At 48.6% G+C, this 67,429-nt stretch overlaps 1 protein-coding gene and 1 long non-coding RNA gene across 3 annotated transcripts; both read left to right on the top strand.

The window, feature by feature from the left end:
• The first annotated feature begins 36,009 nt into the window (after nt 1-36,009).
• On the top strand, nt 36,010-50,811 carry LOC142263450 (uncharacterized). Of its 2 annotated transcripts, XM_075332227.1 has the most exons (5): nt 36,010-36,103; nt 36,187-36,284; nt 36,482-36,572; nt 46,142-46,909; nt 50,683-50,811. In XM_075332227.1, the coding sequence occupies exons 1-5, from the start codon at nt 36,019-36,021 to the stop codon at nt 50,739-50,741; spliced, it is 1,101 nt and encodes a 366-aa protein (XP_075188342.1). In that variant the 5' UTR covers nt 36,010-36,018; the 3' UTR covers nt 50,742-50,811. The 2 variants fall into 2 exon arrangements, with proteins under 2 accessions (XP_075188342.1, XP_075188341.1); XM_075332226.1 differs by lacking the exon at nt 50,683-50,811 and having other exon boundaries at nt 46,142-47,676.
• A 6,142-nt stretch (nt 50,812-56,953) lies between these two features.
• LOC142263453 (uncharacterized) lies at nt 56,954-57,786 on the top strand. Its single transcript, XR_012730512.1, has 3 exons — nt 56,954-57,093; nt 57,212-57,351; nt 57,471-57,786. It is a non-coding gene; the product is annotated as an uncharacterized LOC142263453 (long non-coding RNA).
• The last annotated feature ends 9,643 nt before the right edge of the window (nt 57,787-67,429 follow it).

Genomic DNA, 67,429 nt, shown 5'->3' with positions numbered 1-67,429 from the left:
GCGCCCCCCTGCCGCCTGTCTGTGCGGGCGCCCCCCTGCCGCCTGTCTGTGCGGGCGCCCCCCTGCCTGCGTGTCCGTGCTGGAGGCCCGCCGGCTGCCTGCGTGTCCGTGCTGGAGGCCCGCCGGCTGCCTGCGTGTCCGTGCTGGAGGCCCGCCGGCTGCCTGCGTGTCCGTGCTGGAGGCCCGCCGGCTGCCTGCGTGTCCGTGCTGGAGGCCCGCCGGCTGCCTGCGTGTCCGTGCTGGAGGCCCGCCGGCTGCGTGTCCGTGCTGGAGGCCCGCCGGCTGCCTGCGTGTCCGTGCTGGAGGCCCGCCGGCTGCCTGCGTGTCCATGCTGGAGGCCCGCCGGCTGCCTGCGTGTCCGTGCTGGAGGCCCGCCGGCTGCCTGCGTGTCCGTGCTGGAGGCCCGCCGGCTGCCTGCGTGTCCGTGCTGGAGGCCCGCTGGCTGCCTGCGTGTCCGTGCTGGAGGCCCGCCGGCTGCCTGCGTGTTTGTGCTGAATGGGTGTGGATGGGGAGTGGATATGGGCGTGACTGTGAAATGGGTGTGGTTAGGGGGCGTGGCCTAAAAATTTGCCGCGGCGCGCATAGCGCGCCGCAAACTTTGTCCCTCTTTTCCTTCTTTAAAAGTTGGGAGGTATGCGTATGTGACAGAGACAGATAGAGCCGCGCCGTTATATCTGAGGAGCAGGGAGCGAAACCTCCCCCGCCCCAAATCGTCTCAGAGCTGAAGGGGTTAATGCCCGCCGCCTGCCCCAGTAATGGGGAATCTCCACACACCTCCACCTGCAGAGCCGCACACTAGATATATAATACCCTGCACCTACCTCCACCTGCAGAGCCGCACACTAGATATATGGCTGCTCTGTGCTTACAGGACCTGTGATGATGTCACATGGAGGGGTGGAGTCAGGGGTCACATGATCAGCTCCTCAGTGTACGTTAGTCGCCGTTTCACAGTTGGCAGCGTTGTGATGTAACGCTCTGAAGTGATTGTTTCTCCACGTTGTAGGAAATCCCCATGGATAACGCCATCTGCGCCCAAACACTGAGGCCAGGATTTCCCGGCTGAGGACGGGGTCTTGAATGTCTTTTTCTGGGGCGAGCCTTTGTGCTGATATTCCATGGACTGACGTTTCGGCTCCGGTCCGTAGTGGTGTACACAAGATTCATCTCCGGTCACAATTGAATGCAGAAAGGCGTCACCTTCATTCTCGTAACGTGAGAGGATTTCCTGGTAAATGTCCAGTCTGTGGCTTTCATGTCAGACGTCATCATCCGGGGCAACCATCGTGCACAGATCTTCCCATAACCAAGCAGAGCAATAATGTGACTACACGTTCCTGTGAAATGCCGATTGTGCTTACAATTTCTCTCTGAGTGATACGACCATCATCCTGAGTCTACGTTTTCCATGTGTAACTCCGTGGTTGCTGTCACAGGACGTCAAACTCTTTTTTTTTGTCACACAAGTCAGACGTTCCCCGTCACCATCTGTAATCTTACCACTGGCCCAACGACGCACAGTGCACATCAGCACAATCACCATACACCGCTTGTATTCTCTGATGGATCTCCTTTGGGGTGACACCTGCTGCTGTCAATAAATCAATGACCGCACGTTGTCTAAATCACATTGACCGATCGTCTGCACAGGGTTCATTCTTTACACTGTAATAACACAACCGTTCATTGATAAGGTTCCCCACCAACTAGAGCTATAGAGGAGAGTCTACTGAACAGTCCAGTACCTGCCCCATACCAGCGCTGCCATCTGAGAGGAGTTATGAAGGTAGAGGCATTACTTTTCATTCAACCCTTGTATTATTGTGTTTTTGGCCTTACAGCCCCATTTCTCTGACCTGCGCTCAGTCCCAGGGGTCCTGCGCTCTCTGTGTTATTGATTTGGGGCGTCTCCATAGACGTTTTTCCAGGCCTTTCCCTTAGACCGTGCTCACACTGTTGTATATTTTCTCATGTATCAGACTCTAGTGTGGAGCCGAGTGTCATTCACTATAATTAGATTCCATCATATGCAAGAATCGGATAAAAGTGCAGAGAAGATGGAGAGATTAAAGGGTTTATCCAGCTTTTTAGTAACTATTACGCTACATAGATACATGTAGGTTGATACCAACTACTTACCTGCTCTTCTGTGAGCTCCTCTCTCTTTGCACAGAGGTCATGTTAGATAGTTGCATAGGTTGAAAAAAGACCTTGGTCCATCTAGTTCAACCTTCCTCCAACAATTTTACATTTTGATATTAAGTCATTTATAACCGACAATGTTGTGTACTGAGGAAATCATCCAGCCCTTTTTTAAAAGCTGTTATAGTATCTGCCATTACTACCTCTTGTGGTAGGGCATTCCAGAGTCTGACTGCTCTAACTGTAAAGAACCCTTTCCTATGTAGATGCCGGAATCACCTTTCTTCCACACGCAGTGTATGCCCCCTGGTCCTTAGTATTGTCTTTGGAAGGAATAAGTCATGCGCCAGTCCTTTATATTGACCACACATGTATTTATACATATAAATGAGATCTCCTCTGAGACGTCATTTTTCTAAGCTAAACATTCCTTGTAGTAGTCTAGTTGCCCGCCTTCAAACTGACTGTAACTTCTGTATGTCCTTCTTAAAATGTGGAGCCCAAAACTAGATCCCATATTCCAGATGTGGCCTTACAAGTGATTTATAGAGGGGTAACAATACATTGGGATCACGGGATCTAATATCTCTTTTTATACACCCTAAAATCTTGTTTACTTTAGCAGCTGCTGCTTGACATTGAGTACTGCTGCTCAGCTTATTTGTAATCAGAATACCCAAGTCCTTCTGTTCTTTAGCCCAAGATTACTTCCATTAAAAGTATATGCAGCTATAGGATTACTCCGTCCTAAGTGCAGTACTTTACATTTATCAACATTAAATCTCATTTGCCAAGTATCTGCACATTCTGACATCTTATCCATATCGTTTTGTAATATTTTACTATCAAGGTCAGTTTTTAATATCATACATAGTTTGGTGTCATCAGCAAAGACTGACACTTTACTATCAATCCCATCCACAAGGTCATTAATAAAGAGATTAAAAAGGATTGGTCCTAGCACAGATCCCTGCGGTACCCCACTGCTAATTATAGCCCATTTAGAGAATATACTGTGGAGGTCGCCTGAGTTATAGCTTGTTTGTTCTAACGTAATAAGAATATCTGTGTATATAAATAATCAAAATGTAGATGTAGTTGTATAATTATCTGTCTGTCTATGTAGCCATCGCATGGACCTATAGTATAATTCAAAGTTGTATAATCATGAAGGAGTTAACCAAAGATGATGAAGCCAGAATGTGAAGCTGTAAAAGTGTTATCAGTAATGTTCACATAGAAGGAATGTACGGGAGGCAGGCAATGTGATGTGAAAAATAGGGGAGTGAAAGCACTCCTTCGTTAGCTTCAAGGTTATTTATGCTTACTTACGGTATAATTGGATCTATCGATTTAAACTAGTTCAGTTGATGACGCTGGCTGAAAAGAGAGCATGTCTGTGTTCTTTGTCTTATATACATTGATATATATTTGCACTGATATACAGCTAATACGGCACCGTCTCTGGATATCCCAAATGAGGACTCCATTAGCAGTCTTCAACGCAAATTCCTCCCTTGACAGTTTGGCGCCCATCAGCGTAGGGCTCCTTCAAGGCCGCATTACCGACCTGCAAATACCGATTGTTTGGATGTCACGGACTGAGACCTCCCTCCGCTCCAACCAGGCTGATCCCCTACAACCCTCGGTGAGTGTTACATATTTTGTATTCACTGCCGTTGTGGTTGTTCTTGGAGAGGAGGGAGTGACGGGCTGTGTGTCCTTATCGGTGTTAAAAGGTTCCTGATTGTGACTCAGGGGTAGTGCCCGCTGGAGCTCAGAGCACGATCCAGCCCTGAGGTGTGGATCGAGTGTCACACGGGATCCAGAGGATGGTTGTTAGGGCAGGAAAGACGGTGGTGGCTGGATATAGCTAGTTAGACTGACCCGGTCTGTAATTAAAGACGCGGGGGGTTCCCGTGACTGAAGATAGGGATTAGGACATTAAATTTGATACAGTTGACCAAGTCCGGAGGTCGGGAGATTCTTGTATATGCATGTACATTTTTGTACGTCCTCCTCCTTTCATGAGACAGATCCTCAATGAAAGAAGATAGGGATTAGGACAATAAAAAATATTGGTGCAGCTGATCAAGTCCGGAGGGAATACATTTTGTACCCCTCCTCCAAGCGCGGGATACCCTTATTACTATATAGCTGAGGAGTTGCCAGCTAGTATAGAGGTGTAGCCTTAAGTTCCGGCCGGGCTGTAACGCTCACCGCATAGTCATATATTAGTGTAATCCAGACAGCACCAAGATAACAAAAATGTTTAGAACGGAGAAGACAAGGTTAAAAAACCTGAGGATTCACAGAATGGATTTAGTAAACATTCCTTAGGGAGGGGCACGTGCTGGAGACAGTTCAGCTGTGCATCGTGCCCTGGAGATTTTCAGAGTATTATTTGTTGATTGATGCTGAATTGTTTAACAGAATAACACAGATGTTGCAGAAAGATATATTGAGGTCAAAGAAGAGGATGAGCAAGGAGATGTTGTGTTTTACTATATGTTACCCAAGTCTGAGGAAGGATCTGAGGGTCCTCCGGCAGGTTGTTTTGTTGCTGCCCCGCAACCTGATCCCCATTCTATTCCCCCCTATTTCAGAGCTGCTCATAGATGCTGCGATCCCACCTACTAGCCGGAATTCCTTAAATCTTCCTGTACTGCCCACACCAGCATTAGTTCCCTCTGTTCCAGCATCCACCTCACAGTTAGTAGAGCTATCCCCCACAACCCCCACATTGACTCTGCCCACTCCTGCCCCCGTCTATCCAGAAGTACCAATTGAGAAACCGCCCCCATACGACCCAGCCAGCTGCACATGTTACCAGTGTGGCTACCAAAACACAGACTGGAGAGATGGTTGTAATAATTGTGCAGCTCACCGCCCACACCTGAATTACGGCTATAAGCCTGTCCCAATCCTCCCTGTTTTAACTCCCGGAGGAGGTTTGTGAGGCAAATCCCGGGATATGAAGATGAATTATGACTCCAGTCATAATCGCTCATCACTCCCTGGCAGTGCCCCCCCCCCCCTTCTTGTCCTCAGATGTCCAGCATCTGTGAAGCACACAACTGGTTTAGCAACAAATCCCATGGCCATGTCCTGTGATATGGAAATTAGGTGGCTTTAGGACAATGGACACAGGATGACTCCCTGCCGTCACCCTGTAGTAGGAGCTGCTAGCTAGTTAGCAAGGCTATGGAAATAGCCAGACAGAACGACTCCAGTAAAAAATGGTTCATATCTCGCAAGCCATATTTCCGATAAATATGGCAACCATAAAAATGGTGTCTCCGCATGTGGACGATGCCGGCACCCCCTTTTTATGGGAGCAGGACATTGGGAAATGCCCCAGGCGTGATATCAGCCAATGGGGAACTGGCAGACAGGTCATGAGTCCCCTCGTTCTGTAGCTAAATTCATAACTGTCACAATGAGAGCATTGGCGTCCGCCTACGACGCTCCCAGGCCAAGTTATGGCCATATTCCATGTTGTGGATTTTGTCCATAACTCCAGCCAGGGGTGGAGCAGTGCTTCCCTGTGAGGTCACTAAGGTAGGAGGGGACCTGGATTGCCCAGGTTGATAACCCTACTTCGGCCATTTTCCAGCGTTCTTCTGCTCGGGGGCCTGGTTGGGAAAGATCTGTGAGGGAGTTCCTGGAAACCTGGTCTACAGCGCCCCCCTGTGGCCAGACGCAACAAGGTAACTGCTGGAACTGTGTATGCCTGTTTGTAACCCATGCTTTGATTGTAACTGTACTCTGACATAACTGTATATTCTGTAGATTCCCTATTGTATATATTGTAGTTCTAGTGTGCTTTAGGCTGATTAAATTATATAATTAATCTTGGGCTGTTCTGTTATCTCGATCTTGAATCCCACGTCTGTGTGTTCGGCTAATAGTTACCGTAAATCGGTTGGTGGCAGCGAATTGTGCCAAGGATTATTGTGGGGAGGCCAGTGAGATTCGGGGAGATTTTATATATTCCGCCCGCGGAGGTCGGGGGAATATATACCTTACTCTCACCGGGGACCCTTCAATAATCGGCATAAGTAGTATAGCGGCCTCCTTGCTTATGGTCGGGCAATTCCATAATTGGCCTGACTATAAGAGGGGCGCTAGAGAGCGCGTCACGTGCTCTGTCTGTCGGTCGGGAGGTATAAAGGAGGGGTGACCCCCACTTGTTACCCCCCGATTGTGACGTACTGGTAGCCAGCGCGGGGGATTTCTGAGTGACCCCCCCGGTGGTTTGTGACATATTGGTGGCAAGCGGTGGGATCGAGATAATAGTGTGTGTGAGTGTGAGACCCATACTCCCAGACACTAAAGACTGCCTGCAGCAGCTGTGGCTGCTGGGGTCTTCAGACTAGCTCAACACTAGAGTGTCAGAGTGCAGATACTGTAAGGTGTGTGGAGGCATCAGGTGTCAGTTCTGTGTCAGTGACCAGAAGTCTGCAAGAATGGCTGATGGCACCAGGAGCAGAGCTATGCAACTGGCCAATGCTAAGGCAGGAGCCGAAGAGAGGGAGGACGGTGCTGTGGACAGCAATGAGGAGGTTGCCCACGAGTCCTCCAGGAGCTCGACGCCAGAAAACCGTTCTGCAGAGGACAGCGCACAAGCTGGCAATTATGGACAAGATGAGGAGCAGCTCACCCAAGGGTCCTCAACGAGCCAGATGCCAGCCCTCTGCTCTGCAAGGGACAGTGAATCGCCTAGCTCTGCAGCGTGCCGCAGATCACCACGTGCCATTCCACCGAGCCTGGGAGGCTCGGATAGCCTTCTTCAAATGGCTATGGCCCTTCTCCAGGCTGGAGACCAGAAGGGCTACAAGGAACTCCTGGCAGAGCGCAGGGCAGAGCGGCACGCAGAGCGTGAGGCTGCGGAGCGAGAGCGGCAGGCAGCGCGTGAAGAGCGAGAGCGACAGGCAGACCGTGACTACCAGCTGCAGCTAGCTCAGCTCCGGCCCTCATCAGCCACATGTGACCTTCGAGACACCAAACTTCCAAAGGTCCGTGTTGAGGACTTCCCAGTGCTGGAGAAGGATGGAGACTTGGACTCTTTCTTGACTGCTTTTGAACGGACTTGCTTGCAGCACCATCTGGACAAGGACCAGTGGGCCAAATACCTGACCCCCCGTTTAAGGGGTAAGGCCCTAGATGTCCTTGGGGACTTGCCTGCTGAGGCAGATCAGGGCTACGACACCATCAAGCGGGCCCTGATCCAACAGTACAACCTCACTCCAGAGTCCTACCGCAAGAAGTTCCGGAGCCTACAGAAGGGACCAAAGGACTCCTGGGCTGACCACCGGCGGGCACTTGCCCGAGCTGCCGACCACTGGACCCAAGGCCTGCAGCTTTCCACCGGACCGGAGATCCTGGACTTGTTCATCACGGAGCAACTCTTGTGGAACTGCCCTGAGGATCTCCGCCAGTTCATCCGAGACCAGAAGCCAAAGGGGTCCACGGCTACAGCTGCCCTTGCCGATGACTACGCCAACAACCGGGCCCCTGAGGCCAGGAGAGCGGCCACCAGCAGCACCTGGAGAGGGGGTAAGATGAATTCTGCGACTGCCCCACCTGCCCCTAGACTGCAGGGGGTGTCCCCCTCAACTCCCCTCTCCAGGCCCGTGGCAGAACCAAGACGGTGCCACCAGTGCAACCTACCTGGACACTTCAAGGCCATGTGCCCTCAGCGTCCCAAGGCCCCGGCTCCGTCCCCGTCCCAAGGGCCGCCCAAGGTGTATTGTGTGGGTGGGGGTGGTGGTAGGTCCCTGGACAGCTTCCAACCTGTCACCGTCGGCCGGTCTGTGACCATAGGACTGCGAGACAGCGCCTCGGAGGTGACTCTGGTGCGGCCTGAGATGGTGTCCCCCCAAGACTTGATCCCTGGAAAAACCCTCGCTGTCTCCGGGATTGGAGGCACTGACCCGGCGCTGCCTGTTGCTGACATTTATGTGGACTGGGGCGCAGGGCGGGGGGTGAGGGAGGTGGGGGTAACTGATCGGATCCCTGCAAACGTGCTACTTGGGACAGATTTGGGGCAGATAACCTCCCAGTTTGGGCCCCAACCAAGGGCTGAACCTTCAGCCCGTACTGACATGCCTCCGGACAATGTTAATGTGTTATCTATGAATGATGTAAGGGAGGAGGGAGTGAACTCTGATATTTCTGCTTGCATAGACACCATAGACACACCCTCAGCTGCAGCTGTGACAGGGGAGGGGGTCAGAGAAAGGTGTGACAATGCCTCTACAAGTAACCAGCCTGTGAGCTGGGATCTGTTGCCCTCTGCAGGGATAAGCAGAGAGCAGGGTGCTGCAGGGGGAGGACCAGTGTGTGGGGTGGGGGCTACCACAGCAAATGTGGGGTCCCCAGAGATTTCACAGCGGGGTTCTGTTGCTGCAGGAGGGGAACAGGCAGGTGAGATTGGGGCCGGTCCAGGAGCGGAAGTGCTCCCAGGTAAGATCTCGGTGCATGGTTCCCCCACAACCGGGGTGTCAGGAAGCCAGGTAGGTCTGCCTGAACCGGCGACTTGGTCAGGAACGGAGGAGGAGCAGGCACGACCCACGGTCGCAGCGGCTGTGGCCGCTGTCACCCGCAGTGGGAGTGCTGGGAGCCAAGGGGCCTCCCGGAGGTCCGATAGCTCTTCCCCTTCTGACCAAGTGGCAGCCGAGTCAGGTGGAGGCCAGGACACAGGTCCCGGGGTACTGACTGAAGATGTGACAGTCTCGTCAATTCTGGCCACATCTAGTCAGGGGTTTCAGGCAGCGTTAGAAGCTGACGACAGCCTGAAAGCTCTTAAGGAGCAGGCGGCACAGCCTCCCTCGGACTCGGACCCGGAGCGAGTGGTCTGGGACCAAGGACGGCTGTACCGGGCCACGGTCCAGCAGGGTTCACCGGAGGCGTGGCCCAGGGACCGACAGTTGGTGGTACCCTATCCGTTCCGGACGGAGTTGTTGCGGATCGCACATGAGATTCCGATGGCCGGACACTTAGGGATCGCTAAGACCAAGGCCAGGTTAAACCAGCATTTCTACTGGCCAAAAATGGGGGCCGATGTGGCTGCCTACTGCCGTCCGTGTGAAACCTGTCAGAGAGTGGGGAAGGCGGGGCCACGCCCCAAAGCCCCACTAGTATCTCTGCCAATCATCGATGAGCCTTTCAGGAGGGTGGCTGTGGATCTGGTCGGCCCGCTGGCCATCCCCAGCAGCTCCGGGAAACGCTTCCTACTGACGGTAGTGGACTATGCCACCCGGTACCCAGAAGCAGTGGCCTTGTCGTCCATTCGGGCTGACAAGGTGGCCACCGCATTGCTGGAGATTTTCTCCCGAGTGGGTTTTCCCCAGGAAATGCTCACTGACCGGGGGACCCAATTCATGTCCCAGCTGATGGAGGCCCTCTGTAAGCAAGTCCAGGTGCGACATCTGGTGGCCAGCCCGTACCATCCACAGACTAATGGCCTGTGCGAGCGGTTCAATGGCACCTTAAAGCAGATGCTTAAGATGTTGGTCGACTCCCATGGGCGTGACTGGGAGCGGTATCTCCCACACCTGTTATTTGCTTACCGGGAGGTTCCACAGGCCTCAACAGGATTCTCACCGTTTGAGCTCCTGTACGGGCGACGTGTGCGGGGCCCCCTGGCTCTGGTGAAAGAGGCTTGGGAAGGGGATTTGGCCACCCCTGGAGTGTCGGTTATCGAGTATGTCATGCGCTTCCGGGACAAAATGCAGGCCTTGACGCAACTGGTACACGACAATATGGCTCAAGCCCAGGCCGATCAGAAGCGTTGGTACGACCAGAACGCTTGTGAGAGGACCTACCAAGTGGGTCAAAAGGTGTGGGTACTGGTCCCCGTACCACAGGACAAGCTTCAGGCAGCCTGGGAAGGCCCATACCTCGTGTACCAGCAGCTCAACCCTGTGACGTACCTGGTCACCCTGGACCCTGCCCGTGGAAGGCGGAAGCCCTTCCATGTGAACATGATGAAGGCACATCATGAGCGGGAGGCATGTGCGCTCCCCGTGTGCAACCTGCCCGAGGAGGGAGAAGCGGAAACCCTCTTGGATATGCTAGCCCAGGTTAGGGCAGGCGGATCCATTGAGGATGTGGAGGTTGGCCACCAGCTCTTGGAGGACCAACGGTCCCAGCTGTGGGCCACCCTACTCCCCTTCCGGGGGTTGTTTACCAACCAGCCCGGAAGGACTGACTTGGCTGTCCATCACGTGGACACTGGGGATCATCCCCCGATCCGGCGTTCAGCATATCGGGTCTCCCTGGAGGTGCAGCAACACATGCGCCAGGAGATTGACGAGATGCTGAAGCTGGGGGTGATCCAGGCATCCAACAGCGCTTGGGCCTCGCCTGTAGTCCTCGTCCCTAAGAAGGACCGAACCACTCGGTTCTGCGTGGACTACAGGGGGCTCAATGCGGTCACGGTCGCCGATGCGTACCCAATGCCACGCATCGATGACCTGCTCGATCAGTTGGCCGGGGCTCAGTACCTGACCATCATGGACCTGAGCCGGGGATATTGGCAGATCCCCCTGACTCGCAAGGCCAGGGAACGCTCTGCCTTTATTACCCCATTTGGACTGTACGAGTCCACGGTGATGCCATTCGGGATGAGGAATGCCCCTGCCACTTTCCAGCGGATGGTCAACACCCTGCTCAAGGGACTTGAAGGGTACGCGGCCGCGTACCTGGATGACATTGCCGTCTTCAGTCCCACCTGGGAGGACCACCTAGAGCATCTAGCACAGGTGCTCAGGCGGATCCACCGGGCAGGTTTGACCATCAAGCCGGGAAAGTGTCAGCTGGCCATGAGCGAGGTCCAGTACCTCGGTCACCGGGTAGGTGGGAGAACACTGAAGCCCGAGCCTGAGAAAGTGGAGGCCATCGCATCCTGGCCCACCCCCAGGACCAAGAAGCAGGTGATGTCCTTCTTGGGGACCGCTGGGTACTATAGGAGGTTTGTTCCATGCTATAGTAGCCTGGCAAAGCCCTTGACGGACCTCACCAAGAAGAAGCTGCCCTCTGCAGTCGATTGGACAATGGACTGCGAGACAGCCTTCCGGGCCCTAAAGGACGCCCTGTCCAGCCCGCCCGTGCTACAGGCAGCCGACTTCACGCGGCCGTTTGTAGTACAGACCGACGCCAGTGACTTCGGCCTCGGTGCGGTGCTCAGCCAGGTGGACTCTGCGAGCCAAGAGCACCCAGTCTTGTACCTGAGCAGGAAGCTGTTACCAAGGGAAGTTGCCTATTCCACGATGGAGAAGGAGTGCCTGGCCATAGTGTGGGCCCTGCAGCGTCTGCAACCCTATCTATACGGGCGCCACTTCATCGTGGAGACGGACCACAATCCCCTCAGCTGGTTGCACACCGTCTCTGGGACGAATGGGCGATTGTTGCGATGGAGCCTTGCGCTCCAGCAATACAACTTCACCATTCGCCACAAAAGGGGCCGTGACCACGGTAACGCAGACGGGCTGTCCCGACAAGGAGAGGTCGCGGACGGGCGCACGGGGGAACACCGGAGTGTGCTGCCCCCTAGCGCCCTCAAAAGGGGGGAGGTGTGAGGCAAATCCCGGGATATGAAGATGAATTATGACTCCAGTCATAATCGCTCATCACTCCCTGGCAGTGCCCCCCCCCCCCCTTCTTGTCCTCAGATGTCCAGCATCTGTGAAGCACACAACTGGTTTAGCAACAAATCCCATGGCCATGTCCTGTGATATGGAAATTAGGTGGCTTTAGGACAATGGACACAGGATGACTCCCTGCCGTCACCCTGTAGTAGGAGCTGCTAGCTAGTTAGCAAGGCTATGGAAATAGCCAGACAGAACGACTCCAGTAAAAAATGGTTCATATCTCGCAAGCCATATTTCCGATAAATATGGCAACCATAAAAATGGTGTCTCCGCATGTGGACGATGCCGGCACCCCCTTTTTATGGGAGCAGGACATTGGGAAATGCCCCAGGCGTGATATCAGCCAATGGGGAACTGGCAGACAGGTCATGAGTCCCCTCGTTCTGTAGCTAAATTCATAACTGTCACAATGAGAGCATTGGCGTCCGCCTACGACGCTCCCAGGCCAAGTTATGGCCATATTCCATGTTGTGGATTTTGTCCATAACTCCAGCCAGGGGTGGAGCAGTGCTTCCCTGTGAGGTCACTAAGGTAGGAGGGGACCTGGATTGCCCAGGTTGATAACCCTACTTCGGCCATTTTCCAGCGTTCTTCTGCTCGGGGGCCTGGTTGGGAAAGACCTGTGAGGGAGTTCCTGGAAACCTGGTCTACAGCGCCCCCCTGTGGCCAGACGCAACAAGGTAACTGCTGGAACTGTGTATGCCTGTTTGTAACCCATGCTTTGATTGTAACTGTACTCTGACATAACTGTATATTCTGTAGATTCCCTATTGTATATATTGTAGTTCTAGTGTGCTTTAGGCTGATTAAATTATATAATTAATCTTGGGCTGTTCTGTTATCTCGATCTTGAATCCCACGTCTGTGTGTTCGGCTAATAGTTACCGTAAATCGGTTGGTGGCAGCGAATTGTGCCAAGGATTATTGTGGGGAGGCCAGTGAGATTCGGGGAGATTTTATATATTCCGCCCGCGGAGGTCGGGGGAATATATACCTTACTCTCACCGGGGACCCTTCAATAATCGGCATAAGTAGTATAGCGGCCTCCTTGCTTATGGTCGGGCAATTCCATAATTGGCCTGACTATAAGAGGGGCGCTAGAGAGCGCGTCACGTGCTCTGTCTGTCGGTCGGGAGGTATAAAGGAGGGGTGACCCCCACTTGTTACCCCCCGATTGTGACGTACTGGTAGCCAGCGCGGGGGATTTCTGAGTGACCCCCCCGGTGGTTTGTGACAAGGTTACTATGTGCCTCCTGTACACCAGAGAACAACCGAACAGTCTCAGGAGCTGTTATCCACACCCATACCCCTGGCCCCTCCTGTTCCTGCAATGCTGTCTCTCCCCTTACCGGCCAGTCTGCCGTCATGCTCCCCAGTTACCAATCCCCTCCCCTTGGATCCCCCTTTTTTCCCTAGGACACATAGTGAGTTTTACCCCAAACCTGATGAGGAACAGCCCTCATTTAAATATGTCCCTTTCAACCCCATCCAGTCAGAGGCATTAATCCCCTGCTTGCCAGATCCCAACATTAACCCTATGCAATTTTATAGGAAGATGCTACAAGTCCACCAGTTATATTCAGCTGCTCGGAAGGACCTAGTTAACCTCACCAAGATAAAAGCAGGAGACAGTTTTTGGCCCTTAATGGAGCCCCATCTCACAATGCCCCCAGGCACTGATGATACCATTTTCCAAAGTGAACAACAGTATTGTGCCGCTTTAAAAAGATGGGCTCAAGATCAATTTGTGTATACAACCGCACCGGTGCAGCCCCCACCACAGCCCATGCCCCGACAGGGCCCAAACCACGTATACGTAGCTCCCAATCAACAAAACCAGCAGAGCCAGCAACAGAATTGTTGGCGTTGTGGTCAGCCCGGTCACTATCAAAGAAAGTGTCACACCCCCAAATCTCAGTGTTTGGCCAGGTACCCTCAAAACCGTAACCAAAACTTGCAACACACAAATTCACAATAAAGGTGTTCCCTGTAGATTCAATAATGATCTACCTGAAGCCAGGTGTGCCTTTTCCAAGAGTATCACAGTATCCCTTTAAATCAGTCCAGGAGATTTCCCAAGATACTGCCCACAGTCCGGCTGCACCCAGGAGTCTGCCCCAACCTTCCCAAATGATACAGGGGGGAGCCCCGGACTGCTTGTTTTTGTTGCAGTGATTTCCAGTCCCAAGCCATCTATTTTAATGATGCTCTCGCACTCCTGCAGGGATGTGTGGGAGGGTATACAGTACGCTGCTAGTTATCACAAGTTGTAAAAGAAGAAAAACAAAAAGGTAGTTTCAGCAGATTTACAAAGCTGTTTCTGTCTTATGTACTAACAAGCGCTTTTTCCGGCTGGTGGAGTGGATTTTGTTTAATCCTTAGAGTTCAAAATTTCATAGGAGATTATCAATAGTATTCTGCTACTATTTAAATTAAATTAATTTTGCAGGGAAAAATATATTTTTTAAAATATACAAATTAGTTTTTATCGTTATGTTTTTGTTTTGTATTATTTTTGCATACAAACTGCCAATATTGATTACTTTCCTTTTTTTTGTAGATACAGAATATTGTTAGGGCCAGGTGGATGGGCAGACCCGGGAGGTGGATCCACTGGGCCGAACTCCCCGATGAGGGAAAGGAGTCCGGTAGCCAGAGCACTATAGGTAGCAGAACAGTCCGCGCACAAGAGCACAATGGAGAAGTCCCTGGAACCACGGGGTCACTGATGGTGGTCCGGGTGACGGAGCTCAGGTTCGGAAGCCGGGATGATGTCAGGCGGGGTCCGGAACCGTTGGAGCGAGATGACGGGTCACCGCAGGGAACAGAGATGGTGCGGACTGTCAGGATGGCAGATAGGCAGCGTTCGGGGTTCGGGATACGGCAGGACCGGATGGCAATGCAGGATCGGCTCTAGAAGAGAGAGAGGTAAGTATCTCACAGGAACACAAGGAGACCTGACTCCTAGCTTGGGAAACACGAAGATCAGGCCCCGCCCCCTTGGACATTGCACCCATTTATACCCCGTACCTGTGTGCTTCATTTCCTGTCAGTGGTCACTGGCCCTTTAAGAAAGGGTCAGTGACCGCGCGCGTGCCCTAATGCGCATGCGCGCGGCCCGGGTGCCAGAAGCCAGGGCAGGAAGCTGAGAGGAGGACGCAGCAGAGCCGGGCTGGGGCTGGGAAGCCGACGGGCGCCGGGAGCGGGGACCAGGAGGCCTGGGAAGCGCGGGCGATGGAGGCTGGAGAGCGGGGAGCATGGCAGGTGAGCCGGGAAGCGGAGCAGGGGACCCGGGGAGCGTGACAGTACCCCCCCCCACGCCCCCCTCCCCGCAACCGGGACAGGAAGGCACGGATCAGAGGAGTACCCACATTCTCTCTGGGCTCCCAGGACCTATCCTCAGGACCATACCCTGCCCAGTCCACCAGAAAGAACTGTCGACCCCGTACGGTCTTCATGGCCACGATATCCCTTACCGCATAGATGTCGTCATCAGCAATAGGAGGAGGAGCCGGACTGGCAGCAGCGGAGAAGGGACCAAGGACAACCGGCTTGAGCAGAGAGACGTGGAAGGAGTTGGGTATCCTCATCGTGGCCGGGAGCTGCAGTTTGTAGGAGACCTCATTGATCTTGCCGAGGACTTTAAACGGTCCGATGTAGCGAGGGCCCAGCTTGTAAGATGGTAACTTCAGTCGGACGTACTTGGAAGCAAGCCAGACGAGATCTCCGGGGGAGAAACACGGAGGATCCAGATGTCTCTTGTCTGCGTGTCTCTTCATCCGCAGGGATGCACGTGCAAGGGACGCCTTAACTGAGTCCCAAATGGTTGTAAAGTCACGGACTACCGCATCAGCAGCAGGAACATCCGAGGAAGAGGATACAGGCAATGGGACCGAAGGCTGAAGTCCGTAGACGACATGGAAGGGAGAACTGGAGGAGGACTCACTGACGTGGTGATTATGGGAGAATTCAGCCCAAGGAAGAAGCGTGGACAAATCGTCATGATGGGCGTTGACGTAGTGACGTAAGAAAGAGGTCAAAATCTGATTGACCCGTTCCACTTGGCCGTTCGACTGAGGATGGTAGGCTGAAGAAAAGTCCAGAGTTACTCCCAGATGTTTACAGAGAGCCCTCCAGAAGCGGGAGGTAAACTGAGTTCCTCTGTCGGACACAATGTGTGATGGGAAGCCATGCAAGCGGAAGATGTGATGTATATAGGCGTCCGCGAGTTCTTGGGCAGAGGGCAGTCCAGCCATAGGGACGAAATGGGCCATTTTAGAGAACCGATCCACCACAACCCATATGACTGTGTGTCCGGAGGACAATGGCAAGTCCGTAATAAAGTCCATCGCAATGTGTTGCCAGGGAACTGAGGGTATAGGCAGAGGCAGAAGACGGCCATATGGCAGGTGTTTGGGCGTCTTGTTCCTGGCACAAGAGGAGCAGGCAGAGACAAAAGAGGCGACGTCCGTGCGAAGGGATGGCCACCAATAATGACGTACAATCGCACTCCAAGTTCTTTTCTGGCCAGCATGACCGGCTGTTTTCGAGGCATGGCCCCAGTGTAACACCTTTTTGCCTGTCAGTCTCAGAGACATAGGTCTTCCCGGGCGGTATCTGGGCCAGGGTGACAGGAGCCACCAGAATAATCTTACTTGGACAGATGATGGGTTGGGATGTCTCCTCTTCCTGCTCCATGGGCATGAAAGACCTAGACAAGGCATCAGCGCGTAGGTTCTTGTTCGCGGGTCGGAAATGGAGCTGGAAATCGAACCGGGCAAAGAATAAGGACCACCTGGCTTGCCGTGGGTTCAGTCGCTGAGCAGACCGCAGGTATTCCAGGTTCTTGTGGTCCGTGTAAATTATAACGGGGTACACTGCTCCTTCCAGAAGATAACGCCATTCCTCCAGAGCCAGTTTGACTGCCAATAGTTCTCGGTCACCGATGGTGTAATTGCGTTCAGGCGCTGAGAAGCTCTTGGAGAAGAAACCGCAAGTCACCATCTTCCCGGAGGAGGACTTCTGCATGAGCACTGCTCCGGCTCCCGAGGAGGAGGCATCCACCTCCAAGGTGAACTGGCGGTTTAACTCCGGACGGTGGAGTACAGGAGAGGAGGCAAAGGCCCGCTTCAGGGAGCCAAACGCGGCGTCGGCCGCAGGTGACCAGTCCTTTGGATTAGCCCCCTTCTTGGTCAAGGCGGAGAAAGGAGCAGTCAGAGCAGAGAAATGAGGGATGAACTGGCGGTAATAGTTGGCGAATCCCAGAAAGCGTTGGATTGCCTTCAGTCCAGAAGGAGGAGGCCAGTTGAGAATGGAAGAGACCTTCTTTGGATCCATCTGCAGTCCGGTATCGGTGATGAGGTAACCCAGGAAGGGGAGAGAAGACTGTTCGAAGACACACTTCTCGTACTTGGCGTACAGACGATTCTCTCTCAGTCTTTGTAGAACCAGTTGCACGTTCTCTCGGTGGGTCTGAAGGTCCGGAGAGAAGACAAGGATGTCATCCAGATATACCACCACACAGACGTAGAGAAGGTCCCGGAACACGTCGTTCACTAATTCTTGGAAGACTGCTGGTGCGTTACACAGGCCGAAGGGCATCACGCAGTATTCATAGTGCCCATCGCGAGTGTTAAACGCGGTCTTCCATTCATCCCCCGAGCGGATACGGACCAGGTTGTAGGCACCCCAAAGATCCAACTTGGTGAACACGCGAGCTCCTCTGAGCCGATCAAACAATTCGGGGATGAGCGGCAGGGGATACTTGTTTTTTACGGTGATTTGGTTCAATCCCCGGTAGTCTATGCATGGGCGTAAGTCGCCCTCTTTCTTCTTTACGAAGAAGAAGCCCGCTCCAGCAGGAGAGGAGGATCTCCGAATGAATCCCCTTGCCAGGCTCTCTGTGATGTAAGAAGACATGGCCCTTGTTTCGGCTGGAGACAGTGGATATATCCATCCTCGAGGTGGTGTAGTTCCCGGGAGCAGGTCAATGGCACAATCGTAAGGACGATGTGGCGGAAGTACCTCTGACTCCTTCTTATCAAAGACGTCCGCGAAGGACCAATAGGCTGAGGGTAGTCCCGGTAGGGAGTCTGGAACCGGAGGTCGCCGGATGGGTTGTATGGTCTTCAGACAGTTCTCATGGCAAGAAGAGCCCCATCGAGTGATTTCACCAGTGCCCCAGCTGACTGAAGGTTCGTGTGTCCGTAACCAAGGAAGGCCCAGCAGGATTTGATGTGACATGTGTGGGAGGACGTAGAGAGCGATGTTCTCGGTGTGCAGAGCACCGATACGCAATTCAACCGGCCTGGTGATCCAGGAGATGGTGTCAGAGAGGGGTCTCCCATCCACAGAGGCAATCACGAGGGGTTTGTCGAGTGGAGTAACAGGCACCTGGTACTTGTCCACCGTGGCCTGCTGGATGAAATTGCCTGCTGCCCCAGAATCGAGGTACGCCTCAGCCGTGAACCGCGTCTCTCCCGTTGTCACTTGTACAGTCCACATAACCGGGTCTGAGAGAGTCCCAGCACCTAGGGTAGCCTCTCCTACCGACCCTAGGATTTGGAGTTTCCCGGCCTCTCTGGACAGGAGCGTAGCAGGTGTGTGCCCTCTCCGCAGTAGAAGCAGAGACCCTTGGCGAGCCGCTCTGCTCGACGTTGTTCAGACTGTCGCACACGGTCGACCTGCATGGGCTCATGGACGGAGACACCAGATGCCGTTGACTGGAGTACGGCGGACTTCTGCGGAGGAGAGGAATGCCGTACCGGGCGTCTCTCACGGGACACCTCTTTGGACCGCTCCTGAAAGCGAATGTCCACTCGAGTCGCTAGGGTAATCAGGGCGTCCAGGGTGGACGGTACGTCACGACCAGCCAGCTCATCTTTGATTCGACCCAAGAGTCCTTCCCAGAAGGCGGCGGTTAGGGCCTCGTTATTCCACCCGAGTTCCGAAGCCAAGGTGCGGAAACGGATGGCGTATTGACCCACCGTCAGAGTTCCCTGACGTAACCGGAGAAGAGATGAAGCAGACGCGGAGGCGCGTCCGGGCTCGTCAAAGGTGCCGCGAAAAGCCTGCAGGAACTCCTGGAGGTTCTTGGTCATAGGGTCCTCCTTCTCCCACAAGGGGTTCATCCACGCCAGTGCCTCGCCCTCTAGGTGAGACATTATGAAGGCGACCTTGGCTTGGTCGGAGGCAAACAAATGCGGCAGCTGCGTGAAATGGAGGGTGCATTGGTTTATAAACCCCCTGCAGGTCTTGGAATCTCCGGCGTACCGGGGTGGTGAGGCCAAACGAAGTCTGGAAGCATCCGAGGAGGCTGCCACGGGAGCGGGAGCCGTGGATTGACTAGTGGAGGCCGGAAGTGCTGAAGACGTGACCGATGCTTGTAGCGTGTTCAAGCGGGCGTCCACGGAAGTCATAAAGTTCAGCATGCGGGTCTGGACTTCACGCTGGCGTTGGAGTTCCTCATGCAAGGCCGCTAGTGCTTCGGCGGGATCCATGGCCTGATCTTACTGTTAGGGCCAGGTGGATGGGCAGACCCGGGAGGTGGATCCACTGGGCCGAACTCCCCGATGAGGGAAAGGAGTCCGGTAGCCGGAGCACTATAGGTAGCAGAACAGTCCGCGCACAAGAGCACAATGGAGAAGTCCCTGGAACCACGGGGTCACTGATGGTGGTCCGGGTGACGGAGCTCAGGTTCGGAAGCCGGGATGATGTCAGGCGGGGTCCGGAACCGTTGGAGCGAGATGACGGGTCACCGCAGGGAACAGAGATGGTGCGGACTGTCAGGATGGCAGATAGGCAGCGTTCGGGGTTCGGGATACGGCAGGACCGGATGGCAATGCAGGATCGGCTCTAGAAGAGAGAGAGGTAAGTATCTCACAGGAACACAAGGAGACCTGACTCCTAGCTTGGGAAACATGAAGATCAGGCCCCGCCCCCTTGGACATTGCACCCCTTTATACCCCGTACCTGTGTGCTTCATTTCCTGTCAGTGGTCACTGGCCCTTTAAGAAAGGGTCAGTGACCGCGGCCCGGGTGCCAGAAGCCAGGGCAGGAAGCTGAGAGGAGGACGCAGCAGAGCCGGGCTGGGGCTGGGAAGCCGACGGGCGCCGGGAGCGGGGACCAGGAGGCCTGGGAAGCGCGGGCGATGGAGGCTGGAGAGCGGGGAGCGTGGCAGGTGAGCCGGTAAGCGGAGCAGGGGACCCGGGGAGTGTGACAAATATCTATGAACCCTGTTGTAAGGTTTCAAAATTTCCCAGTAGAGTATAAGTTATATTTATCGGTTGGTTAATCATATTGTTTGCTGTTATAGATCTATATATTTTGCCAAAGTAGTATATAAAAACAAAAAATAAAAAGGGAGGAAGTAGATACCTATTACATTTTTCCAGCAGCAGACATATTGGATAGGCTTTAAAGCAGGCTTTAAAGCTGGCCTTTCTTTTGCAACAGTTATGTCATGTTTATTGGATTATTATGAATGTAGGAATATATGTCTGTTATAGGAATGATCTAATCTATATTTTTTTTAGTTTTGTTTTTATAGATGGAATCAGATGGTGGTCGATTCTGCACTGGATATGCTACGGTTTACACAACATGAGGTAGTCTAAATTTAGGCCACTCCCTCCGCTCCTATCGGTACAGGAGGAAGTGACGTAAGTGCCTCTCTAGATGGGTGGAGCAGTATTAGGTAAGAGACAAAATGTATGTAGGATGTAGATCTTTCCTGTTGTCAAATAAGCTAGGTACGCCGAAACGAAAGTCTAGATCTGAGCTGATGGAATCGGATGGAGATCCCCGCACAGGTGCAGCTGACCAAGAAGCAGTGAACGGGCCTAGAGTTGAGGAGTCCTTTACCATGCATAGAGACCATGCCTTGGTGACATCTGTCGCGTCAGTGACTTCTGTCACTCCTTGTGTTCTTAAATCCCTACAGGAAAATGCGAACCAATAAGGAGTGAAGTGCGAGACGCAGGGAGCCGTCTGACAGAGGAAGGTCTGTGTCTGTGGATGGAGGGCGGTAAGCTTTCTCTGCCATGAGATCTCTTCTTAATGATGGCCCAAGTAACATGGACTAACATCTGTGACAGTTGGATATCAGTGTGCGCTTTGGTGACGCCAGGGTTCAGTACCCAGGTAGGCAAACTCACCTGGTCTTGTGAAACACGTTCTTAAAACAATGAGGAAAAACTGTAAAGAGTCCGTAGAAACACCCTGCACCTGCTCTACCCATTCTTAGAGACTGCAAACTGATTATAGATGTTTATCATGAGCACGTTGTATGCAAGTCTGTACGTGTTGTGTAGCTTTCTCTCCAGGTCTGGTCAGAGGCTTTCCAGTGCAGAAAACGACGTTATTGCTGAAAATCCACATAATGCAAGTGGTATGTAAAAGACAAACTAATAGGTTGTAAATCAATGCGTGTTGTGTTTCTCTTTAGTGAGTGTTGTGTTTCTCTTCAGTAATAAACAGGTTCCAATCTAAAATGTTTTTTTTTTGGTCTAGCGCAAAGCACGTATAATTTTCATATGATTGACTAATTAGAGAAATAAACAAGTGTATTTTCTAATTACAGATCCTAAATCAGAGTTAGTAGTATATGGTTTTCGGTCAGGAGACTGATTAATCCTAAAAGGACACAGAAATTTTGATAAAGTCAAACGGCAGGACAACATTCTTAGAGACTGCAAACTGATTATAGATGTTTATCATGAGCACGTTGTATGCAAGTCTGTGTGTGTTGTGTACATTTCTCTCCAGGTCTGGTCAGAGGCTTTCCAGTGCAGAAAACGACATTATTGCTGAAAATCCACATACTGCAAGTGGTATGTAAAAGACAAACTAATAGGTTGTAAATCAATGCGTGTTGTGTTTCTCTTTAGTGAGTGTTGTGTTTCTCTTCAGTAATAAACAGGTTCCAATGTAAAATGGTTTTTTTTTTTGGTCTAGCGCAAAGCACGTATAATTTTCATACGATTGACTAATTAGAGAAATAAACAAGTGTATTTTCTAATTCCAGATCCTAAATCAGAGTTAGTAGTATATGGTTTTCGGTCAGGAGACTGATTAATCCTAAAAGGACACAGAAATTTCGATAAAGCTCAACAGCAGGACAACATGGATTCCCGCCCCGCATTGCAGAAGCGTCGATCCACCGGAGCTGCACTGAGCGTCCTGCTTATATTTATCCTTTACAAAAAGACCTGTATAGTCCCAAACCATCATTGCCGAAACAGTTAGAAGAGAGGACTTAGAGAACCTTGAGACATGGGAAAGTCCAACTACAAAGGGTGAGGACTCGCCTAGAGGTCCTTGGTCTCAAACCGGTGAAGAAATCCCATTCCCCTCTCCACCCATGTCTCAACGTTCAGTCAGGCAGGATTTCCCAACAGATCTTTTTTCCTCTTTTCCTAAGGGAACACAGTACCCTTAGTATTTGGAGATGGCAGAAGTGAGTCAAGGGGGGACTGTTGAAGGTACGAATTGAGTAGTCGAAAATACTTAATTCAGCCATTTCATAGACCCAAAAATGTGGTTTGGTTAATGTAATCTAACCATTTACAAATGTTTTTGTTTCTTACTAATTTGAGTGATTTTCCTTAATACAAAATGCTCAATATGGATTTTCTCATTTCAGGAAAAGTTTTGGAAGAGCCTATCCCATCGGGCTGATGTCTCTCCGGCCTAGTCTGCTGAGCACTGGCAGTGACACGCGAGTTAACGTCACATCTCAGAAACCAATGGACCCGACACAACCGAAGCAGAAAGCGGCCGCTATTCTACCCATTATCCCAGAAGGTTTTTCCAAGTCTGCACCACAAACTGTATACATGAAGCCTCATCATGTTTTGTTGTTTTTTTATCAAGAGCAGATTCAGGTTCACAAAGTGGCCCTAAGTGGACTAGCACTGACCAAGCATCTTCCTTTTGTTTTATATCTGGAAGGAAGAACCATAGACAATTTGTAGCAAATGTCTTTTTGTTTTTTTATTATGTGCTAATTTTTAAATAAGGTCTAGATTCACAATCTTTCTTAATCAGGATAATGTGCCCTAATGAGTGTAATAGCGCCAATTCTAATAGCCCCTATAAATTATAGAGTTATGTTTAATAAATAAAAATAAGTACTTAAGAGGGGAGTTAAAGTCTGTAGTGTTAAATTAACCAACAATCCCACAGAAAGCCCACATATATAGATATGGATATAATTAAAGTCCTAAAGGCAATAGGTCACAAATAAGTTACAAATAATAAAATATATCTAAATGGGGAAAATTTTAAAATTTATGGTAATAATATTCACAGATATTTTATTAAGGGGGGACTGTGGAGGTCACCTGAGCTGTAGTATGTTTGTTTAAACATAATAAGAATATCTGTGTATATAAATAATAAAAATGTAGATGTAGTTGTATAATTATCTGTCTGTCTATGTAGCCATCGCACAGACCTATAGTATAATTCAAAGTTGTATAATCATGAAGGAGTTAACCAAAGATGATGAAGCCAGAATGTGAAGCTGTAAAAAGTGTTATCAGTAATGCTCACATAGAAGGAATGTACGGGAGGGCAGGCAATGTGATGTGAGAAATTGGGGAGTGAAAAGCACTCCTTGTTAGCTTCAAGGTTATTCATGCTTATGGTATAATTGGATATATCTAATTAAACTAGTTCAGTTGGTAGTGCTGACTCAAGGAGAGAGCATGTTGTCTGTGTGTTCTTTGTCTTATATACATTGATATATATTGGCACTGATATACAGCTAATACGGCACCGTCTCTGGATATCCCAAGTGAAGACTCCATTAGCAGTCTTCAATGCAAATTCCTCCCTTGACAGTATGTGCTCCCATCCTGCTATATACCTCATCCTGGTATATGGCCGCATCATGCTATATACCCCATCCTGTCATGCTATATACTCCACCCTGGCATATGGCCGCATCCTGCTATATACCCCCATCCTGGTATGTGCTCCCATCCTGCTATATACCCCCATCCTGCTATATACACCATCATCCTTCTATATACGCCATCATCCTGCTATATACGCCATCATCCTGCTATATATACCATCATCCTACTATATACGCCATCATCCTGCTATATATGCCATCATCCTGCTATATACACCTTCATCCTGCTCATATACCCCCATCATCCTGCTCATATACCCCCATCATCCTGCTCATATACCCCCATCCTCCTGCTCATATACCCCCATCCTGCTATATGTCCGGCATCCTGTGGCACACAAAAAAAAATAAACGTTTATACTGTACTCACCTTTCCTCGCTCCACGCAGCATGGCTCCTCCTCCCGTCTGTGCCGGCAGTGCTGTGTGGAACCGGAACACGATCCCTGCAGCATCGCAATGTCCTCCTGTCTGCCGGCTCCGGCTGCGTGTGGACACGTGCGCACAGCGATGACGTCATCGCTGTGAGCGCCGCTAGTCTCCACACAGCCTGAGCTGGCAGACGAGAGGACATTGCGATGGTGCAGGGGAACGGTGAGTACAGTATACTGATTCACTGAACCCCGCGCTGATAATGATGCACGAGGGGCAGGGAATACAGCCGCACATGATCACTCCAGACTGTAGTTGCCAGGGGTGATCATGCGGCCGGCTGTTTACTATGCGCGCACCCCCCGCCCATCATCCCGCCCACCTGTCAGCTTCAGTGCTGAGAGATGATGGGCGGGAGGATGGGCGTGCATATGTAATGAGTGGGCCCACGTGGTCACGGCAGGCGCTGCTACAGCCTGCTCGTGCCTCGATGACCCGCTCCACCGCAGCACCCTCATTCCCCTCAACCACATTCAGACCATAAGACGCACCCCCCACTTTCCCCCAACATTTGGGGGACAAAAAGTACGTCTTATGGTCCGAAAAATACGGTAGTCTCTTAAGCCTTCCGATCCCACCCGCAGTGATGCTTGTGCTAGGAATAGCTTATAGTGTTTTTAATTCCTCGATCACTGCCTTGGTCAATAACAAGCATGTCCTTCTGCTTGAGGGTGCCATTGACTTCGGTCTCGCTAGGGACTTTGTAGGGAAATACGCTACCAGGAACACGGCCACCACCCTGACCGCTGGACTATACCCCAAGCACAGGAGACGTGACTAGACCGTTCTACAACTTGTCAGCCTCCCACGTATCCGTGATCCAGGGATGACTCTAGAGGGGGCTTTACACGCAACGATATCGCTAACGATATGTCGTCGGGGTCACGGAATTCGTGACTCACATCCGGCATCGTTAGTGACGTCGTTGTGTGAGACACCTACGAGCGACTGCTAACGATCAGAAATACTCACCAAATCGTTGATCGTTGACACGTTGTTCATTTTCCAAATGTCGTTGCTCGTTCAGGACGCAGGTTGTTCGTCGTTCCTGATGCAGCATACATCGCTATGTATGACACCCCGGGAACGACGAACAGCAGCGTTCCTGCGTCCTCCGGCAACGAGGTGGGCGTGTCGATAATGCGGCTGGTCTCCACCCCTCCACTTCTATTGGTGGCCCGCTGTGTGACATCGCTGTGACAATGCACGAACCTCCCCCTTAAAAATGAGGTTATTCGCCGCCCACAGCGTCGTCGCTAGGAAGGTAAGTACGTGTGACGCGTATGTACCGCCCCGGGCTCGGCTGCGATTGAGCCGCTTGGATCCGGGCTCACTGGTGGGTGGTTCGAGCGTCTCCGGACCCGGGGGCCCCATGGTCCACTTCGATCTGAAAGGGGGGCTGGCGGTTTTAGGGGACATAGGTGCACGGCCGGAGCCATGTTTGAGTTTGTGACGCCACCCACAGGTTGTGGTGATGGTGGACACCACCGCTGCTATTGCGGGACACCTGGGGGAGATGTTATGCAGCAAGTTGTTAACCCCTCCGTGGGCAGGGATGGTGGCCCCAGGACCCGTTGGGAGTTGTTTGGTTGGGCGGTGCAGGGAGGTGCGCGGCCGGAGGGCACTGTTGTACTCACGATTAGAAACATACACAAGTCTCTGGTAAACCAAGTTGATGGTGGCCGGTGCCCGCAGCCGGCTGCGTCTGGTCCCCCACCCGGTTGGTGGTCTCTGCCTTTCTCCTGCACCGTGTAGTGTAGCTGTGGACTGCCTGCGCTTCAGCGACGGGAGTCTTCTCCCCGGCTTTGTGTATGTCGGGAGAGCCCTTTTGCCCGCAGACGCTGGCCCGTGGGATCTCTCTGCCTGTGCGGTGGCTTTCTATTCCCCTCGTTGGGCTGTTGTCTTCAGTTGGGACTTTGGGTGAGAAAGGACCTACTGTCCAGACCGCAATCAGTTAATTAACTCGGTCCAGTGGCTTTTGGACCTCGTTTCAGGGTCTGAGTACCCCCCTTTGTGCTCCGGTTTCCGACTCGGTTCCCCGGGTCGGTACCGGCGGACCACTACCCTGTCCCGGTCCACCACGGTTCCACCGAGCCGTCTTCCCGGCACCTGCAGGCTGAGGCCACCGCTTGCCTCCTAGCCAGAGGTACCAGGGCCCCTACCCCGGCACCTGTCAGATTACTGCAGACCTGCTACACAGGCCTGCTTCCTCTCTACTCCACTCCTAAAACTCATCTGACTGTCAGACTGCACTGTTTTCCCGCCTCCGGCCCTCTGAACTCCTCGGTGGACGTGGCTAACCGCCTGGCTCCACCCCCCTGGTGTGTCCATCAAGCCCAGAGAGGGGTGACTAGAGTTTAATGGTTGGCTGATGACACCTTTTTAAGGGACAGGTGTTGTGCGGGGCGCTAACTGTGACTACCTGGCTAGTCCAGGGCGTCACACATATCGGCGATATGGTGTGCCAATGGCAGCGATTTGCCCGTGACGCACAAAAGACGGGGGCGGGTGCTGCGTGTAAAGCAGCCTTTAGAGTCAGAAATCAGTCTCAATGTTGGCCTTATCTTTTCTACTTCTCCTTTGGGACTCACCTACCCCTTTCCCTCTAACTGCCCTATTTATAGTATCCTGTCCTCCTCCTCCTCTATTATCCCGCTCTCCGCCAACCCAGGTGCCAAGCATATGATCCTTGGGCCAGACTGCCACCTGGTGGCGACCCACACACAGTACTATGCATTGAAATACAATATACAGTGGAACCTCGCTTAACGAGTAACCCAGTTAATGAGAATTTCGCTTAACAAGCAAAGCTTTCTGTAAATTTGTAACTCTGTTTACGAGAAAGCTTTGCTGTATGATCAAAATGCTCACTGCACACACTTCCGGTTCCGTACATCCACCGCGCTCTGACCCGCTCTTGCAGTCCACACAAACACACACATGCTCATGCACGCACAAAACACACACAAACATACACGCATGCACACACATACAGTATTGTGCGTGAGAGTTGTGGATTATGTTGGAGATGCACGGGTGTTTGGGTTAGAATCATACACACATAGCACTGCTCCGTACACATTGTACATCGTATCGTGTGTGTTTGTACGTGTGTGGAATGGCACAATAGGGGACCAGGATGGGACATTTACCAAGTTGTGGAATGAATTGTCTGCATTGCAATGATTTCCTATGGGAAATCTTGCTTTGCTGAACGAGTAACTTGGTTACCAAGCACACTCCCAGAACGGATTGTTCTCGTTAACCAAGGTTCCACTGTACTAAACCCCTCAGTGTGCCGCAGTTGTGCAGGGGTGGCCTATCCCCGACTCCTTACAAGTGAATGAACTCAGGTGAGGTCACTGACGTCACCTGAGGTCAAGTTACCTGCAATCACAGGTGGAGGACCGTGGAAACCTCCAGCTGTGGCCACGGCTAACGTAAGTGATGTCACCACTGATCGCTGCTCAGTCTCTGCCTGAACCTCATAGCGGCCAGTCATGTGCCATGATCACGCTGTGACTTTACATGTAGCAGAGCTGGAATTGTCGTGGGACCTCGTGTGGAAATATGTTGGAGATGGACGGGTGTTTGGGGATTAATAAAGTGGTAAAAGGGGGTATCTGCTACATACACATCATGCACACACGCCTCCGTTACATACACAGCTACACTACGTAGAATCATACACACATATCACTGCTACGTACACATCGTACACATGTGGCTCTGCTCCATATACGTCATACACACATTTCAGCAACTTGTGATCAAGACCGATCAGGTCCAAACGTCTTTATTTGAAAGTCGCTCAACAAATCTCCTCACCTGAACTTATCAATAAAGAATTCAATAAAGCAAAGATCGAAATAAGAGTGTGAAGGGGTCACATATATACGCAACAGGGGTCACATACATACGCAACAATGGTTTACTACAACCGTCCACTGACACCGTGCCTCATTCCATCCAGGACTACACTGAGGAGCTGACCATGTGACCCCTGACTCCTCCCCTCCATGTGACATCATCACAGGTCCTGTAAGCACAGAGCAGCCATATATCTAGTGTGCGGCTCTGCAGGTGGAGGTAGGTGCAGGGTATTATATATCTAGTGTGCGGCTCTGCAGGTGGAGGTAGGTGCAGGGTATTATATATCTAGTGTGCGGCTCTGCAGGTGGAGGTAGGTGCAGGGTATTATATATCTAGTGTGCGGCTCTGCAGGTGGAGGTAGGTGCAGGGTATTATATATCTAGTGTGCGGCTCTGCAGGTGGAGGTAGGTGCAGGGTATTATATATCTAGTGTGCGGCTCTGCAGGTGGAGGTAGGTGCAGGGTATTATATATCTAGTGTGCGGCTCTGCAGGTGGAGGTAGGTGCAGGGTATTATATATCTAGTGTGCGGCTCTGCAGGTGGAGGTAGGTGCAGGGTATTATATATCTAGTGTGCGGCTCTGCAGGTGGAGGTAGGTGCAGGGTATTATATATCTAGTGTGCGGCTCTGCAGGTGGAGGTAGGTGCAGGGTATTATATATCTAGTGTGCGGCTCTGCAGGTGGAGGTAGGTGCAGGGTATTATATATCTAGTGTGCGGCTCTGCAGGTGGAGGTAGGTGCAGGGTATTATATATCTAGTGTGCGGCTCTGCAGGTGGAGGTAGGTGCAGGGTATTATATATCTGTGTGCGGCTCTGCAGGAGGAGGTAGGTGCAGGGTATTATATATCTAGTGTGCGGCTCTGCAGGTGGAGGTAGGTGCAGGGTATTATATATCTAGTGTGCGGCTCTGCAGGTGGAGGTAGGTGCAGGGTATTATATATCTAGTGTGCGGCTCTGCAGGTGGAGGTAGGTGCAGGGTATTATATATCTAGTGTGCGGCTCTGCAGGTGGAGGTAGGTGCAGGGTATTATATATCCAGTGTGCGGCTCTGCAGGTGGAGGTAGGTGCAGGGTATTATATATCTAGTGTGCGGCTCTGCAGGTGGAGGTAGGTGCAGGGTATTATATATCTAGTGTGCGGCTCTGCAGGTGGAGGTAGGTGCAGGGTATTATATATCTAGTGTGCGGCTCTGCAGGTGGAGGTAGGTGCAGGTTATTATATATCTAGTGTGCGGCTCTGCAGGTGGAGGTAGGTGCAGGGTATTATATATCTAGTGTGCGGCTCTGCAGGAGGAGGTAGGTGCAGGGTATTATATATCTAGTGTGCGGCTCTGCAGGTGGAGGTAGGTGCAGGGTATTATATATCTAGTGTGCGGCTCTGCAGGAGGAGGTAGGTGCAGGGTATTATATATCTAGTGTGCGGCTCTGCAGGTGGAGGTAGGTGCAGGGTATTATATATCTAGTGTGCGGCTCTGCAGGTGGAGGTAGGTGCAGGGTATTATATATCTAGTGTGCGGCTCTGCAGGTGGAGGTAGGTGCAGGGTATTATATATCTAGTGTGCGGCTCTGCAGGAGGAGGTAGGTGCAGGGTATTATATATCTAGTGTGCGGCTCTGCAGGTGGAGGTAGGTGCAGGGTATTATATATCTAGTGTGCGGCTCTGCAGGTGGAGGTAGGTGCAGGGTATTATATATCTAGTGTGCGGCTCTGCAGGTGGAGGTAGGTGCAGGTTATTATATATCTAGTGTGCGGCTCTGCAGGAGGAGGTAGGTGCAGGGTATTATATATCTAGTGTGCGGCTCTGCAGGTGGAGGTAGGTGCAGGGTATTATATATCTAGTGTGCGGCTCTGCAGGTGGAGGTAGGTGCAGGGTATTATATATCTAGTGTGCGGCTCTGCAGGTGGAGGTAGGTGCAGGGTATTATATATCTAGTGTGCGGCTCTGCAGGTGGAGGTAGGTGCAGGGTATTATATATCTAGTGTGCGGCTCTGCAGGTGGAGGTAGGAGCAGGGTATTATATATCTAGTGTGCGGCTCTGCAGGTGGAGGTAGGTGCAGGGTATTATATATCTAGTGTGCGGCTCTGCAGGTGGAGGTAGGTGCAGGGTATTATATATCTAGTGTGCGGCTCTGCAGGAGGAGGTAGGTGCAGGGTATTATATATCTAGTGTGCGGCTCTGCAGGTGGAGGTAGGTGCAGGGTATTATATATCTAGTGTGTGGCTCTGCAGGAGGAGGTAGGTGCAGGGTATTATATATCTAGTGTGCGGCTCTGCAGGTGGAGGTAGGTGCAGGGTATTATATATCTAGTGTGCGGCTCTGCAGGTGGAGGTAGGTGCAGGGTATTATATATATAGTGTGCGGCTCTGCAGGTGGAGGTAGGTGCAGGGTATTATATATCTAGTGTGCGGCTCTGCAGGTGGAGGTAGGTGCAGGGTATTATATATCTAGTGTGCGGCTCTGCAGGTGGAGGTAGGTGCAGGGTATTATATATCTAGTGTGCGGCTCTGCAGGTGGAGGTAGGTGCAGGGTATTATATATCTAGTGTGCGGCTCTGCAGGTGGAGGTAGGTGCAGGGTATTATATATCTAGTGTGCGGCTCTGCAGGTGGAGGTAGGTGCAGGGTATTATATATCTAGTGTGCGGCTCTGCAGGTGGAGGTAGGTGCAGGGTATTATATATCTAGTGTGCGGCTCTGCAGGTGGAGGTAGGTGCAGGGTATTATATATCTAGTGTGCGGCTCTGCAGGTGGAGGTAGGAGCAGGGTATTATATATCTAGTGTGCGGCTCTGCAGGTGGAGGTAGGTGCAGGGTATTATATATCTAGTGTGCGGCTCTGCAGGTGGAGGTAGGTGCAGGGTATTATATATCTAGTGTGCGGCTCTGCAGGAGGAGGTAGGTGCAGGGTATTATATATCTAGTGTGCGGCTCTGCAGGTGGAGGTAGGTGCAGGGTATTATATATCTAGTGTGCGGCTCTGCAGGAGGAGGTAGGTGCAGGGTATTATATATCTAGTGTGCGGCTCTGCAGGTGGAGGTAGGTGCAGGGTATTATATATCTAGTGTGCGGCTCTGCAGGTGGAGGTAGGTGCAGGGTATTATATATCTAGTGTGCGGCTCTGCAGGTGGAGGTAGGTGCAGGGTATTATATATCTAGTGTGCGGCTCTGCAGGTGGAGGTAGGTGCAGGGTATTATATATCTAGTGTGCGGCTCTGCAGGTGGAGGTAGGTGCAGGGTATTATATATCTAGTGTGCGGCTCTGCAGGTGGAGGTAGGTGCAGGGTATTATATATCTAGTGTGCGGCTCTGCAGGTGGAGGTAGGTGCAGGGTATTATATATCTAGTGTGCGGCTCTGCAGGTGGAGGTAGGTGCAGGGTATTATATATCTAGTGTGCGGCTCTGCAGGTGGAGGTAGGTGCAGGGTATTATATATCTAGTGTGCGGCTCTGCAGGTGGAGGTAGGTGCAGGTTATTATATATCTAGTGTGCGGCTCTGCAGGTGGAGGTAGGTGCAGGTTATTATATATCTAGTGTGCGGCTCTGCAGGTGGAGGTAGGTGCAGGTTATTATATATCTAGTGTGCGGCTCTGCAGGTGGAGGTAGGTGCAGGTTATTATATATCTAGTGTGCGGCTCTGCAGGAGGAGGTAGGTGCAGGGTATTATATATCTAGTGTGCGGCTCTGCAGGTGGGGGTAGGTGCAGGGTATTATATATCTAGTGTGCGGCTCTGCAGGAGGAGGTAGGTGCAGGGTATTATATATCTAGTGTGCGGCTCTGCAGGAGGAGGTAGGTGCAGGGTATTATATATCTAGTGTGCGGCTCTGCAGGTGGAGGTAGGTGCAGGGTATTATATATCTAGTGTGCGGCTCTGCAGGTGGAGGTAGGTGCAGGGTATTATATATCTAGTGTGCGGCTCTGCAGGTGGAGGTAGGTGCAGGGTATTATATATCTAGTGTGCGGCTCTGCAGGTGGAGGTAGGTGCAGGGTATTATATATCTAGTGTGCGGCTCTGCAGGTGGAGGTAGGTGCAGGGTATTATATATCTAGTGTGCGGCTCTGCAGGTGGAGGTAGGTGCAGGGTATTATATATCTAGTGTGCGGCTCTGCAGGTGGAGGTAGGTGCAGGGTATTATATATCTAGTGTGCGGCTCTGCAGGTGGAGGTAGGTGCAGGGTATTATATATCTAGTGTGCGGCTCTGCAGGTGGAGGTAGGTGCAGGGTATTATATATCTAGTGTGCGGCTCTGCAGGTGGAGGTAGGTGCAGGTATTATATATCTGTGTGCGGCTCTGCAGGTGGAGGTAGGTGCAGGGTATTATATATCTAGTGTGCGGCTCTGCAGGTGGAGGTAGGTGCAGGGTATTATATATCTAGTGTGCGGCTCTGCAGGTGGAGGTAGGTGCAGGGTATTATATATCTAGTGTGCGGCTCTGCAGGTGGAGGTAGGTGCAGGGTATTATATATCTAGTGTGCGGCTCTGCAGGTGGAGGTAGGTGCAGGTTATTATATATCTAGTGTGCGGCTCTGCAGGTGGAGGTAGGTGCAGGGTATTATATATCTAGTGTGCGGCTCTGCAGGTGGAGGTAGGTGCAGGGTATTATATATCTAGTGTGCGGCTCTGCAGGTGGAGGTAGGTGCAGGGTATTATATATCTAGTGTGCGGCTCTGCAGGTGGAGGTAGGTGCAGGGTATTATATATCTAGTGTGCGGCTCTGCAGGTGGAGGTAGGTGCAGGGTATTATATATCTAGTGTGCGGCTCTGCAGGTGGAGGTAGGTGCAGGTTATTATATATCTAGTGTGCGGCTCTGCAGGTGGAGGTAGGTGCAGGGTATTATATATCTAGTGTGCGGCTCTGCAGGTGGAGGTAGGTGCAGGGTATTATATATCTAGTGTGCGGCTCTGCAGGTGGAGGTAGGTACAGAGCAGCCATATATCTAGTGTGCGGCTCTGCAGGTGGAGGTAGGTGCAGGGTATTATATATCTAGTGTGCGGCTCTGCAGGTGGAGGTAGGTGCAGGGTATTATATATCTAGTGTGCGGCTCTGCAGGTGGAGGTAGGTGCAGGTTATTATATATCTAGTGTGCGGCTCTGCAGGAGGAGGTAGGTGCAGGGTATTATATATCTAGTGTGCGGCTCTGCAGGTGGAGGTAGGTGCAGGGTATTATATATCTAGTGTGCGGCTCTGCAGGTGGAGGTAGGTGCAGGGTATTATATATCTAGTGTGCGGCTCTGCAGGTGGAGGTAGGTGCAGGGTATTATATATCTGGTGTGCGGCTCTGCAGGTGGAGGTAGGTGCAGGGTATTATATATCTGGTGTGCGGCTCTGCAGGTGGAGGTAGGTGCAGGGTATTATATACCTAGTGTGCGGTTCTGCAGGTGGAGGTAGGTGCAGGGTATTATATATCTAGTGTGCGGCTCTGCAGGAGGAGGTAGGTGCAGGGTATTATATATCTAGTGTGCGGCTCTGCAGGTGGAGGTAGGTGCAGGGTATTATATATCTAGTGTGCGGCTCTGCAGGTGGAGGTAGGTGCAGGGTATTATATATCTAGTGTGCGGCTCTGCAGGTGGAGGTAGGTGCAGGGTATTATATATCTAGTGTGCGGCTCTGCAGGAGGAGGTAGGTGCAGGGTATTATATATCTAGTGTGCGGCTCTGCAGGTGGAGGTAGGTGCAGGGTATTATATATCTAGTGTGCGGCTCTGCAGGTGGAGGTAGGTGCAGGGTATTATATATCTAGTGTGCGGCTCTGCAGGTGGAGGTAGGTGCAGGGTATTATATATCTAGTGTGCGGCTCTGCAGGTGGAGGTAGGTGCAGGGTATTATATATCTAGTGTGCGGCTCTGCAGGTGGAGGTAGGTGCAGGGTATTATATATCTAGTGTGCGGCTCTGCAGGTGGAGGTAGGTGCAGGGTATTATATATCTAGTGTGCGGCTCTGCAGGTGGAGGTAGGTGCAGGTTATTATATATCTAGTGTGCAGCTCTGCAGGTGGAGGTAGGTGCAGGGTATTATATATCTAGTGTGCGGCTCTGCAGGTGGAGGTAGGTGCAGGGTGTTATATATCTAGTGTGCGGCTCTGCAGGTGGAGGTAGGTGCAGGGTATTATATATCTAGTGTGCGGCTCTGCAGGTGGAGGTAGGTGCAGGGTATTATATATCTAGTGTGCGGCTCTGCAGGTGGAGGTGTGTGGAGATTCCCCATTACTGGGCTCAGGTGGTATTAACCCCTTCAGCTCTGAGACTTTCTTGGTGTTTTTCTCTCGCTGATTTCTATGAATAATGAGGTTTTTGTTCCTTTTCCTCTGATAGATACAAACGCCCCAACTAAGAGAGGCCGGAAGTGAGGAAACCCGTCTGCCCTCAGTCCTCGGCCCCTTTCTGCCCTCAGTCCTTAGTCCTTGGCCCTTTCTGCCCTCGATCCTCGGCCCCTTTCTGCCCTCAGTTCTCGGCCCCTTTCTGCCCTCAGTTCTCGGCCCCTTTCTGCCCTCAGTTCTCGGCCCCTTTCTGCCCTCGATCCTCGGCCCCTTTCTGCCCTCGATCCTCGGCCCCTTTCTGCCCTCGATCCTCGGCCCCTTTCTGCCCTCGATCCTCGGCCCCTTTCTGCCCTCGATCCTCGGCCCCTTTCTGCCCTCGATCCTCGGCCCCTTTCTGCCCTCGATCCTCGGCCCCTTTCTGCCCTCGATCCTCGGCCCCTTTCTGCCCTCGGTCCCTGGCCCCTTTCTGCCCTCGGTCCCTGGCCCCTTTCCGCCCTCGGTCCTCTGCCCCTTTCCGCCCTCGGTCCTCTGCCCCTTTCCGCCCTCGGTCCTCTGCCCCTTTCCGCCCTCGGTCCTCTGCCCCTTTCCGCCCTCGGTCCTCTGCCCCTTTCCGCCCTCGGTCCTCTGCCCCTTTCCGCCCTCGGTCCTCTGCCCCTTTCCGCCCTCGGTCCTGTGCCCCTTTCCGCCCTCGGTCCTGTGCCCCTTTCCGCCCTCGGTCCTCTGCCCCTTTCCGCCCTCGGTCCCTGGCCCCTTTCCGCCCTCGGTCCCTGGCCCCTTTCCGCCCTCGGTCCCTGGCCCCTTTCTGCCCTCGGCCCCTTTCTGCCCCCGGTCCTCGGACCCTTTCTCTCCCCACAGTATAATGTTTCCCCACAATGTTCTCATTCTATGTTTCCCCTTATTCTCTCCAGTAATTGTATTATTACAGCGGATTCTTTATGATGTTACATCGTCATCTTCTCCCCATTCAGGTCCCTACAATATCGGATCCTCTCAGTGGAGATCTTCTATAGCAGGGTTCCCCAACTCCAGTCCTCAAGGCCCACCAACAATGCATGTTTTCTGGATTTCCTTAGCATTGCACTGCTGTTGGAACCAGCACCTGGGCAGGTAATTACATTAACACCTGTGCAATACTAAGGAAATCCCCAAAACCTGCACTGTTGGTGGGCCTTGAGGACTGGAGTTGGGGACCTCTGTTCTATAGAAGAGAATTCTCCTGATTGCCCCGTGAAAGATGGATATGGACAGGGACAAGATGGCGGAGAGGATATTACACCTCACCCTAGAGATCCTCTTCCGGCTTACTGGAGAGGTGAGAGATTCTGATGACGTCACATTACACCATTCTTATCTATGGGAATAACAGATGGACAGAACTGGAGAGGTGAGGACTCTGGAAATGTCTGGAGTGAGATTTATTACTGTGTCTCTCCATAACCAGGATTACACAGTAGTGAAGAAGACCTCTAGTGAGCGCTGTCAGGCCCCTGTGTCTGAGGGATGGGGAAGACCCCTGAGCCCAATCACGGGGCCTCCACCTCACCCCCCGATACATGAGGACATCAATGACCAGAAGATCCTAGAACTCACCTACAAGATGATTGAGCTGCTGACTAGAGAGGTGACACTGCTGGGAATGCTGGGCCATTATACAGTAACGCTATGAAGGGATCGGGGGATGACGGTATCATTGTATGTGTCAGGTTCCTATAAGGTGTCAGGACGTCACCGTCTATTTCTCCATGGAGGAGTGGGAGTATTTAGAAGGACACAAAGATCTGTACAAGGACGTCATGATGGAGGTTCCCCAGCCCCTCACATCACCAGGTAATAGACAGGACTAAATACACACGGCCTATAATTATCTGTATGTAAGGAATGAATTCAGTCCCTGTATGTGTCTCCTCCAGCTCTATCCAGTAAGAGGGCAACACCAGAGAGATGTCCCCGTCCTCTTCTCCCACAGGACTGTAAACAAGAAGACCCCGATGTTCCTCAGGATCATCAGGTAGATGGAGAGAAGGGGCCATGAAATCTCCCTATGATGTGTAGACGGCTGTGAAGGTCTTGTGCTCAGTCTTGTTTTATCCTCCAGTATTATATGTGTTATACTTGTGTAATGAGAGCGGTGGAGATGGCAGGATTAGAGCTGATCATAGATGGGACTTCTCCATCTGTCTGTGACTTTTACAATATTTGTTTCAGGGGGAAGATCTGCCCCATATTAATACTACAGAGACATATGTGAGGGGTGATGAGCGGAGTAAAGAGGAGATTCCTACAGATAACTGCCCAGGTGAGTAGTGACCACTAAATGCAGAGAAGTCACAGATTCTTCTCAGTCACCGGCTGTGGCTGCTTTATCAGGGTTGTAGTCCGGCCATATCAAATGGTCACCATTCTGCTGCTAGACCCCCACATGCTCCTCCACACAAAACTGTCCCGATTATTTTGGGCATTGGACGCTCTTCTGTTGGAGTGAGATCTGTATCAGGCAGATCTTACATAGGATCCACCCTATCCCCTGAAATTAGAAGACATTGACCCTTAGCTGCCCAGATCTCTAATCTGTAAAGCCAAATGACAGCGTACGTAGAAAGGGCAGACAACTTAGAAATCATGGGAAGAAGAATCTAATCTGTATGGTGGACGCCTATGAGAAAGCGGAGGGTAATGATGCTGGTGACGTCCTAGATTCTTAGTTTGGTGCCGTGTTCACCAGGTGAATAAAGATTGATTGCTCTCAGTGGGAGAAACTAAATAATAATCTTGTAGTTGATGAGACCTCAGTATCTGGAAAGCTTGCTTTGTAACATCATTTATTTTATCTTTATCTGCCATTAATAAGTATCATAACTACAAGATTCTTATTGTTTCTCCCACTGAGAGCAATGACTTCATCTTCCTAGAATCTCGGCCTCTTATTGATGGATCTTACTTCTCTCCCTTCTGATGAATGTGCTGATAGGGGCGTTTATATCCAAAGTTCAGCACAGGGTAAAGGCCACTTCACACATAACGAGATCGCTAACAACATCGTTGTTACGTCAGTTTCTGTGACGAAACAACGACTTTACCAGCGATCTCGTTATGTTTGACATGCACCAATAATCCGCCCCCTGCTGTGAGATCGTTGGTCGTTGCTGAATGTCCTGGGCCATTTTTGGCTTGTTGGAGTCCTGTTGGGCCGGATGGATCTGTATGTTTGACACCTACCAACGATCTCATTAACGACCTAGATGAGAACTTAAAGTGTGACACGTAGGCGTGTAGTTGCGTCACCTTTTCTGCGCCCACTCTGCACCGATTAGTTGGGCAGAGAACAGTACTGCGTTCTGATTGGGTATCGCTTCATGCTTCGTTCCTTTTTGAGCCTTTGCTTTGAGGATAGAACCTGCGACTACACCCAGATTCATTGGTACTTTGTTCCCGATTGCTTGCTTGCTTTTCGGATTGAAGCTGAAGTCGCAGGTTCTATCCTCAAAGCAAGGCTCAAAAAGGGACAAAGGATGAAGCGATACAAAGTTGCGTTCTAGGCCGGCCGCCTAATCAGAACGCAGTATTGGCCAGCAATCGGAGCGGAGGGGTGTGGAAAAGGCAACGCATATGCACGCCTACGTGGCTTACAGCGTCAAACACTACGCCCCTATTCGAGGTCAGAATCGTTACATAGATGCTGTGTGACAGGGTCCCATTGACCAACGAGATCGTTATACAGGTCGCTACATCGTTACTAAAGTTGTTGGGAAAATGACTGTGTGACATCTCACCAACGATCTCACCAACGATCTCACCAACGATTTAACAACGATCCGGAAACTGTGACGTAGTAACGATCTCGTTAACTATCTCGTTATGTGTGACTGGACCTTAACTGTAACATATGAGGGATGTTAGGATTATCCCACAGTGGGTACATGGAGGGGGAGTTGGAAGTTTCGCCCTCAACATTTCGTCCCCAGCAGTTTGCCCCCAGGTACACTTCACACCCAAACATTTCACCCCCAGCATTTCGCCCCCAGGATGTTTCGCCCCCAGCAGTTTGCCCCCAGGATGTTTCGCCCATTTCGCCCCCACACATTTCGCCAACAGCAGTTCACCCATGGATATTTCACCCCCAGCTTTTTGCCCCCAGATGTTTCGGCCCCAAATTAGGCAGGGAATTTCGGCCTTGTGTTTTAGCCCTAAGACCTCTTTCACAGTAGGTACTTACCCAAGTGCTAAGCACTGGAAAATCGCTAAGAAGATTGCCAATTTTGAATATATAAGTCAATGGCTAGAAAAGCGAGGTGTTGTTTCGGCCAGCTCTTTTTTTTTAATTTTATTACAGGAGCTATTTTTGAGCACTTAGCGTTCATCAATAGCCTGTATCTTAAGGGTCATTACCGAGAGCGCTCACAAAAGCGCTCTCAAAAATGACAGTAAAGCAAGTGCTTTGGAGTTCTAAAACAGTGGCAGCATCAGGGTGCTTTCACACTTCCGCTACATATGCACTACAGGCCGCCCGTTCGCTTCTGTAATGCCGCCATTCCGCTAACCTGCAGCGGAACGAAAAGAAGAAAATGCTCTTCTTTTTGTTCTGACACTGATAGCGGAATGCGGCATTACGAAAGCGAACGGGCGACTGCAGATCGCGGAACCCAGCCGTTCACTTCTATAGGCAATGCAAGCGGAATGCCAGCATTCCGCCAGCATTGCCCCGGGGTCAGCTGGATGTCAGATCCAGAACGGATTGACCCAAACACAAGTGTGAAACCACTCTAAAATTACAGTGTGCAAGGGGCCTAAAATCAAAACAATTGTGAACTTTTACCTGACTCAGCACTGACCTGCTTTTTTTGCAAGTTTTGTTGCAGATATACCAAGTAGCAGGTCAGATGTCCTGCAAGTTACATTAGACTAGCTTTTATTCCATCTGTTCATCAGAATATAGCAGTGTCTGAAATCTCCACAAAGAGAGGTGTACTGTCACAAAAAATCAGTCAGCTTCCACAGCAATTCACTTTCTACAACTATGAATTCAGTTCTGTTAGGTTGACCCCTAAATAGGTCCCAACTGTTGCCAGCGATGACCGAATAAGGAGAGGGTCCCAGTCACCCCCTCAGCTTCTTTCAACCTTAATGAGATACAGACAGAGACTGGTATCTGCACATAAAGCAAGAGTGTGCGCTCTGAACTGAATTGAAGTTTATTACACATACAGGTTTTTATCAAGCTAATTTGGGCGTAGCTGTTTTGTGTGCATAAGCATAAGTTTCGTTTCTCGGCAAAGCGTAGTTCATGGTTTCGATAATTCATTTGTCCTTGGCTTTTGCCCACCCATCTAGAGCGTAGATGGGTCAGTTTGTGCTTCTTGGAAATGGCGTGGGTGACTATCTACTCAAGTTTAGTTAACTCTTTCCTCACAATCCCCCCTTTGGCGTTCGTGATGGGACTGGATCCTATTGAGAAGCTGGAATAGCAGGCTGGTCACCGGATGCTGTCCAAGCCGCGGGTTGCCTGGGGTTGTGAAGTCTTCAAATCCACATCCGTCCTCCGGGTAATGAGCCTGCATACCTCCCGACAAGAGTCCCATAGAATCAATTTGGCGTATTATGATGTGAAAGAGTAGAAAAGCGTATATGTTAGAAATTTCATATTGGCGCTGAATAATTACTATCTTTGCATTTTTTCACGCAGCAGGAAAACAGAGGCATTAACAATTTAAATACTACATAGGCCACTAATAGACAGAGTAGCACTTGGAATACTGATTGCAGTATCCCCATTAACCATCCTCCTATTCCCTTAAACCAGTTTGCGGCGTTGAACATTGAAAATGTATCGCTCCACCATGCATCCGAGCTCCTGATCATGTTTTGATGGCCACTTCCTGGTAAACATGTCCCCCATCCTGATATATATTTCCTACATTCTGGTATATTTGTCCCCATCATGGCCCCATCCTGGTAAATATACCTCATCCTGGTAAATGTCCTCCATCCTGGTAAATGTTCACCCATGCTGGTAAATGTACCCCATCCTGACATATTGCCCGTCCTTGTAAATGTTCCCCCATCCCGGCATGTACCCCATTCCTGGTAAATGTCCTCCATCCTAGTATATGTTCCCAATCCTGGTTAATTTACCCCCATCCAGGTAAATGTCCCCCTTCCTAGCATGTACCCCTTCCTGGTAAATGTTCCCCTTCCTGGTAAATGTACCCTATCCTGGCATGTTTCCTCCATCCTGGCATGCATGTTTCCTCCATCCTGGCATGCATGTTTCCTCCATCCTGGCATGCATCTTTCCTCCATCCTGGCATGCATGTTTCCCCCCCATCCTGGCATGCATGTTTCCTCCATCCTGGCATGCATGTTTCCTCCATCCTGGCATGCATGTTTTCCCCATCCTGGCATGCATGTTTCCTCCATCCTGGCATGCATGTTTTCCCCATCCTGGCATGCATGTTTTCCCCATCCAGGCATGCATGTTTCCTCCATCCTGGCATGCATGTTTCCTCCATCCTGGCATGCATGTTTCCTCCATCCTGGCATGCATGTTTCCTCCATCCTGGCATGCATGTTTCCTCCATCCTGGCATGCATGTTTCCTCCATCCTGGCATGCATGTTTCCTCCATCCTGGCATGTATGTTTTCCCCATCCTGGCATGCATGTTTCCTCCATTCTGGCATGCATGTTTCCTCCATCCTGGCATGCATGTTTCCTCCATCCTGGCATGCATGTTTCCTCCATCCTGGCATGTATGTTTTCCCCATCCTGGCATGCATGTTTCCTCCATCCTGGCATGCATGTTTCCTCCATTCTGGCATGCATGTTTCCTCCATTCTGGCATGCATGTTTCCTCCATCCTGGCATGCATGTTTTCCCCATCCTGGCATGCATGTTTCCTCCATCCTGGCATGCATGTTTCCTCCATCCTGGCATGCATGTTTCCCCCCATCCTGGCATGCATGTTTCCTCCATCCTGGCATGCATGTTTCCTCCATCCTGGCATGCATGTTTCCTCCATCCTGGCATGCATGTTTCCCCCATCCTGGCATGCATGTTTCCCCCATCCTGGCATGCATGTTTCCTCCATCCTGGCATGCATGTTTTCCCCATCCTGGCATGCATGTGTAAGGGGTGGACGGACCCCTTACAAGGAGGCGCAGTTTTCCCCCCTGAAGATGCCCCACTCTGGGGTAGATAAAGTAGTTACTGTTGATGTTATTAATAAAAATGTTTTTACTGTGTAGTGGGTTTTCCCCCTAGAGCCCGGGTGGGACGGCTGTCCCCATAGAAACAGTGCAGGAGGGAGGAGGAGCCGGCAGCTTAGGGGAGAAGGGAGAGAAGTGTGTGTTGAAGGCAGTTGATTCCGGGACGGGGGAGAAGGAACAGCCAGGGGCAGAGTGTGGAGCTGAGTGGACAGGAAGAACGAAGGGAAGGAGAGAAGAAGTGTCCTCAATGGTGAAGCAGAATTTGTGTGGGTCAAGTCTGTGATAGCCGGACTGGGAGCCTAGGTGAAGTAGAGTAGCCGGGCACATCCCCACTAGAGGAAACGACAAGGAAAGATTTCCCCGGACAGGAATTGTGACCGTGCGCTACAAGATCCGTGCATTGAGCTGTCTGTGAAACTCTGTGCAATAAACATGTCGTTTGGTTTATCTGATCCCTGCCTGAAGAGTCTTCCTGCGGCTGATAGTATGCTCTTTTCCACCACACTCTGCCCCACAGAACAATCCCCTGTCCCAATAGTGACGGCGGGGCCGGGGGTTAGCCTGACAGAAAAAGGGGCCACGACTACAACCCCCGAGGCACCCCTGGCACCCCGTTACACATGTTTCCTCCATCTTGGCATGTATGTTTCCTCCATCCTGGCATGCATGTTTCCTCCATCTTGGCATGCATGTTTCCTCCATCTTGGCATGCATGTTTCCTCCATCTTGGCATGCATGTTTCCTCCATCTTGGCATGCATTGTTCCCCATCCTGGCATGCATTGTTCCCCATCCTGGCATGCATTGTTCCCCATCCTGGCATGCATGTCATCCCCCCCATGCTGGCATATGCGGGCCCCCACCCCCATCCCATGCTGTCATGTGCGTACCCCCACCCCATGCTGTCATGTGCGTTCCCCCACCCCCACCCCATGCTGTCATGTGCGTTCTCCCACCCCCACCCCATGCTGTCATGTGCGTTCCCCCTCCCCCCCATGCTGGCATGTGCGTTCTCCCACCCCCACCCCATTCTGGCATGTGTGTTCCCCCCCCCCCCCGCCACGCCATGCTGGCGCTGGCACTGGGCCCCCCATCCCCACCTTGGCACAGCCGCACACGCGTTATAAAAAAAAAAAAAAAAAGCAACACACAACTCACCTTCCTGCACCCGCTCCCCCGCTGCGCGCCGCTGGGTCCTCAGTTCCCACGTGGCCAGAAGACATCATTACGCCGGCGCCGCTCGCTGACGCTCCTCCGTCTCCTAGGCAACACACCTGCAGCCTGGGGGAGGAGGAGTGTCAGAGCGAGGAGAAATGTCTCCTCCGCTCCAACACAGTTTTGATCTGCCGGTGCGACTGCACCAGCAGATCAACCCGGCAGGATCAGGCGACAGCACGCGTGCCAGCAGAATGGGCTCTGCGTGCCCCTGGTGGCACGCGTGCCATAGGTTCGCCATCACTGTCCTAGAGGTACCCTTCTTCCTTTACAGTCTATCTTAGGAGATCATCCTGCATCGGCCCAACATGTCTTTGAATACATTCAGCAAAAACACTTTCTTCAGGCTTGTAGATAAAATTGTCTTTTAGCGCCCTCTCTCAGGGTTCGAGGAACTGTGTATTGCCCCTTCAATGCCGTCACACACTATGTCGATCATCTATGCGCTTTTGACTGCGGAGCTATAGGGAACTAGCCCCCCGCCCACCTCCCCCCTCCTATTGTAGGGCCTGGAGAGCCCTACAATATTGTTGGGAGCTGGAGCTCAATAGCACGTTTACACAAAACCAATGTGATGTGTTTCTTTTTGTCTCACAAATCCATAATGGCAACAAAATCTCAAAAGACGAGCTTCAACATTGCCTCCAGGTGGTACCGTGATCCAGTGGCCTTGCAGAGGTGGTTCCCAGGGGTGTCTAGTCTGTGCTTGAAATGTGAATTGGAGGAGGGGACGATGACCCACATCTGGTTGTCGTGTCAGATTCTGAAGGCCTTCTAGAAGGGTGTGCTCAAGGTGGTGAAAGCTGTAACAGAAGTCTCAGTACCAGCCTCACCAGATGCGGTGCTCCTCTTCATGTTCCCAAAGTCGAAGGTGGCATATAAAAAATCTATATTACGACATATGCTACAAGAAGGCAAAACAAGAATTCCCCCGTCATTGGCGATCCACTGAACCCCCCTCCCCCCACTCGAGGAATGGTTTTCAGAGATCTCCCTGTCCCATCGTATGGAGACATTGGTAGCCCAGTCTCATCAGGAGTAGTGTTCTGTTGCAACCAAATGGTTCCATTGGGAGGCCTTCCTCTCCTCTACAGTGTAACAAACGGTACTAAGATAGCGGAGAAATAAGTGCCCTGATTTCTATGCCCCTATTGGCGGTTCCCTGTATTAATGTCAGTAGATTCCCATGCTCAGAGTTCCTCTATCCCTTCTTCTTTCTTTCTAGGTTTGATCCCTCCCTTCTTTCTTCACTCTTTTTTTTCTTCTAATTCTCTTTCCTTGCAAGTTATCTCTAAAAGGTTTATGTCTATTTTCATTCACTCAACTTTGTATATTCATGAAGGCTTCATGCAACATGTAAATGAGTGTTTGCTTTCTTTGAAAATCAATAAAAATGTATAAAAATGCATGAAAATACGCTACGTGGGCACATAGCTTAATACTGCAGGACACTTCATTATAGAGAGCAGCGCGTGAGGACCTGTGGTGGAACACATGGAGGACCCACAGGTCCTTGTGTGTTGCCCAGGGAATGGGGTACTCAGTCCCGGGAGGTGTATCACTGGGGAATGTCACTTTGGTGGCCGTTGGCTGGTCCCGTGCCCTGGGGGCTTTTTAAAAGGGGAATATTTACAGGGAAAATTAGTCATTAGCGTGACGCCACCTGCGGGTTGCAGTTAGGACGATGGAACCGCCGCTGCTGGGTTGGCTATCCCTAGGGCTGGTGGCAATGGCAGCTGTGGTGGTAGGCCCTCCGCAGGTAGGGCTCAGCCCAGGGAGCTATATGGTAGACGCGCCGGAGTAAAGGAGGCCACACCGGGGTTGTAATTCACAGTCTCTACTCACTCTTGGACCCTTGAACAGCTGGTTCAGGTCCCTGTATTTCCAGTGCCAGCTTGATGACTCATTTGCTCTGTTCCCGGCACCCTCACTGTGTTTTGGGTCCCCGTACCTTGAAGCGTTTTGGGGGCCAACTGTCCCTTATTGTGCCAGTCTCCTTGTCCATATGGCGGGCAGTGTGGATCCTGTAGGGCTGGTCTGTGTCCTGAACCCTGATCCTTGCTTTACTGCTGGTGCCCCTGGATCTGTGGGGCAGTGAGGTCCATAAAGGTCCCCTCACTGTGCAGGTAGTTTCATACGGCCTGGCAAATATCGCCTAACCTAGGGATCTGTGCCCCGTCGGTGCTCTAGTCCCAGCGGTACTCTAGTGTACCCGCCCAGGCAACCACTCTCCTGTGCCCCCGGGTCACTGTTACATGACCCAGCTCAAGGCACCTCACTCTCCTTCACTGTGCACTACTGTTCTGTCTTGTCCACTCCCACCAGGCTGTCTAGTCGCCTGGTCTGGCTCCGCCCTCTAGGTGGCCATTCCCCAGTCTCTGACTAGTCCAGGCCCCCTGGTGTGTCGTGGAAACTAGGATTTTAGTGTGTGTGTGTGTGTGTGTGTGTGTGTGTAGATGTTACAGGCACTGGTGTTCCAGGTTTAGGGGGTAGGCCCTGCATCCTTGTGAAGATGCAGTATCTAGTAGTGCCCTGAGTGGCTCAGGGGCGCTACACTTGCGCACCATTGCACTGCGTCCCAGGATTCTCTGCTTGCCAGAAGCAATCAGTATCTCTGGATGAGGTGAATGTGCGTGTGTGCGCGCGATGTGTGTATGTGAGTGTCTGCCAGAGCAGGGAAGGACCACACGGAGCATACCTGCTGGGAGCACATGCTGAAGATCACAAGAGGACCTGGGAGCCACGCAGACGTTGGGGGGGTGCGGGGGATTTCCCCAATGGAGAATAAGTCGTAAGATGGAAATGAGCCCTAGTGCATTTTTCAGGGCCAAGACAAATATAACAGTCATATTTTTGGGAAAACATGGTATTTTGACTCTACAAGCAGTTTCTGGAAATTAGCATGGAGTAGATGTTGCATAGTGAAAATAGTAAATATGTCATTTTATTGCCCAATACATAGTGCCCGGCTTGTGCTCCAGGAGACACGCGAACTGTAAATATTTATGTGGTTTCTTCCCTGTGGAAATGACAAACCTGTGGATACTAACAGTGTTTGGGCCACTGCAAGGCTGAGAAACATCAAAGACATTTGGCTTTGAGAGGACAGATTTTGCTGGATAGGATTATGAGGCCATATCTCTTTTCAATAGTCTTTGAAAACACTCTGTTTTTCCACTGATGGAATAGTAGTTTTTTTGTAAAAATTTGGCCTAGAAAACATTATTTGGTGGATTATTATTTCAATATTTGGGAGGCAAAATTAACAAAAAGGGTTGAACATCATGGTCTACTGGTTCCTGCTCTGACGTCCACTGTTAGATTGTGAATGATTTTTGTTTCAGTAAATTATCATACTTTGCTAAATAACTCACAATTTCTTCAGCTATTTTACAAATTATATACTTACATTTTTTTATATATTATTAAAAACAATTTTTATTCTTGCCAGATGTCTGTACCAGGGGATCAGAAACACAACTGACATCTTCAACTTTTACATCAGATGACCTTAACATCATACAAGATATAACTGAAGTGAATGCCATTATTCCAGATATACCATCTTCCCTTCACAGCAAAGATCTATCACCTGATTGTTTTAAACAAGTCTTACCTTCTGATTCATCACAGACTATTAACAAAAATGAATGTGGCAAAAGGATCATTATAAATCAAGGTGCTCTTACAGCAAATAAGCCATTTTTAACTATAGAATTTAAAAAAATCCATCAAAAAATTCACACATGGGATATAGGAGTTTCTTCAGAGTCTGTTAGTTACCAGAGAACTCACACAGGGGAGAAGAAATATTCATGTTCAGAATGTGGGAAATGTTATTTACAGAAATCAGTTTTTGTTGGACATCAGAGAACTCACACGGGGGAGAAGCCATTTTCATGTTCAAAATGTGGGAAACATTTTACCTGGAAATCAAATCTTGTTAATCATGAAAAAATTCACACAGGTGAAAAGCCATATTCATGTACAGAATGTGGGAAATGTTTTAGAGATAAGTCAAGTCTTGTTGATCACCAGAAACTTCACACAGGGGAAAAGCCTTTTTGTTGTTCAGAATGTGGAAAATGTTTTGCAGGTAAATCAAATCTTGCCAGACATCACAGAACTCACACAGGGGAGAAGCCATATTCATGTTCAGAATGTGGGAAATGTTTTACAACTAGATCACAAGTTGTTAGACACCAGAGACTTCACACAGGTGAGAAGCCATACTCCTGTTCAGAATGTGGGAAATGTTTTACACAGAAACGTCATCTTGTTATTCACCAAGAAATTCACACAGTGAAGAAGCCATTTTAACCCCTTCACGACTGGCCAATTTTGCATTTTCCGTTTTTTTTTTCGCGATTCTTCTTCCGATAGTCGTAACTTTTTTATTTTTCAGTCAATATGGTCATGTGAGGTCTCTTTTTTTGCAGAATAAGTAGTATTTTTAAATAAAACCATAAGTTTTACCATGTAGTGTACTGGAAAACGGGAAAAAAAATTCCAAATGTGGAAAAATTGCAAAAAAAGTGCAATAGCATTATTGTTTTTGAGACATTTTATTCACACTGTTTACTATATGGTAACACTGATGTGTCGGTGTGATGCCTTAGGTAGGTGCGAGTTCGTAGACACCAAACATATATAGCTTTACTTTTATCTAAGGGGTTAAAAAAAAAAAAATCTAAAATTTGTTTGAAAAAAGTGGTGTACGTTTTATGCCATATTCCGTGACCCGTAGCGTTCTCAATTTTTGGGATCTATGGCTCAGTTACTGCTTATTTTGTGCGTCTCAGGCTGACGTTTTTAACGGTACTACTTTTGCACTGTAATTGCATTTAGCGCAAAATTTGTAGCGACCAAACAATTTAATTTTGGCGTTTGGAATTTTTTGCCCGCTACACAGTTTACCGATCAGATTAAGTGATTTTATATTTTGATAGATCGTGCGTTTCTGAACACAGTGATACGAAATGTGTGTATAATTTTTTTTTTTTTTTTTTTTTTTTTTTTTTTTTTACCCCTTAATTTTCAAAGGGGCGAAAGGGAGGTGATTTCATTGTTTAGGTTTTTTTTATTTTTTTAAACTTATTTTATTTTACTAGGTCCCCTAGGGGCTCTATGGATCAGCAATCTGATCACTTCCATATCTGCTGCTCACAGCTACACAGCAGTGAACACCGGATATGCTCATTTCCTGTCTCACCCAGCCCTCGGCCGGGTGAAACAGTGAGTGAGTCACGTGAGCTACAGAAGTCATGAAATCATGTGTTATCATGACAACCACTGGAAGTCACATGATCACGTCACGTGACTTCCGTTATCGGTAGTGAGTTAAATTTTTATCACGATTATAATGACGTCACTTATTGACATCGCCTTTGAAGGGATTAAACTGCATGGGCGGATAACAATTCCGCTCGTGCCTAGCAGGCACACATCTCAGCCGTATAAATCAATGGCGGCAGTAGCGGGAGATTAACAATATGACCACTGGTACGTTAAAGGGTTAATGTTCAGAATCTGGGAAATATTTTGCAAATAAATCAAATCTTCTCACACATTACAGAACTCACACAGGGGAAAACACTTTTCATGTTTAGAATGTGAGAAATATTTTACACACATCTTTGTGAAGATCAAAAAATTCCTACTAGTAGAAGCCATTATCATACCTACAAGTTTAGAAATATTTTACTTGAAAATTGTAATTTGTTGACCAGTAAGAAAAATTCATATGGGGAGAAAACATATATTTGACAAACTGCAGAAGTAAACACAAAAGAGATAGTCAAAGTAAAGGCAAGTAAGTAAACAAGAAAGGAAAAGCGCGTTAGAAGTTACATTAGGATTAAAATATATATACAGTTACTAATAGACGTTTGTACATGTGTGGTCACTATAAAGGACTGGCACATGACTTATTTCTTCCAAAGACAATACTAAGGACCAGGGGGCACTCACTGCGAGTGGAAGAAAAGCGATTCCGACAGCTAAACAGGAAAGGGTTCTTTACAGTTAGAGCAGTCAGACTGTGGAATGCCCTACAACAAGAGGTAGTAATGGCAGATACTATAACCGCTTTTAAAAAAGGGCTGGATGATTTCCTCAGTACACACAACATTGTTGGTTATAACTGACTTGGTGACCAAATGTAGAACTGGTGGAGGAAGGTTGAACTAGATGGACCAAGGTCTTTTTTCAACCTTCGTAACTATGTAAGTAACTATGTTTTCTAAAAATCAAATAAAAATCCATATTCCATGTGCATTGAACATTTCACATTGTTATATATTTATATATTCAGTATACGGACAAGAGTATTACAACCTTTCCCAAAACTACCCAACATTCCTCCTCCCTCTTCTTCCTCACTCCCAATCTCAGCGATCTGTCATTCATTACAGTTACTTTCAGCGCACAATATCCATGTCTGATCAATGTCTGTAACGTTTCTATACTACAATAATAAACATGTTCATATTACAAATTACTATTTCCATCTACCATCCATTCCTTCTTTGTGGGAACATCTGATGTGATCGAGTTTCTAAAATCACTTTTCGCTAAGTTTAGTAGTTTTCTCATAATCATTGGGAACTGACCCCCTTCTCTATTCCATAATACACAGATTATAGGTTCTAAGGGGACTATTATTTTAAATACTTACTAAATTATCCCAATAACCTGACACCCAAAATTTGCACTTTAAAGAGAATCTGTCATCAGGATTTTATACCCCAATGTAATGACCTGTATACCAAGTGACGGTTATTTTGAATAACTACTTTCTAGTAGAAATTAATTTATTTTTTTTTTTAGAGCAATCCATAGTTGAAATTGTCTGCTAATGAATTACAAGTGCAGTGGGCAGGGGCTGCACTTCCGGCTCTATATACCTATAATTGACCTGTAGTATAGCGTTGTGCACCAAAATATAATCCAAAATTGAATTTAATAAAAAAATGTTTTCTTCTATAGTCACACCAATCAAGGGCTCATGAGCGGGTAGGGCTGCAATTTAAGTGCTGGCTGCAAAGCAAGTGCATATAATAATAGAATACAATATCATATTTGTGATCACTGTGTAACTGTTTAAGTTATCTGGAGTATTATATATCTGCAATATCTCTGTTACTGTGAAAGGTAAACAAAAGGAGGACGTCTTGTGATTTGTGTCAGGTGATTCATTATTTGCATTGCTAGCTGCTTAGAGAATTACATATGCCGGTCACACCAAGCGAGGGCTGCTGAGCCTTTTAAGGTTGCAATTTAAGTGCTGGCTACAAACTAAAGGCCGCTTTACATGCTGCGACATCGCTCAAGCGAACTCATTGGGGTCACGGAATTTGTGACGCACATCCAGTCGCTTTAGCGATGCCGTTGCGTGTGACACCTTTGAGCGATTTTGCATCATTGCAAAAACGTGTAAAGTCGCTCATCGGTGACATGGGGGTCCATTCTCTAATATCGTTGCTGCAGCAGTAATGAAGTTGTTCCTCGTTCCTGCGGCAGCACACATCGGTACGTTTGACACCGCAGGAACGAGGAACTTCTCCTTACCTGCCTCCCGCCCGCAATGCGGAAGGAAGGAGGTGGGCGGGATGTTACGTCCCGCTCATCTCTGCCCCTCCGCTTCTATTGGGCGCCGGATCAGTGACGCAGCTGTGACTTCGCTGTGACGCTGAACGAACCGCCCCCTTAGAAAGGAGGCGGTTCACCGGTCACAGCGACGTCGCAGGGCAGGTAAGTAGTGTGACGGGTCTGGGCGATGTTGTGCGCCACGGGCAGCCATTTGCCCATGTCGCACAACCGATGGGGGCGGGTACCCACGCTAGCGATATCGGTCACGATATCGCAGTGTGTAAAGCGGCCTTTAGTATATAACACAGTTGAACACAATATCATAGTTTGACACAAGCATAGTTTGATGTTACTTTTTATACTTTTCCATTGTTTTTATCTGTTCTGTTTATCCCCATTTAGTATGTGCTCGATGGACAATGCTACCACATGTGCGTCTTGTGAGATGTTGCATGCCTTGAACAACCATTCAAGGGTGAATATGTCTGCGCCCGATGTCAGTGTCTTATATATTTGGAAGCCCAGGTAACTGATCTAAATATGCAGCTCACAACACTCAGGAGCATTGCAAACCTGGAGAGGAGTTTAGAGCTCACTGAGCTTTCTCTGGCTGGGGCCAGTATTATGGAGGAGGGTGGAGGTGGGGAAGTTCAAGACCCAGAAGTAGGTAGCTGGGTAACAGAAGAAGAGGAAGGGGGAAAAAGTGTCAGGAAGCAGTAGTAAGGGGTACATATGTCTCGTCAAAAAGAAATCTGACAGGTGCCCCGCCCCTATCTAAGTGTATTAAACACACCCCCTCCCCTCCCCTAACATTCCAAGTGCTATCTGATTTCTACATTCCCTGTATGTTATAGGCTTTTGATTAGGAATTTGATACTGCAATCCTGATAGTGTAAATGATTAGGATCACACCATTTTATTCACTGATTATGATACAGAAATCTGATTTAGTGTAATTGATTGGAATCTTGCCATTTTATTCACTGAGGTTTTGATGCAGAAGTCATTCTGATAGTGTAATTGATTTGATTGGGCATATTATGTATATGGCCAATTATACTATTACGCGTCTTATGCTATAAAGCATTTCTTATAACACTAATTCTGATAGTGTAAAGCATTTATTATAGCACCCATGTAGAAAGTTTGTGTTTATATTGTGTATAAAATGAAAGACAGACACAATATCAAAATTTAAAAAGTTTATTGCTCAGAATTTAATTACATTCAGTTGCACATTACAGCCTTACCAACACGACAAGTTTCTTACAATTACAATAACTGTATCAAACCTGTTCATTTAGATACAAAGAGGACTTCATATCTGATCACAACCATCTTCACATACTTCACACACCCTTACCAATACAATGAGACTCTCGCTCTCAAAGCTGCTCATAGCCAGATGCCATACATATGTTGTCTTTTTGAAACAGAGAAATATCTATATCTGCTTATAGATAAACCCATTTAATCAACATATATTTAACTTTATTAAGACATGATCAATGATCACTTCTGACTACTTGGCATAGGGGCATACAAAGCTGCTTATAAAGACATCCTGAATTGATCGAATGCTCAAGTAAAAGAGATGCGACAAAATCAGACACAATATTGTCATTTGCTTTTAACTCATTACGAAAGCATTGTAATATTTTATTGAATGACACTCCCCGCGCTATATGGTACAAAACGTAAACACAGTAATGTCTAGATACTTTGCTAAATGTGTCCTGAATCTGAATGGATTGAAAAGAATATAGTTCACTGTTTCTATTTAAGAAGGTTACAAACTCGTCAGGAAATAAAACACTTGTCGGTGAACACCCGTAACTGTCAAAGAATATTGCCTTCTTATCATCCCAAAGTACAATCAATATACAATGTCTCCCACTTTGACCGGAACTGTCTGTATTCACAATGTAGGCAGCGTGTCTCTGGGTCACTCTATATGCCGGTAGCAAATCACACAGAAACACACCAGCAAATATGCATTCTGTATAACGATCAGACTTCAACAGGTTTGTGAGATGGAAGTTATCCATAATTAGATGTAATCAAATAATACTTCTCTTCTGTGGTTGATTTGAAGTATAGTTGTGTTGAGGGCATATATTATCATATTTACAGTATGCGGGTTAGGTAGCGCAAACCGCACTTCAGCATGCAGGTTACTTGATTTAACGAGCGAGAAACGACCACCAGGCTTTTGATTTGGTGATAAATCAAATGCAAACAATGTGAACCCGGCCATAAATTCTTCACGATCTATCGCCAGAGCATGATGAGATTTAAAACGACCAGAAACATGCGTCAAAGACATAAATTCGTGGATGGCTAAAGCATCATTGAAATTAGGTTGGAAAGGGCGGGCTGGAATCTGTTGGCCACCCAGGTAAAGCGCTACATGGCTTACATTGTAATAGTGAAAGCACAATGCGTTTTTATTGTACGACCCGTTAAAGGCTTCATTCTCTACAAAGCCCAATATAACAGTTTTTGGAATTTGTCCCAAGAAGAGGTTCTCGTGGTTTGTAATTCGCGTGCCGGCTGGAATACTGTATACTTTCATGCAGGCCCTATCAATAGTGTATTTGGCTGTCGCGGATAGTAGGTCCTGACTGTGACCTAAACGTACAGCTGGAGAGACTTGCACTCTCTTCACATAGAGAGACGCTTGTAAGATCTTCACTTTTTACGGTTCCGCATCACCAGACATCAAACAGAAAGTGTCCTTATTTCTCGACAACTTGATCTTGAGGTCAAGCCCATTCAGTATGAGCTTCGGTTGATTAAATACATCTCCAAAAATTGGCCCCAATAGATCCACAGGCTTAGAGTGCTCGGTTATACGCGCTCTTTTGACAAATCCAGCATTTAGACCAGCCAAGGCCCGATCATTATGATGCCCCGCACTGTCTTTATAGAACAATCCAGAGGTAAACTGAGTCGATAGTGTTTGCGAGCTGTAATTTAAGAGTTTCAATGTACGCTCTATAGCTGTAGAGGTTATCTGACTGCGAGATGAGGCGATCCCCCAGAGTGCTATCAACCTGATTAAACAATGTTGTCAGGGGGTAATTTATAAATGCAACACGCACACCGATAGCCGTATTATCTTGTTTCATGATATGGCAATTTATATACAGTAGGGTATTGTTCAGATCATAATAGTATTCACCGCTTCCCGATATGAAAAATTCCAGGGGGGCATTGTGTGACAGAGCCGCAACAGGTTGTACTTCTACAAAAAGCGATTTGTCGATACTTGTTTGCGTAGGGGGAATGACAAAAATATCCAGTTCAGATTTTGTGCACTCTACAGAAGCATCATGTACGAAAGCCATTATAGTTGATTAGAAGATGTTGTCCACAGAGTGTCTTAGGCGGGCTTTACACGCTACGATATTTCTAGCAATTGCTAGCGATATCGTATGCAAAAGCACCCGCCGCCGTCGTGCATGCGATATTGTGTGATCGCTGCCGCAGCGAACATTCTCGCTACGGCAGCGTCACATGCACTTACCTGGTCGGCGCGTCACTAAGTGGCCGGCCAATCAAAGCGGAGGGGCGGAGATGAGCGGGACGAACATCCCGCCCACCTCTTTCCTTCCTCATTGTGGGCGGGATGCAGGTAAGGTAAGGTTCCTCGCTCCTGCGGTGTCACACACAGCGATGTGTGCTGCCGCAGGAATGAGGAACAACATCTATAAACAACCATTAACAATTTTTGGTTTTAGGACGACCGCTCCATGGTGAACGATTTTCACCACTTTGGAGGATGTTTAAGGTCGTTGGTAAGTGTTACACGCTGCAATACCGTTAATGACGCCAGATGTGCGTCACTAACGACGTGACCCCGACGATAAAACATTAACGATATTGTAGCGTGTAAAGCCCCCTTTATTCTTTTCTGACAGTTTTGTCTCTTGGTGGGTTTTTTATTCATTAGCATTGGGGGCTGTGAATAGCGCACACATCTTTTTTCTTTTTTGTTGTTTTTTAGCAACATAAACTATGCCGGAGCCCTCCTGTGGGTGTGTGTTTATTCGATTCATTACAGCTGATGAGAGGGATGTGACCGCATCTTTAGCAATGATTTTGACAGCCGTCTTCACATGAGGCTTTACTATTTCCAGTCCTCTCCTGAATAATGGTATGGCTCTTCTAAAAAGGCCTCTTAAAATTCCGTCAAGACCAGCACCATACATGTACTCATCACCGCGAAAAACCTGTAATCCATGACCCGATTGCGCTATGTAATATCTGGCATAGATGGTGGGGTCACCATATACCCTCTGAGACACCATTTTTCTGTGTCAACACCTCCGCGGTCTGAGATGCAATCGAACAATACTTTTTCCGTACTTGAATTTAACAGCGGTGCCCTGATCTGATAATATAGAGATTGTCACAGAATCAAAATGTTGTTTTCAAAGGGGTACATAATTGGGTCTTGTGTACTGAATGGTGACAATTTCACTGCTCTTACCAGCTACCTGAACAGTTCTCAGAAGTTGCACGTAGCTGTCACCTACAAGCTGATGTTGAATTATATCTGTGTACACATATAATGTATAAAATCCGTCTTTTATATCTGCATACGACTTCTTCTGTTCCAGACGTGTGTAATCTACAGAGGCCTCAATAAAAGGTTGTAGGCCTAAAATACGTGATAGTTTCGGGCCTGGAGCAAATTGTATCGTTGCTGAGTCTGGCAACACTTCTCTTTACCTCATCGTATCAAAGTTTAAAACCATCGGGTGCCACCTTCAAAACATCAATACACTCATTAATGGCTCTTATGAGATCAGTAATGTTTGAATAAAATCCTGATTTCAAATAAAATTCTTTAGATATATCACCGCGGCGTGCTATAAAGAAATTTCCGTCATTCTGCTCAAACGTATACCATGTATGCGGATATTGAATCTCGGTGAGTGCAACTTCAAACGGACCAGAAAGCTGTACAGGTTTTGCCAATTTGATGGTATAATTTGATATCGTGTTTTCGGGGTACATTTTAGAAGAAGCATTACACAGTAGTGTTTATATAAAATGAGCCCTCCTCCATGATTTATACGTCCGTCAGCTGGTCTTCTGTAATCCAAATGTTAAATGTTGTTGTTAGGCCAGCCATTTCACTAGAAAATACGTTGACCTGCTAATATGTTTTTTTCTTAAAATCTTTTCAATTTTGTAGATGCGATGCTCATCCAAAAGTATTTTTTTATTTCTTCTTTATAAAATGAACCACTGATTTCTTTTCCGTTTAAATCAGCAATTTTATAGAGGGGTTTTTTAAATTTGGTGTTGATGGCCGTAATAACAAATATTTCATCCGTGTACGTTTGTTCATACCCCTTAATGAAGATACCTTTATATCATGACACTCTCACATGACCACCGATTTTTAAAGACGGTTTAATAGGCTTAGCACTGACTCTAGAAGCGTAAATATTTTTCCAGATTTGTACAAGTAAAATATATCTTTGTACCGTGTTAGCCAGTAGGGATAAAAAAATTGTTTAAAAGAACTGAGAGTCCTCAGTGGTTGATACCTTTTAATGGCTAACTGAAAAGATGGTAATAATTGCAAGCTTTCGAGACTACTCAGGTCTCTTCATCAGGCATGGTATAACACAAAATCTGAAGAGTCACATATTTATACACAACAGGACTGTCCTGTTGTGTATAAATATGTGACTCTTCAGATTTTGTGTTATACCATGCCTGATGAAGAGACCTGAGTAGTCTCGAAAGCTTGCAATTATTACCATCTTTCCAGATTTGTAGTGAGTTACGCTTTGTCACATCAACAGGTCTACATCGAATTGTAGTATGATAGCTATGATTATAGCTATTACACCAGATCAGGTAAAATTTCAATATACCGAAGGCCCGATTCACACGTCAGTGAAAAACACTGATGTTCTTCACTGACGTGTAAAACACGCACATGTTCCTCCATGTTCCGTGATTCACGGCACACGTGGGTTGTCCATGTGCACTCCGTGATTGCATATGGACATTACTCAACTGCCTTCGCTCCTGCTGTCCATGGTGCTGAACTCATCGGCTCTCCAGCGTCCGCCCACCGCTCTCAGCAGCTACTTCCTGGTCAGCTATTCCTGCTCTCATGAATATTCATGAGCCAGGCAGGAGCTGCCGAGAGCGGAGGCTGCACAGCGAATCACAGGCAAGGTAAGTTGAAAATATTTAATATTTAATATGTCCATGATTTTCTGGTACGTGTTTCACGGATTACACACGGATCACACCATAGTGTGGTTCGTGGGTCATCAGTGATGCCAGAAAAAAACGGGCTTGTCTCCGTGCAGAATCACGGCTACGGGTGTACGCTGCACGGAGACACATTCAGCGAAAAATCACTGATGTGTGAGCAGACCCATTGATTATAATGGGTCTGCGTATGTCAGTGATTCTGGTACGTATAAAAAAAAAAAGCACATACGTACCAGAATCACTGACGTGTGAAGGGGGCCTAAAGGTGTTATGTTTCATGAGATCGCGCCACATTTGTGTTTTTAATGTACGATTAAATCGCTCTACCAAGGCTGCTTTTGCAATATTGCTTGTAAAAAATTGATGAATTTTATATATTTTACATACTACTTTTGTATGTATCTCTTTCTTGTTTAAGATGACACTTTATGGACTGCAGTGTTTCCGATGTATTTTTACGTGCTATGAGTGATGATGTTGGTGCTGATGCGGGTGCAGCGGTGGTAACTGATGCTAATACTAGTCTGTGAGCAAGCGGGACTAATTTACAGCAGACTATGTGCGGTAAGCTGCATATATAGCTATATATTTATATATGTGTGGTGGAGTAAATACTAATTCATTATGTATCTGTCGGGTTTGCTTTGAATATTTTTTTTATATTATTTCTTCCTTTCTTAAGATGACTTTATGGATTTTGATCTTGACCCTCTGTTATTAAGCGCCATGGAGTGTGATGCAACATGACTGTGGCAGGGGCACGGACTGGTGCTAATTCTAGTGCTGCTACAAGCAATATTAATTTACTACAGGCTATCGCCGGTAAGTTGTGTATGTATATGTGTGTATATATATATGTGTATATATGTATGTGTGTGTGTGTGTATGTGTATATATATATATATATATATATATATACATACATACTAAATTTTATACAGATGTTTTGCATCCGGACTACGGGACTGGCACCCATCAGACTCCTACACCAGATAAAAAACGTGGCACGCCACTACACCTGATCCCAGCGAATAGAAAATGTAATCAGTACTCAGTAATGGTCGTGGGCAAAAGAAATGAATTTTTGCCACAGACTAATGGTTATACATTTTATACATAGACCATAAACTGATGTGGAAGAAAAGCTTATTTTCAAAAGAAAATACACCCACCTCCCCTAGGAAAGCAAGTATTCCCACAACAGCAGCTGCTGCTGCAGCAACTAATATGGTGACATCAACTATCACTTCACCCCCTCACAGCTGTAAGTATATATTTAGATATTTGTATACAGTCTTTATACATACAATCTTCACATTGTTTCACATGTTTATGACACAACTATAACTCTCTTTTCTTTTAGCTACACACGCTGTCCAGAAAAAAACAGCTAGTGCGGTTCTACAACCTCTAGCGGAGCATGATGCTAACAGTACTACAGTGCGAGTCGAAGTAGACGCGACTAACTGGAGTGTGTGAACACATCCTCTATCACCGCTTTGTGTGGAAGGACAAGAAGGAAGCGCTGTGCCAGCCAAACATCGTGAAAAGACATGTCCAATACAGATGCCCCGTAAATTCGAGCAACGCTTAATCAAGACCGCAACAACACCATAACCCACAATAACACAGAGCACAACCACGATTGACCTGATACAAGCAGAATGTGTTGCGCCAACAACACAGAGCATACCAACAACTCGCAAGACTCAAGCGGATCGGGAAGCACTCGATAGAGAAATCGACCAGTTAGCTGATGGTAAGACTGTGCGTCATGATTTTAATATTGTGAAGCCCTTGAAGAGGCGACGTTCAGGACATAGTAAAAGTAAAAAAACAAAAACTTAACGCAGCGGAAACATGCATAGGTTCCATTGGTTGGTACGGAGAAGAAATTAAAATGGCGGCAGAGTACGTTGAATACAGAAATGTACGTTGCCAGATTTTTTTCTGTGATACCTATGATAGGTTATTATCAGCACCCCCAACACGTGAAAATGTTGCCGAGCTACATGCTTTCACAAAGCAGTATGGAGATGTACCATCTGATGATTCAAATAAATCGATGTGACTAAAAATTGTTGGATATGGAATGCATAAATAGCCTAAAATTATGTTACATAGGTCTAATAGGTCTAGAGTTATAAAACGAGCTGTAAAGCTATTAATGAATGCTAGACACTCACTAGCGGTGAGAAGGTGCAAAGAGGCCACAATAACTACACAAGATCCACAGGCCCCGATAAACCACCCGAACCAGTCTTTACCATCCCAAAATATAGCTGTAGATGACAGCAACATTGCGTTTCCAAGTTCACAAAGTGACTCACATATTGAAACACATGCTGAAAATGTACATGACCATGTTGGCACTGGTGATGTTGCTGATAATGCTGAAGGTAGTAATGTACAGGGCATTAATGCTAGTGGCAACAATGTATGGGTCACTGGTAATCCTGTCGTTTTACACTATTTTTATCACCATGAAAGACAGCTCCGCAATTTCAACACACGCATGCATAGCGGTTATTTTAAATTTGTAAATTTAGAGTGAAATACATTCATTTGTAGAGGCCCTGAATGTTGTCCATGATTCCATTCAATCATTACTGGACAGAATCATCAGAGACATTGAGCCTGGTGACTTTATTCAGTTAAGACTGGAAGGCGGTGACACCTTAGACTCTATTTTCACTACAAAACAAACACGGGAGGATTTTAGTTCTGAATCATTTTTAAATTCTGTTGCTCGTGCTCTGCAAAGTAATGCAGAATGCATAGCATCCAATTCCCTGAAATTACTCGTGACAATTATTAAAAACAGACGCGGGGGTGTGAAAAGATGGTTGAAATCTATAGCGAGCAGCCAGATCATTAAACAAAAGAGATGCTGGCTGTACGACTTTAACAACTACAGCACAAATCTGTGTTTTGCTGTTAGCGTGTGCACTGATGGCTGACACACTCAGTGACGTCGTTTTATTGAGCCGCGCTAAAAGCATACACACAGCCCTGAGCATCCCCGAGAGTCAGCTAGTAAGCTTTAGCGATATTGCAGTTTTTGAGAATCATCTGGACGTCACAATTAAAGTGCTGTACTACAGTAAGGGTGATTGGCGTTACTTTCAAACAGGTAATATGTGACGCCCTGACAAAACCAGGTAGTCACAGATGACTGTACCCCCCCACCAAGGGGTACAGGAATCTCCTCCTCCTTGGGAATTAACACCACACATCACACACAGGGGAACATCAGCCACAAATCCTAGTCACCCCCCCATGACACACTGGACAAACCAGTGGGCGGGACCAGGTGGATGGGAACACCCACCTAGGGGTCTTGAGGTGACAGGGGGTGGGAACAGTCAGTCAGTGGAGTCTGGAAGCTCAGTCGGTGAAGTGTGGAGGTTGGAGTTGAGTGGAAGTGAGAGTGCAGTGGGGTCAGGGTTGGAGCCCTGGGATAACGGGAGGACCGACTAGGTGGCAGACGGCTCTGTAGGGCTATAGAAGACCACGACTTGGTCGCGGAAAACCTGAAGTGGACTGGGGCAGGGTCGTAGCTCGCCAGTACCGACGGAGGGAATCCGGTCCAGAGACCGTGCACGGGCGGGGTACCTGAACCCTAGGACGAGGCAAGCTTGAAGCCCCTTGTTAATTGACCAGCAGGACAAGGTACCAGGCCTTGTTCCCGAGGAGAGAAGCCCAGATGGGCTGCCGGTCTGCTCTAACACGGGAGACGGTGTCCGCCAAGAACCCACTGAAGTCCCACGGGTCAGCGTCTGCGGGCAACGGCTCCCTCTGAGTCCAAAGATGCAGGGGAGCGGATTTTTCCCGTTCCAAGCGGGGTTAATCCACACACTAAAAGACACAAGTGCAGGAGGAAGGGCCCCTACATTGTCAACCCCTGTTTTCGGGACCAGCACACCCCTCCAGAGGCAACCGGCATCCGGCCTTGGTTTACAGTACGTACTCTGTGTGGATCATTCATAATTGTGAGTACACCGGTGTCACCCGGTCCAACCTGCCGACAAACTCCCCAGCCCTGCTTCTTACCCACACCTGGCCCCGGGACTACAGACAACCCCTACCCGTGGAGGGGGAACCACCTTGCTGCCCCCCTACATGACCGGCCCCGGACGGCGGCCCTGAGAGACAGCGGCGGTGCCACCATCCCATCACCGCAACCCTCGGGTGGTGTCACCGACAATCTCCCCTGTAAATACCCCCTCTTTCACTATCTATGTGTGTGGATGGGCGGTTGCGCGAGCCCCAGGTCCGGTCACCACTCGAGCCCCAGACACGATCCCGGACCCAAGCGCCACTCGAGCAGCCCCGGTTGCCGCAGCAGAGGCGGCACCTGTCCGCGACAACACAAAACCTGGCGTCACGAACAGGGTTCTTACCCCATCAGTAGATGCCGTGTGCCTTGCTTTGAAATCTGTGAAACGTTCCAAAATTTTGGACTGCCACCATCTTGCCCGCCATCTTTGGCGCCAAAACAACAATAGCATCATCTTCCCCAAAAAAGGCGCGAAGCTGATGCTCCGCCCCCTTAGAACGCGGGCGGAAGCTGGTGACTCCCAAGACAGGAAGCGCAAAGGACAGTGGGTCCCGCGAGACTGCTGTTGAAAACCAAGGGGGAAAGAACGGAAAGATGTCGGCGCCCAATAGTGATGGTGGAGCCACTGCTCCCGCTGCCGTGCAGGATGACGGAGACGCAGCAGGACCCGCTCCGGTCGCAAGAGCGGCGGATCCCGCAATCCCGGCAGTCACGCAAGGCATGCCGATTACTTTGCCTTATGTGCCCAGTGCCGCCTGGATGCCCCAGTATGATGGCCGACCTGACGCCCTGCAGGTCTTCCAAAAAAAAATATGTACTGTCCTCGACATGTATGCAATGACCGGCAGGCAGCGTGCGTCCGTGGTGCTCGGACAGCTGACAGGCGCAGCCGAGCAGGAGGTTGAGAAATGGACTGATGAGGATTGGGCCTCTGTACCCACCATATTTGATAAGCTACAAGTTGCCTTCGAAACCCGTACGGAGGCGGAGCTACGAATGAACTTTTATAACTGCAAGCAGTGTCCCCAGGACAGCATCTGGGACTACGCTCTGAGACTACAAACCGCTCTGCGTACCCTAAGACTCGTTGATCCGATCAACGAGCCGGAGAGCAACAAAATGCTGGTAGAACAGTTCTTGCAGGGGCTGGGGTCGGCAGAGGACTGCAAACAGCTGCGGCTGTGGGCCCTGGAACATCCAGACATAGACTTTGCAGTTCTAAAGGACAGAGCCATAAAGGCTCTGCAGGCCCCTGAAACCAGTGACCCTACATCATCATCCTGGCCGGCAGGCACCTCCCACTTGCTGGTGAAGCCCCCTCTCCTGGCTTTACCAGCGCCTGCAGTGCCCACAGACCCCCCAGGAATTCCCAGTGATCTGACTTCCCAAGTTCAGCAGCTGAGCCAAGGACGTCGCCAGGATCCTCGACGCCATGCAGCTAAAGCCAAAGCCCAAGCCACCGGAGAAGATCCAGCTCACCGACAGCCCTGAAGACGTCCCCTGGATGCAAAGACGAAACAACAACCGGTATGGACAAACCGTTGGTTACAGGTGCAACCAGACTGGCCATTATCCCGTCGGTGCCCTTTGAACGGGCCACCCCTGAGACCAAGGGCTAATCCTTAGGAATAGACCAACAAGGCCCAGCTGATTGGTGGGAGCGGTATGTCAGAGGCTGCCCCATCATCTCCCTTACCGTGGATGGGATCCCGACGTTCCCGCTCCTGGACACCGGCTCACAGGTAACGACTACCTCAAGTACTGTACAAGTGCTACTGGTCTGATGCTGACCTTACCCCACCAGATTCTGGCCTGACTATCATTGCAGCCAATGGACTCCTTATGACCCAAGTGGGGTTCAAGGAAGTGACTCTTAAGGTGGGAAGGTTGGAGTTAGAACACCAAGGACTCATAGTGGTGCAGAAGGACCCAAGTGACCGTAACCCGAAAATGGTCGTAGGGACCAACGTAATTGAGAATTGCATGGGGGAAGCAGCTTCAGCAGCTGTCTGCAACCGCGGGAGTGGGCCGGCAGAGGGCTTTGCAACGTGAGATCTGGGCCCCTTCTGCAGCGGTAACAGGTGAACCTGTCTGGTAGAGAGACAGTGTGCGAGTGATGGATGCATCACCTCTTGTTGTGCCTCTGCGGAGTGAGATGATGATTTGGTGTAGGGCAGCTGTAGGTACCCAAGGACAGGATTATCAGGCAGTGGTGGAGCCCCTGCCTTCAGAACACTGACCCACAGTTTTGGCAGCCAGAGGGGTGATTGATGTCCGGAAGGGGAGAGTGCCCGTGAGAGTGATGAATTGCGGAGAGGAGGAGGTTAGGCTACCTAGATATGCCACTATTTCCAAGCTGTTCACAGTAGACACACATGCCATCCAAGCAGCAGCCCCCACTAAGCCTACACCCCTACCACAGTCAGTGAAGACTCACCAAGCCAGTCAGAGGAGTGGTGTGAGGAATTACATGTAGGCACTTACTCCACACCTCCACACCACAAGCAGGGGATCTACAGGGTACTGCAAGAGTACGAACAGGTCTTCAGAAAACACCCATTCGATTTTGGGAGGATCAAAGGGGTCCAGCATCACATTCCCACAGGTGCACATCCACCCATCGAGGAGAGGTATAGGCCAATACCACCTGCAAATTACCAGTGCGCCAAAGACATGTTGAGGAACATGAAGGAGGCAGGGGTAATCCGAGATAGCTGTAGCCCTGTAGCTGTAACTATAAATTGTATATGATTGATGCTAATGGTTCATGTTTCTAATTGAGGGAAGGGGTGCGTGATTATGGGGTCCTGTGTGTGGTTATGCCGGCATTGTCCTTCGTACTAGTCATGCGGGAGGGCTTCTCGTTTGAAGCTTGTGAATTTTCCGTAATCTGCACAGACGCAGTAAGGTAATTACCACAGTCTGGACTATTTTAACCCCCACGCATGCGCGGTGTGGTTCTCTCCCACGGACCTGAACTCCTGTTACCCCTCACGCATGCGCACTCCTGCTTTGCTCTGGCACTCGCTTTCTGAACCTTCACAGCTAGAATCACTATACTAAGGAATACAAATATATGGTGCACATTAACACTCCCCACCAATAACTAATATTATTTAATTCAATTAAAATTCATTATTTCAACATTCCTTTTTGTTTTTAAAACTGAAGAAATGTTCATTAATTACATTCCTCCATGGATTTTACTTCATTGCTTCCTGAGCGGCTTCATCTGTATTTGCACAACATGAAAACCCGCAGGCGGACCGCCACCTCCATGGCTTCTAACTGGGTCTGTTTAGGGCCCTTATACAAAAAGAAATTTTTTAAATGTTCACCCATATTGCTTTTTTGCTTATATGAACTCCTTCTAGTACATTAACCTCATATGTACGATTGCCGCACGCGGTCTCTGCACACACACTGTATATTATGTCTGCACTACTATATGAAACCTCTCAACACTTCTTACCCATAAGGGCTTTCCTGCTCGTGGTCTCTGAACATTCGCACTGGATATCAATTTTTGCACAACCCGTCACTATACACACGCAATTTTTTATTTTTCTTCAGTTTTCGCCTTTTCCCTTTTGATAAATAATACACGATTGTGAGATTCAAAATTTTTAATTATTTTTCTTTTTTTTTTTTTTCTATCTCTGTAATATCATCATCAATTTAGTTTTTCAACACAACCTCTCCCATTTTTTAACACAATAAATACCATAACCTTTCTTATCTTCGCATTGTTTACCATGATCCCCTATAAAGGGCTGTGGATAGATCCTCCAGCCAGTGTATTACTACGATCCCCAGTAAATTCCACAGTTCTAGACTCTCAGCATTCTGTTATATTTCCAAGAAATATTTTTGTATTATTCTTTTTCTCTTTATCCTTTTTGCTTTTTGTTTTGTAATTTCTATATTGTTGCGATATTTGTTACACGTCCAGGACTTTTAAGTTGTCTTTTAATACATTATGTTTTAAATCTTGATGCCGTTATATGATAAGTCGATTGTTGTAAAATAATGAGTTATGAATATTTATTCCATAATATCTCTACATACATTCTTATAATGTATGTATAGTAATCACAGGCCTTAGCTTGTATGAAGTGTGTTTATGAGGTTGGAGAACTTCTAGATAGCATCTGACATGATTAAATCAAACCTGGCTGACAACTCAGTGCTATTTTTCTATGTGGTTTCTTAGCGATGGACTGGAATTAGCATTGAAGCCCTTCTAAGCATTACTTTAGGTCAAAGGTCAACTAGCCTCAAAGCCTTCTATACATTCTTTAGGTCAAAGGTCAACTAGCTGGTTTTGGAAAACCTGTTCTACGCAGGACACTACGTGTGCAGATTTAGGACCACGTGACAATGACTTAATGCATGGGTTAAAACTGAGAATGAGTTATATTAGGTTTTTGAAGACATGTTTAAAGCCATGTAAAGACACAAGTGAGGAAAGGAGGGTGTGTTGAAATGTATTTTAGCTTGACCACATTTCATAGAGTTTGGAATGCGGACCATTCTCAACCAGATGGAAGACTGCCTGCATAACATCACAGCTATGTAAGATAATGGACTCTTTCTCTATCTTTTTCTCTCTTAACTCAATTCTAACTAAAGCCAAGCATGATTTTCCTGTAATGATTTTTTAACCTTTATTGAATAAACCCACATATGGTTTGCACCTATATTTCTCTTCAATCATTATATACTGGCTAAGCATAATATACGTCAAATCCTATTTTTAACAATTGTCCCGCCAGTATTTGACATACAGCGGCCGATCCTCTGACGTATCTGTATGTATATATATATATATGTTCTTTCCTCTGTAGTAGACTGTTGATTTTTCCTTGATGTCCTGATAAAGGAGACTGAGTTCTCTGAAACACGTCGACCTGAATAACAGCATAAGAAGATGAAATAATCAACATCTGATTTTCTGGTGATAGCGCGGCATACACCCGATCTTTCCCCCGTTACGTCTGAATTCGCTTTCGCTGCCACCATCCTTTATGTGCATTTAGGAGTTGTGACTGGCACAACCCTTATAGGTTAATGAAATTCCCAGGTAAGGTAACAGATAAGCCAAGGTAAGACCCTGTCCTGCGCTTCTATCCACAGTATTTCCTACGTACACTGTGATGTTTAGGCAGAGACTGAGTGAGTCGCGTGATGAGCGGTGAAGTCTGAAGTCACCTGAGGTCAAGTTACCTGCTGTCACAAGTGGGGGACCGTGGGAACCTCCAGCTGTGGCCACGGCTAACCTGAGTGATGTCACCACTGATCGCTGCTCAGTTTCTGCCTGAACCTCACAGCGGGTGGTCATGTGCCATGATCACGTGCTGTGACTACATGTAGCAGAGCTTGAATCGTTGCATAATCTTGTGTGGATTATGTTGGACTTGCACAGGTGTTTTGGGGATTAATAAAGTGGTAAAAGCGGGTATCCGCTACATACACTGTGTACACATGGCTCCGCTACATATACATTGTGCACCCCCGGCTCCGCTACATACACAGCTCCACTACTACACATAGCACTGTTCAATACACATCGTACACATGCGGCTCTGCTCCATATACGTCGTACACACATTTTCAGCGAATTGTGAACAAGACCGATCAGGTCCAAATGTTTTTCTTCTAAAGTCGCTCAATAAATCTTCTCCTCACCTGAACTCATCAATAAAAAATTCAATTTAGCAAAGATTGAAATGAATTTGAAGGGGTCACAAACATACGCAACAGGGGTCACATACATACGCAACAGTGGTTTTCTATAACCGTCCACTGACACCGCGCTTCATCCAGTGTGTGCACTAGTGATGTGTCGTTCGCGAACGAGCCGATTCTTTGAGCCGGCTCTTTGAAGTGAACGATATGAGCCGAATCATCAAAGTGAACGAGCCATAAAGAGCCGCTTTTTTTTTTTTTTTTTTCACTGCTTCAGGGGGAAGCAGGAGATAAGGAGAAGAGTAAAGTAAACACAAGCTCTGGGCAGGAGCTGACACTTAAAGCTATACACACATAGTGGTTCTTCCTTTCAGTGCCGGAGGCAGGAGGTAATGACCTGGGGTACGGCGGCCGGGCTTCCCCTCCACAGCGGGGCTGTATACTGTGAGCTGGTGCTGTATACTGTGAGCTGGTGCTGTATACTGTGAGCTGGTGCTGTTTGGTACTGTATACTTACTGTGAGCTGGTGCTGTATACTGTGAGCTGGTGCTGTATACTGTGAGCTGGTGCTGTTTGGTACTGTATATACTGTGAGCCGGGGCTGTATACTGTGAGCCGGGGCTGTATACTATGAGCCGGGGCTGTATACTGTGAGCCGGGGCTGTATACTGTGAGCCGGGGCTGTATACTGTGTTCAGTCCCTTTTTTCTATTTCTGTTAACAAATCCTGGTATTTTTAGATGTAAATAGATCTGACATCTGCACACAACCTCTATACATTTGTTTTATGTGCAATACTACCTCAATGACATTTATTGTCACTTAACTGTTAAAAAAGTCGGTATGTAACTAGTGTTGCATTGCCATATTGTGTTCCACTTGCTGGGATTTGTAGTGCTGTGCACCACCAGCAGAGGTTGGACCCATGCTATGTTAGCATTTAAACATTTCTGTTCCAGGTTGTGTTGAAATAAACTGATTTTGCTATTCAGTATCCTATGCTTCCATATTTTGGTGTGCGTACAGTATGTGTGTACAATGTGTGTATGTGTGTGTGTCCTTTGTGTTCAGTATGTACAGTATGTGTACAATGTGTGTATGTATGTGTGTCCTTTGTGTTCAGTATGTACAGTGTTTGTGTACAATGTGTGT

The sequence above is a fragment of the Anomaloglossus baeobatrachus genome, unplaced genomic scaffold (assembly GCF_048569485.1).
Source record: "Anomaloglossus baeobatrachus isolate aAnoBae1 unplaced genomic scaffold, aAnoBae1.hap1 Scaffold_259, whole genome shotgun sequence".
In the NCBI taxonomy this organism is placed as follows: domain Eukaryota; kingdom Metazoa; phylum Chordata; class Amphibia; order Anura; family Aromobatidae; genus Anomaloglossus; species Anomaloglossus baeobatrachus.
This window is presented reverse-complemented; position numbering and strand designations above follow the sequence as displayed.

Coding starts and splice junctions, on each gene's coding strand:
- LOC142263450 (XM_075332226.1), top strand. CDS start 36,019: ATGGAGGAGTGGGAGTATTTAGAAGGACACAAAGATCTGTACAAGGAC. Junction 36,104..36,186: donor CCAGCCCCTCACATCACCAG/GTAATAGACAGG, acceptor TGTCTCCTCCAG/CTCTATCCAGTAAGAGGGCA. Junction 36,285..36,481: donor ATGTTCCTCAGGATCATCAG/GTAGATGGAGAG, acceptor TATTTGTTTCAG/GGGGAAGATCTGCCCCATAT.